Genomic DNA, 70,864 nt, shown 5'->3' on the forward strand with positions numbered 1-70,864 from the left:
TTAAAGAAAAAGGACTGATTAATAGCTCAAGTTCTTGAGCATATTTAACAGTTTTACCACTTGAATGATATTTTGATGAGTTATAACCCTTGGATACAATGTTTTTTTGTATTTCCTGCTACACAGAAGCTTGTCATAGCAACTTGTCAGAAACTACTGCATGATGCAATTTCATAATGTTTAGTTGTGCATATTGTCAGCATTTTCCAGTTCAATATTTCATTGTCAGACTTATGGACCTTTAATGATTTTTATTTTTTAAGTTTTGTCTAGGCTACTTATCTTATACTAATACAGGATTGATCAGTACCTCTAGTACTTGTGCATAATTAGTTTTCGGGTGAAAGGATTTTTGCAGAGTTTATAGCCCATGAGGAAAATGCGTTTTGGGCTCACACTTGTGATCACTGATCGCTCTTGTATATACTCAAATAATAACTTACATAAACTGATATTTCTAAACATAATATATTGCCGACCGGTTTCTATGTTATCAGGTATTGACTACATGATGGTTTAACTTTTATTGAAATTAGACCAAATATGAAAAATTGTTTTTGACAGAAAAAACAGTGAACTTTCCTAGACAGCATTGGCAAGAATGACTTTAATTCAAAGCTTTTTCAAAGAAATGATGAATACAAAAACATAAAAAATATCGTTACGGAAAAGTAATCTTAGGATCGAGCTGGGTGTCTGCAAAAAAACCTAATTTTTACTCATTGCTCAGTAATACTCGTAGTTGGTTCAAGGAACGGATTTGAGCTAAAAAGTATCAAAATCTTAACTGAATAAAAGCAATTACGCTCATGAATTTCTATTATTGTTTATATGTGGAAGTTTCAAGTTACCCTATTTTGGAGATTTGCAGGTATGTTTTTGATTTTTTTATGTTTTTAACAAACACGTGGTATAACTATACCAAAAAACAAAACGAATTATTATATTTGGTCTACTTCGCCGTCATGTTTCATGTAAATACCTACTGATTTAAGTAAATTTAACATCCCAAACATCCCATAAATTCTTTTATTTTATTAAGTAAATACACATTTTTGTCTAAGTAATATATATTTATACAGAATTCAGACTTTAAAGTTGACTTTATAAGGTTTGAAATTATATAAAGAAACGCATCATTTATCTGACCTAGCTGAAAAACGAAACTAGATTTTTCGGAAAATCTAAATTTAACAAACGGGAAGTATATATCTATTACTTGCTTATTTCATAAAGAAACCAATGAATTGACAAATTAAATGTAGAATGTACACAGAATTGTCAGCAATGTCGAGTTGGTTGGCTGACGTACCATCAATGATAAACCACATAGTCATACCATTTAACTCAAGTGCAATCACGACAGGTTACGTTGCATATCCCTCAGCATTCAGCATAACCCGTTTACTTTTGCAAGAATTGTATTTGTATTCTAACGATATTCATAAGTCCCTGATAATTCGGCCGGAAAGAACAGCTATTTTTAAATAAATATTTAATATTTTCATATTAGCTTGAATTGACACTTTCTATAATGCTAAAATACCCAAAATGTTTTAATAAAAACAGGTTATTCAGTAGTATGTTCTGACGTCTAGGTTATCAGAAAGTCATCGTTGTATAGTTATTATTTAAAAGATAAATTGGTTATAAAATCTATGCTTCGTACACAAACGGTAGTTTTAAATGGGTATGTGAAAGAATATTAACAATGTTAATTTGACAATTTGACAATTTTATTCTGTGTATCATCAAAACGTTTAATAGAGATATCTCAAACGTATGGATGATACAAACTACCTGTGCGTTTTATAGATTATTGTCTCTGCATGACTACTGAACGGAATAGATCAATTGAATGATATAGTTATGATCTGGTATTCAAATTATTAAAGCAGTTGACTATAGAAAACCTATTATACTTGTTATAATGAACAGTGTAGACCATATTTTTACGAAATTGTAAACCAAAACGATGGATTGTATATAAAGCTAAACAATTATATAGCTTGTATAAACATTATCACCATTTATTTGTAAACCAAAATCTCCAAAAATGTCTGCAGATATGAATATCAACGACGAATTTCACAAAGATGGTAAATTGGCAGATGTGACAATCGTTGTTGAGGACCATAAAAATACCAGTCTGTAAGGCAGTGCTCAGTATCGCTTCACCTGTGTTTGTGCCATGTTCGAAGGTGACTTCCAGGAAAAAACAGAGAAGGAAATACAATTACCCGGAAAGAGTTATGAAAATTTTTTTTGAGTTTCTGAGATGCATTTATCCTGATAAGATGAAGATGATAACCGGTATGGCATGTTATTTCACTTATTTTTTTTAAATAATACAGTTTTATAACAAATGATGTTTTTATTTAACACAATTATCATGAGCGTAAGATATACACTTTACATCATTATAAATGTATAGTAACAACTTATCAATATATTCGGTCAACTTTGTAAAATTTTGTTTGTTTTTGGGTTTTACGTCACAGTATAGGTCATATCGCGACGTTCCAGCTTTACTGGTGGAGGAAGACCTCAGGTGCCCTTTCAGGCACGAACGGGCACCTGAGTAGAACCACCGACGTTCCGTAAGCTAGCTGGATAGCTTCCTCACATGAAAGAATCCAAAGTTCCTGTCGGGATTCAACTTTGTATAATACGATGTGAAACTATTATTATACAAAACGTATTTGTGAATATATTCTGCGGTAGCATCATTATAATAATAAATTTTTAAACGTTCACCAATATTTTCAAGTTAAATCTTTCATTTATACATAAGGAACTTTTGTCAATTATTCTTATTGGAAAACATTCTTTTATTTATTTATAATTTAAAAAATTAATGGTAAAATATTGTTCAATATGATCAATCAATCTTATATTATGGCATTTTTAAATTATATTATGCGGAAACATCATGATATAGAGTCAAAATAACAATATACTATGTAAATCTTTCATTATACGATATCAGTCTATGGATATACCATCTACATTTATAAATATAGTATGTGGAACGTTCTTTACATAGTATAAGTGTTAAAGTGACCAATTCAAATTTTGCCTTTATTTCTTTACTGTTAATTTAACGGAAGACAAGGTGAAATCAGACGGCCTTTGGCTGTAAAAATGAAAGTACAAAAATGATATAATTCTGTAAAAATCTAACTTTATTATCGGCTTGCCCAGTGACCTCGCATAATGTACCAAAAAGACACGCATAAAGTTAAAACTGATTACCTTCGATATGACTTTACCTAAAAACTTCAAACAAAATTTTCAGTGTACAGTAAGTTGGCCAATAACGGATTTAAGCGTTTAAGAACCAATGACTTTAAAGTCATAAAATATAAAAGCATGTTGATTAGAAGAATTTTAATTCCTTTTTACAGTATTTTCCCGTAAATCTATATTTTGAATGCAAACTTCTAGTCAACATGTCAATATATTCATGTATGCACATTGTATAATGAAAGGTTGACATCATATAAGGACACATTGATATCATATATTGCTAAATAGACTCTATATAAGGATAATTCCTCATAATATATTGATTTGTTAACTCTTTATAAGAAAGATTCAACATAATATATTCGTAAATGCACATCGTACACTGATAAATTGACAACAATTAACGACAGATTAACATCATTTATCGTTAATTTGACCTCTATATATGATGTTCGACATAATATATTTTAAAAATACACATCGTATAATGAAAGATTAACATCATATAAGGACACATAACATCATACATTGTTAAGTTGGCTCTATACGAAGACGAGTATATAATCTAGTGTTATTTTGACTCTATATAAGGATGGTTATACATAATTATATTTCGTAAATGCACATCATATATTGAAAGACTGACAAATCACATAAGGACAAAACTGACCTTTATAAACATGGTTCCACAAAATATATTCAATTAATGCACATTCGCATATTGAAAGATTGGCATCAATATAATGACACATTGACATTATACATCGTAAGCTGACTCTATATACGGTTGTTTCCACATAGTTATTTACTGGTATTTCGGACGCTAAATAAGGATGGTTTCACATAATATACTCAAATATGCACATCTTATATTGATAGATTGACAAAATATAATTAAAAGGAGACATTGACATCATATACTGTTGACTCTTTATAAGAATGAGTCAATATAATATATTCATAACTTCACATCTTATTATGGAAGATGGCTGTCTTATATTGTTATTTTTAAATATTTAACAATTTATATAATATATAATATTTGGATTATATATAAGTTCACTTCGACTATATATGCATTAAAAACACCTTCTTATTTAACCAGAGTCCACTATATGCACCCACAGTTACAATGTATGAAACCATACCGTCAGTGTATGAAACCGACGTAGCAATATATAAGTTGATTTTCTCAATATATGATTCCAATTCTTCAATATATAGTACCAAAATAAGATGTATGGAACCAGGTATCCTTACATGAAACCGAATTATCAAGATATCAATTCATTTTAAAATATATGAAACCAATTTATAAATGTATGAAACCAAAGTAGAAATATATAAGTTGGTTATCACATTATATGATACAAAGTCTTCAATATATTTTACAAAAATAGCAATATATGGAACCAGATGCCCTTTATATCAAACCGATACATCAATATTTTAATTCATTTTACAATGTATGGAACTGAACTAGCAATATATTAGTTGATAATCACTTTATATGATACCAATTCTTCAGTATATTGTACCAAAATAGCCATATAGTGAACCAAATGTCCTTATATGAAACCGAAGTATCAATATATTGATTCATTTTTACAATTCATGAAACCAATTTATCAATGTATGAAAACAAAGTTGCAATGCATGAGTTGATTATGATATTAATATGATACATCATGTACCAGTTCTTTAATATATGGTACCAAAGTAGCCATATATGGAACTAGATGTCTTTACATGAAACCGAATTATCAATATATTAATTCAGTTTTACAATATATTAAACCATTTTATTAATGTATGGAACCAAAGTAGCAGTGCATAAGTTAATTTTATATTATATGATAGCATTTTCTTAAAGAAAAATAGCCCATTTTCAAGTCAAAAGGCTAAGGTTAATAGGTTCTGTTTAAAACAAAGCATACACTTTTTATAAAAAATCAATTATTTTCTGGTTATTTTCAAACTTTGTGAGTAGATTAACCTTGACGTGTCCTACTGGCCATGCTATTTTTTTCAAAAGGTAAAAGTCGAGAGGAAATTATTTTTTAAATATGTTTTTGTTAATGGCCAGTACGACTCAGTAGCTTCAATTATGACTTTGAAACTTTACATACATATATAATGATAAGTTTTGCCTGCCCAGCCAATTTAAAGGTCAAAGTGAATGTGGCCTTAAATTCAAATATTTCCTTATTTAGAAAATGTGCAGTATGCCATCACTGAAGCACGCAGGTATTTTGACATTTCTTGTTATCTATGGCTGCTCTCCAAGCACTGACTACAAGTATTTGTTTCGGTTTCATTTAATCACATTTTTTTCAAAACATGGCTTCTTTGGTACCATATATTGAAGAACTGGTATCATATACTTGTAATGTGATAATTAACTTTTAAATTACTATTTATGTTCCATACATTGATAAAATGGTTCCATATATGGAAAAAAATGAATAGATATATTGATAAATAGGTTTCATATTAGGACACCTGGCTCCATACATTGTTCTTTGGTACAATGTATTGAAGAACTGGTATCATATAGAGATAATCAACTTATAACTTGATACTTTGAATCAATTCATCGATAAAATGGTTTCATATATTGTAAAAATGAATTAATATATTGATAAATCGGTTTCATATTAGGACACCTGGTTCCATACATTGCTACTTTGTAACTATATATTGAAGATCTGGTATCATATAATGCGATTATCAACTTATATATTGCTACTTTGTTTCAATACATCGATAAAATGTTTTCATTTATTGTAAAAATGAAATAATATATTGATAATTCAGTTTCATTTAAGGACACCTGGTTCCATACATATATAATTTGGTACCATATATCAAAGTATTGGTAAGATATAATGTGAAATCAACTTATATATAGATACTGTGGTTTCATACGTTGACGACATATTGAAATACGAATTTATATATTAATAATTCGGTTTCATATAAGGATATCTGGTTCTATACATCTTATTTTGGTACCATATATTGAAGAATTGGGAATCATATATTGAGAAAATCAACTATTGCTACCTCGGCTTCATACACTTACGGTATGGTTTCAAATATTATTTTGGATTTATATAATGGTTTCTGGTTTAAAAAGAAGGTGTTTTCAATTCATGTATTGTCGAAGCGAACTTATATATTATCCAAAAGGTTAAATTAATTGAAAAAGAACAATAAAAGACAGCAATAGCTTTCCATATCTTATAATGACAGACTGACATCATGTACGTAAGGACATATTCACATCATATATTGTTTACTTTGTTAAATAATTATTCAATATGATATGTTAATAATTTCACATCTTATAATGACATACTGACATCATATAAGGACAGATTGACAGAATATATAGTTATTTTGACCTTTTATAAGGATGGTTCCACAAAATATATACAAATATGAAGACCGTATAATGATATAATTACATCATATGACGACACATTGACATCGTATATTGTTCAATTGAAATCATGTAAGGATGCCGCCATATAATATATTCATGAGTGCACATTGTATAAAGAAAGGTTGACTCAATATATTGCTATTTGAAGAACATAATAACATTCAGTTTTATAATGATAAGACAGTCAATGCTTTCCATAGTTTTCTTACCACATCACTTATTTACAATACAAAGCTTTCAAACTAATAATACTTGTTAGTGACATCAAGTACGTGTATAAATCGAACGAACATTTTCGTTTAGTGTTCGCAATACTTTTAAAGATTGTGATCTTAATATACTAAATCTATCAACACGCTGTTATTTTTTCTTTGAAATGTGTATATCTTCAGACAGAAACGTTTACACGCTTCTTCCTTTGGCTCATGAATATAACGTTGAGGAGATGATAAAACGTTGCCGACAACTGATAATGCAAATAGTAAAGAATAAACACACAGGAAACATTAGGGAATTATACAGGCACATTCATTTGTCTGAACTGTATAACCTGGAAGAAGTAAAAGAAAAGTGCATTTATCTAGCCTCAGAGAATACTCTCCACCGAATCAAAGCTGCCAGAACGGCATACCAAATATCAGATGCCAGTCATTACAAGATTATAGAGATAGCTCTAAGGAGACGAGAGTTGGATAAATTTGATGACGAAATCTTTAATGTTTGTAATACTAAGGAGGAGACAATAAAAAAGAATTTCGATAAATTTTTCGGAATAACTTGTGAATTAAAAGGACACATCAGTACGGAAGGATACAGTGAAAGAGATATTTACAGAGCATTGAGACTAATGGAAAGGTTCAAAATTACTGAGAATCACAAAAGCATCAAGTCAGAGCTAATTCAACGGTTACAATATGTTTATGATAATGGAAAATATATAGAAGAATTTCATCTTCTCCCAGAAAATATTAAAGAATCTGTACAAAATAAAAAAAAATAGGTGAATGTTAGGCTTACAATAATTGAATATTTCCTTATTGAGATCAAAACCAGCTCTTAAAACTTGTAAGAAATAAGAAGATCAAAACTTGAGTCAGATCGGTGGCTTTTGTAATGTAATACAAAGCATTTATCTTTCGGTAAAATGATTTGATTATTCGCTGTCAAAGATTTCAAAATTTTTTAACATCATAAAAATTTAGTTTACCCGTTTTCATTTTTTAACGATTGTACTTACAAAAGCAGAGCACTGAAAGTATTTTTGCGGCTCGATCAAAATTAAAACTTTAGTAAACAAGCATGCACCGAGCCAAAACTTCAGCTGGTAACAAATTAAACTATTCTTTTTTTCTCAGTTTTAGATTGAAACTATGAAGAAAAAATAACGGTATTAGAGTATCTTGATTAATTTCAACAAATACAACGCTTCGTTGACCAAACTGTATCTTGTTTGCATGACCTCTTTGTTCTACCATGACTGCTTGAGAACAATATCCCATGACCTTAGATACGGAGAAAACCTTTATAGAATATTGTTCCAAACTTGGCATTCAATTAAATTCAAAAGATTATGTTCGATTGATTAGTTGTGTCAGTTCTGTTCCGTGAAAGCCCATGGTAGTTTAACCACTAAACAAGGCAATAGTGTATTATGTTGTCTGAATATATTATAGACGCACCGAGACCTTTAACATGCACACAATCATCGCTCAACAACGACATTTGTAACGTTTCTATGGGAAATTAAACTGAAATAAACTGCGATTTTAACATAATTAAACATACAATAATGCAAAGGGCCACTATTGAAACGGCTCGGCAATACTTACGCATTGACATACCCGCCATATTTTACTTTTTTTCTAAGAGAATATTCACGAATGTATTTATGCTTGTTCTTATAAAGGAACCACTATCGGATATTATGTGAACTTATATATTGGAACTTTAGTTGATTCTGAAACAAAACACTGGTTTTGGTGTATTTGTAAGATAAAGATCAGTATCAAAACAATATGTTAGAAAATTTTGGTAAATATATTATTATAAAATATGAAAAACAAGATCAACAAGGAAAGGCGGCGTTCAATAAGACTTTCGGGAACAGTGCATGTAAATGCGTGACCAAGTAGAAACTAAGTGAAGTGTATACTAGATGGCTTGTTAATGGAAATATTTGTATACTATAAACAAATGACATTATCCGACCATTTCATGTTATTATAAGCAAATGAAGGGTTCGTAAATCTTGGCTACAATGATTGAAATATAACATAAATTATCTAACATGTATCGATCAGTCTTACTATTTAAACTTACTATTTAAAACATTCTAAAAAGAGGGTGGCTTGTGTAATAAAGTGTTATTACACGTAATCTTTTGTTATTTTGAAGCTCCAAGCATATTTTATGTGTTTGCATTTTTGTGTCGCCTGGTACTAAGTAGCTGCGACATATCCTTCTCGGTCGTCTGTCCGTCTGTCTAACAGTCACAAAACATTTCCGGACTTTCATGTTATTATAAGCAAATGAAGGGTTCGTAAATCTTGGCTACAATGATTGAAATATAACATAAATTATCTAACATGTATCGATCAGTCTTACTATTTAAACTTACTATTTAAAACATTCTAAAAAGTGTGTGGCTTGTGTAATAAAGTGTAATTACACGAAATGTGTTGTTATTTTAAAGCTCCAAGCACATTTTATGAGTTTGCATTTTTGTGTTGCCTGGTACTAAGTAGCTGCGAGATATACTTTCGTCGTCTGTCCGTCCATCTACAGTCACAAAACATGTCCGGACTACTCCTCAGAAACTACTGGTGCAAATTCATCCTAACTTTACAGGAATGATCAGTACCAAGTCTGATCTGAATATCATCAGTACTCACAGGTCAATAATTTTTGTAAGAGTTATGGGCCTTTAATGTTGTCCGGAGGACTCCTCTTATACCACTTTCGAAATTTCAATGACACTTTACAGGGCTTATCAATAGCTCAAGTCCTTGCGAATATTTCACAGTTTTACCGCTTGAATGATATTTTGATGAGATCTGGCCCTTGGATAAAAAGTTTTTTTGTATTTCCTGCTACACAGAAGCTTGTCAGAGCAACTTATCAGTAACTACTGATGCAAGATCATCATATTTAGTTGTTCATATTGTCAGCATTTTCCAGTTCAATATTTCATTGTCAGACTTATGGACCTGAAATGATTTTTATTTTTTAAGTTGTGTCTAGACTACTTATCTTATACTAATGATGCAAATAAAATTAAACTTTACAGGAATAATCAGTATCTCAAACACTTGTGCATAATTAGTTTTCGGGTGAAATGATTTTTGCAGAGTTTAAAGCCCATGAAGAAAAATGCGTTTTCGGCTATCAATGATAAGGCCACACTTGTGATCACTGATCGCTTTTCTATATTACTTTAATGATAACCTGCATTAACTGATATTTCTTAACATAATATATTGCCGGCCGGTCTCTATGTCATCAGATATTGACTACAAGATGGTTTAACATTTATTGAAATTAGACCAAATATGAAAATTGTTTTTGACGAAAAAAAACAGGGAATTTTTCAGAACCGCTTTGGCAAGAATGACTTTCAATTCAAAACTGTTATAAAGAAATGATGAATATATTTAAACATAAAAAATTAACGCTACGGAAAAGTAATCTTAGGATCTCGAGCTGTGTGTCTGCAAAAAAACTTAATCTTTACTCATTGCTCAGTAATACTCGTAGTTGGTTTAAGGAACGGATTTGAGCTAATAGGTTCCTACACATTCGAACTAAAATAAATTTTGTATAATCTTAATAATTGAATAAAAGCAATAATCCTCATGAATTTCTATTATTGTTTATATGTAGAAGTTTCAAGTAAATACCTTATTTAAGAGATTTGCAGGTATCTGTAGTTTGTGGACTTTTTATGTCTGGTATAACTTTATCAAAATACAAAACGAATTATTATATTTGGTCTACTGAGCCGTCATGTAGGGTGTCATGTAAATACCTACTGATTTAATTAATTATGCTTAACATTCCAAGCATCCAATATTTTTTAAAATTCTATTTAGTAAATACACCGTTTTGTCTAAGTAACATATATTTAGACATATAAATAAAGTTGACTTTCAAAGGTTTGAAATTAAATAAAGAAATATCATCATATCAAACTTAAAGTTGTATGTATCTGACCTAGCTGAAAACGAAACTAGAATTTTCAAAAAATCTAAATTTAGCTTTAACATACAGGAAGGAAGAATACGGTAAGTTTATTTATTTATTACTTGCTTATTACAAAACGATATGCATTTTAAAGTCTTAATGAATATTTATTTTTTTATGTGTTGAAAAACGGTTGCTACCATAACGATCGTTGATAAAAATTCATTTACATAACTGAATCGTGAGAAATATTCAGCAGGATTTCTTGAAAACGATTGATTTTCAATATTAACTTGTTATACTATAAAAAGCTAATTCAACATTTCAAATCTTAAATCACTGAAACGAACACTTGATTATAAAATTTTGCACAGACCCATGAAAGACTCAGGAAAAGGTCGTTTCAATCGACTACTGTCATATTCACATTAGATTGCATAATGGTTATCGCTCCTTTTTGAAAATGAATTTGTACATAACATTTATCTAGCGTTAATATATTGACTTTGTCAAGTTTTTCTCAATAGAATGATTGTATTGCAACACAAAAATTATCAACATGCATAAAAGTCATAATAAACCATTATGCAAATAAAGTACCCATTGTGCATAACATGGGCTTATTTCTTAAGGTCTTAAAAAGTTTTGTTCCAAATATTTTGTAAAATTATGTGTTTGTTTTGAAAACGAAAAACAAAAACTGATTGAAATTATTGAAAAAAATAAATGTAGAATGTACACAGAATTGTCAGCGAGGTCAAGTTTGTTGGCTGACGCACCATCAATGATAAAGCACCCAGTCGTTTAATTGTGTCAAAAAGTTTGCGAATGCTCCAGGCATACCATTGACTTGATAATTTTAAATTTAGTGCCATCACGACAGGGTTACGTTGCATATCCCTAAACATTCAGCATAACCCGTTTAGATTAAGAGATTTACTTTTGCAAGAATTGTATTTGTATTCTAACGATATTCATAAGTCCCTGATAATAAAGAACAGCTATGTTTATATAAATATTTAATATATTTAAATAAGCTTGAATTAACACTTTCTATAATGCAAAAAAAAAACAAAATGTGCTAATTAAAACAGGTTATTCAGAAGTATGTTCTAACGTCTAGGTTTTCAGAATGTCACAAGAAACGGATGTCAGCTGCAGCAATTATGAAAAAGGAGAACTGGAGGATAAACAGACGTTGATCAACAATGAATTTTGTGAAGAAAATGGAATCGCAGACCTAACACTGATTGTAGAGAATCACAAAATACCACTTTGTAAGCCGGTGCTATGTATAGCATCCCCTGTGTTCCGTACCATGCTAGAAGGTCACTTCCGGGAGAAAACAGAGACTGAGATACCATTGCCCGGGAAAAGCTGAGATGTATTTATCCTGACAAGATGAAGAGAGTAACCGGTATGGCATGTAAATAATTTGAAATATTTGCTTATCATGAATCTTTTAATTTGATTTATGTGTGTAAGCCTGTTAGTAAAATTGCGGCAAAAACCAAAATTTTGATTTAAAGATCCATTAAAAACGTGAAATACATATAATTAGAATAAACAATTTGCACTTTATTCCATTTCATAACCATAAAATAACTTTGCGAATAATACGATCTTTCATACATGTATGATACATGTATGTATTACTATAGATATAATGTGTATTATGATGTAATGACATTATTTAATATCAGGCATACGAAAAAGATAAAGGTATGAAGGGAATGACCAGGACACTCACTACGGGGCGAATAAACGTGGTGTCCAAAAAAAATTCAAAGGTAGATCTTCGGCTTTGTAAAATGCGGATATACGTTATGCCTTTTATTTTTAAATTCCATAAGGGCAATCTGGTAAATGTACATGTTACATCAAAATGTTCATCATGAAAACATGCCATTTTTTGTAGAACAGAACGTCTACATGCTTCTTCCTTTGGCACATGAATATAACGTTGGGAAGATGATGAAACGTTGCCAAAAAGTACTCAAGCAAACAGTAAAGAAAAGGCACAAAGAAAATGTAGAGGAATTATATCGGCATATTCATTTGTGTGAACTGTATAGCTTAGAAGAATTGAAGGACAAATGCATTTATCTGGCCTCAGAACATACTTTAAAACAGTTCAAGACGGCACAAACGATACATCAAATATCAGATGCGAGTCATTACAAGATTATAGAACTTGCTCTGAGAAGACTAGAGTTGGATAAAACTGATGAAAAAGTTTTTAAAGTCCAGAATGCAACTAAGAAAAGTAGGTATTTGGGTCAACATAGTTATGTTGACAGTATAAACTGTGAACTGAATGGAGTGTTCGACATGGATAAACAAAATCTAGAAGATATGTTCAGAGCGATAAGACTAATAGAACGGTTTAAAATTACCACAAATGACCCGAACGTCAAGTCAAACATATTAAAACAGTTACAAACTGTTTATGAGAATGGGGAAGGTATTGAAGAATTTTATCTGCTCCCAGAAAATGTTAAAGATGCTTTACAAAACAACACTTAAGATTTATGCCATTATTTAGGGTATACAGTGGATATTTAGGAAATGTTTTTGTAACTTTTGAAAAAGGTGAATTTACTTCTGAACTTTTACGTTTAACTTACTGTTTGTTCATTTATTAATTCATTTAGCAAGAAAAACAATAGATACTAAACAATTATGTTTTATTTCAGAATTCTTTCATTCCACGTGATTTTGTCTCTATAGACAAAGAAGGAAAAAAGAAGGTGTTAAACTGCCAATAAACACTTGTTAGGGACTACTTGTATATGCGACTTTTATGTTTTCATCCTCGATTATATAAATTACAAAGCCTTTTAAAGGAACAATAAAAAGCATTTTTATTTATATTTTCAATTCTTATAATGTTTTCTTTTCACACAATACCGAAATAATATCCCTCATACACTAACGCCACATATTTGATCCATATCAGTAAATAAAAAAAATGACAAAACGGCGCCAATCCGTAAGCAGCGCAATGTCGTCATCCTAAGTCAATAACTCATTCATAAACAAGCTGACGTTATTTCATACATACAAGAATGATAATTTGGGCAATGATGTAAATACAATACGACGTAAGTTTTTATTGTTGAAAACTTGATAAAATAACGTGTTTTCTTATTATTTATTTTGTTTAATAATTTCTATACCTTTGCAACAGTAGGGTGCGAAAATCGAACAGCGTTATACGAAAATCGGCACCGGAATTTATTTCCGCTTGAAAAAATAACATTAGTGATTTTCATTATTTTATCGTGATAGCATCGAAATAACATCGGTCTGAGAGGTGTATACCGGCTATTTAACACCGGTTTTGTCGTTTTGATGCGAAAAAAATTAACCACTCAGGCCTACGGCCTTCGTGGTCAATTCCTAAGCATCAAAACTCCAAACCGGTGTTAAATAGCCGATATACACCTGTCAGGTCGATGTTATTTCGAATTTCTTACGTCGTATTGTGTTTACATCAGTGCCCCATTTATCATTCTTGTATGTATGAAATAACGTCAGCTAATGAATGAATTGTTTACTTACGATGACGGCATAACGCTGCATACGGATTGGCGCCGTTTTGTCAAAATATTTATTAACTGATATTGATCAAATATGTGGCGTTAGTGTATGTAAGATATTATTTCGGTAATGTATGAAAAGAAAACATTATAAGAACTGAATATATATATATAAATGTTTTTATTGCTGCTTTAAAAGGCTTTGTAAACTATATAATCGAGGGTGAATACTTAAAAGGCGCATATATCAAATCATGTTCGAAACAGTTACAAATAACCTTTCATTTTCCCAATGTATTAAACATTTTATTTATAAGTCAATTTTTGACCTTCAAGTGTGGCCTTGACCTTAATCTGGCACAAGGGAAAGATGGGTTTTGCACATCACCCAGTTTGGTTGAACATTTAAGTAAAGTTTGAAGAAAATCCTTCCATTAGTATAGAATTTATAGAGTAGACACAATATATTGTCTAGTATTGGTTGTATGTAAATTTGAAGACTTAAAAAGGGGCATAACGTTGTCAAAATGCAATACAGAGTAATGAAACTTGACCTGCATATCTTATTTGCCACACCTCATATATCTTTTAAGTTTCAAGCAAATGTCTGCGCTAGTTTCAGAATTATTCAAGTACATGTTAAAATTTAAGAATATTTTCTAAGTCAATTTTTGACTTTCAAGTGTTACCTTGACCTTTAGCCGGCACAAAGGTGACATGGATTCTGCACATAACCTCGTTGAGGTTAAAATTTGAGTAAAGTTTGAAGAAAATTCTTCCATTAGTATAGCATTTATAGAGCGGACACAACATATTGTCTAATATTTGATGTATGTAAATTTGAAGACTTAAAAAGGGGCATAACTTTGGTAAAATGCAATACAGAGTTATGAAACTTGAACGAACAGCATATCGGAATTGTGACCCTTCAAAAGTATTTTAAGTTTCAAGCAAATACCTTTTCTAGATTTAGAAATATTCAAATAAATGTTAAAATTTAAGAATATTTTCAAAGTCAATTTTGACCTTAAAGTGTGACCTTGACATAAAGCCAGCAAAAGAGTGACATAAGTTCTGCACATCCCCTGGTTGAGATGAACATTTGAGCCAAGATTGAAGAAAATCTTTCAATTAGTGTAGGACTTACAGAGCGGACATGACATACTGTGTAATATTTGATTGTTTGATATTTGACCTTCAATTGTGACCTTAACCTTGAGCTGACACATGGGCAACATGGTTCTGCACATCCCCTTGTTGAGGTGAATATGTGAGCCAAATTTGAAGAAAATCTTTCAATTAGTGTAGGACTTACAGAGCGGACACAACATACTGTGTAATATTTGATTGTTTGATATTTGACCTTCAATTGTGACCTTGAACTTGAGCTGACACATGGGCGACATGGGTTCTGCACATCCCCTGTTTGAGGTGAACATTTGAGCCAAGTTTGAAGAAAATCTTTCAAGTTATGTAGGACTTACAGAGCGGACACGACATACTGTGTAATATTTGATAGTGTTTGATATTTGACCTTTAATTGTGACCTTGACCTTGAACTGACACATGGGCAATATGGGTTCTGCACATCCCCTTGGTGAGGTGAACATTTGAGTCAAGTTTGAATAAAATCCTTCAATTGGTATAGGAGTTATAGAGCGGACACGCAAATGGAGACGGACCGACCGACGGACCGACCGACGGACCGACGCGACAAAGCGAATCCATTATAGCCCCCCCCCACATTTTGTGGTGGGGGTATAATAAGCGATCACGGACCACATACATTCAATTACAAAGGAAAACTATTTTTTCTTGGATAGCTGCGAATTTCTTGATGTTAGTACAGAGTAAATGATTAATAAATATCTACATTTTTAAGTTGGTCAAATAATTGCCGTTCACGGTTAAGAATACTACAGAGGTTTGTTGAGAAACATATTTAATTAAAACTTGTAGATAACTGTACAATCATGTTTTCTTATTGATTTGGTCTACTTCGGATTGGTACTTAATATGTTCTTATTATGCAAAACAACAGAATAAAATGTTCTTTTAACAAACAACAATGTACTACTTTCAGTAGATGTTGATGATTTTCCCTGTCATTCTTTCAATATCACGACAATTGCATCAGACAGACTGAATATCCTATTACATTGTACATTACATGGTACGTTCTCTAACAATGTGTATGCTGATTATATCCCCTTATCTGTCTTGGAAACAAGATGATGCTTCCCGAAATAAAAGTATTTTTACTATGGCCAACAGCATCTGAACATGTTGACGGATATCACAAGGGGGTTATAAGATATGACACTGTATATTCAAGGACAGCGTGGATGAGCACGTGATCTGTAAACTGTACCTGATTGGTTTATATAGGAATCATCATGATAGAATGCCTTAATTTTTCAAAGAAAAACTAAAGTATGTATAATTATGATTAAATTACCTTGCCGAACGAAAATGACTAAAAGTAAAATTTTACAATGTACTGAAGTACTCGTATACCTGAAAATGGTTTAAGTGTTTCATTAGAAATTACTATATAAATTTGAAGCTTGAACGACATATAATTTCTAGCTCTTAGATATATAACGATATTCATATGGATAAATAAGCAAATATTTTATACTATGAAATGAGTTAAACAATCTAAATCTTGATTTATGATACGATAAAAACAGGACAATTTGTGAAACTTGCAATGCGTTTAAATGGTTAAATCAAGTAAATTAAGGTACCATCACAAGTCATCACTGTTTATCAGAGTATGTAAAATAAATTAAATCCATTCCAACAAGAAGGTCATTCATATAAGACTTGAGATGGCATGTATGATATGGAATAACATACTAGTGTTTGCTATTTTGTTACTTAACTTTCGTTCGTTTTTTTATGATCACAAATACTCAGATAATTGCACTGTTACAAGACAATTTTGATGGAGAATATATGAAAGAATTATATCTTCTACAAGAAAATATTAAAGAGTCTGTACAAATTAAAAAAGTAACTGTTTTTGAAAATGCTTACAGTAATTGGATGTTTTCTTATTTGTAACTTTTCACTGTGATTAAAACTGGCAAGAAATAATATGATCTAATTTTGAGTCAGATCGGGGTGGCTTTTGTATTGTAATACAAAACTTTTATCTTTCCGTAAAATGAATTGATCATTCCCTGTTAAAGAATTAAAAAGATATTAACTCATCATAAAAATTTAGTTTACACGTTTCCTTTTCTAACATTTGTACTTACAAAATGTAGCACTGAAAGATATTTTGCGGCTCGATTAAAATACTCTGGTAAACAAGCATACATCAATTGATCACAAATCTAATTTTTCTCTTTTTTTCTCAAAACTAGATAGAAAATAAGAAAAATCGCCGGTATTGGAGTATCTAAATCATTTCAATTATATAAAAATACAACGCTGCGTTAACCAAACCGTAATTTGTTTGCATGACCTCTTCGTAATGCGATGACTGCTTGAGAACAATTTCCCATTGACCTTAGCGACGGAAAATATCTTTAAAGAATACTGTTCTAAACTTGGCATTAAGATTATGTTCGGTTGATTATATGTGTCAGAATGTGTACCGTAAAAGCCCATGCTAGTTTAACCACTAACAAGGCAATAGCGTTTTATGTTGTCTGAATATATTCTAGACGCACCTAAACTTTTTACACGCAAAGAATCATCGCTCAACACCGTCATTTGTAACGTTTCTATAGAAAATTAAGCAAACTGAAATAAACTGCGATTTTATTATAATTAAACATAAAAGTATTCAAAGGGCAACTGTTGCAACGGCTCGACAACGCACTGACATACTTGCCATACTTTACCATTTTTCTATTTGAAAATTCTCCTATACACACCTTTATGCTAACCTGCTTTCGGCTTAAATTTGTTTATTAAAACGTTGGTTACGTATGGTGGATTCTGACTCATAAATTGGTTTTGGTGTATTGGTAAGATAAAGATTACTTTCAAATCAATGTTGGAAAATTTAGGTACATATATATAAGACTTTCGGAAACAGTGGATGTAAATTCGTAGAAACTAAGTGAAGTGTTTACTTGTTGGCTTGTTATTGCAAATAACACGCTAACTTATTTGACTAGACTTGCAGGCATAACTGACAATAACTGATCTTTTTCATTTCATATATTGCCGACCGGCCTGTTATGTCATCAGGTATTGACCTTATGATAGTTTACTTTTTATTGAAATTTAACTTAATAAAAACGTTTGTTTGACAGAAAAACAGGACATTTTCCTGAATTCCATCGGCACGAATGGCTTTTAATTCAAATCTGTATCAACAAATGATGAACAAAAAAAAAAGATAATAATCGACGCGTCGTACGTAAGCTCAGGATCTGTAGCTGCGCAGGTTCTAACGCCGTATGGAACAGGCATTTGTTTCCATAAGCAACAAATACCCATTGCTCAGGAACGGATCGAGCTTATAGCCACCTGCACATTCGAACTAAAACAAATTTTATATAAGCTAAATATTTGAATAAAAGCAACAACTCTCATAAATCTCTATCATTTAGATGTGGAAAAGTTTATTCTTGGTGTAAAATTAAAAAAAGTTGTTAAATTTGGCCTATTGACCCTTCATATATGGTTTCGTGTTAATACCTACTGGTTTAAATATGTTTAACATCCCACAAATCCTTTGCTTTTATTCAGTAAATACATTTTTGTCTAAGTAACATTTATTTATACAGAATAACTTTAAAATATTTGAAATTATATAAAGATACGCATCATCGGTTACATCTGACCTAGCTGAAAACGAAACTACATTTAGCTTTAACATTCAGGAAGAATACGGGTAAGTTTATACATCTATAACTGACTTATTACATAAAAAATATGTATTTAAAAGTCTTTATTAATATTTAATATATTCTTGAAAACGATGGTTTATCATTTTTAATTAGTTTCTAGTTACAGCTTAATTAATTTATTTCAAACTTAATCACCTGAAAACGAACTATTCATTATACAATTTTGCTCTGACCTATGAAAGGCTTCTTGTTTCTAAAGGTCGTGTCAATCGACTTCTTTCACACTTATCTTAGATAAGCTTAATGTTAAATAAAAGAATGATTATCGTTCCTATCTATTGATATATATTGAAAAAGATTCTGTACATAACAATTATCTAGCTTTAATATATTGATAATATTTAAGTCTTTTCTCAACAGATTGATTGTATTGCAATAAAACTATTCTTACATGAAAAAGCATTACAATGTTTAAAGGTTGCACTGTATTTAAAGACCATTATGGAAATACAGTAGTACTCGTTGGGCATAACATGGGTTTAAATGTTACTGTTTTATAGAGTTTTGTAGGAAAACTTAAAATAATATTATGTAAAAAAAAACTGTTTTTTTTCTCTCTCTCTCTCTCTCTTTTTTTTTGAAAATGAAAGAGTGATACAAATGGAATTGAAAAATTAAAGGTATAATGTAGAAAATTCTCAACTCGAGATGTTGTTTTAAGCAAAGTAAAGTTATTTATTAGACTTCATGGAACATTTAATGTTTCATGTAAACATACCTAGGGATGATTACATTGATCAGTAATTGATTTAATTACAATTACTTTCAGATTTTATTGTAATTGATTACAATTGATTACTCAGACTTGCCTATGTAATCAATTAAATTACAATTACTTTAAGAAAGTAATTGATTGATAATTGATTACATTCAATGTATAACTATAAACAAAACTTTCTTAATGCTATTTAATATGTACATTATATACACAAAGGATTTCCAGCTCATCAACAGTCATCAATTTAACACACTTTTAGTTACTGTCACATCACTTTATCATATTTTAGCATTGCACTTTAGCATCATAAGTTCATGAAACCGCCTGTCAGTCAGACTGCATCTATCAGGACGGAAAAATTCCACCGCAACACTAAACAAACGCTCTACAGGGGCCGGGCCGATGATGCAAGAATGGTCCTCAGTCTTCTTGGTGTAGGTTTCATAATTAACTCTCTGCAACAGAAATTTTGAAAAGTGTCAATTGTACAGTATGCTGTATACATGTGTTAAAAAAGGTGTGAAAACAATAAATTTTTGTATGGGTATTCAAAGAGACAATAGGCTTTACAAAGAAATTATCAATTTTTTACAAACACTTCAACAGGCTGGTGAAAATGCCCGATCGGGCTTATGACATAAAACATCATATTCCTAGAAAAATAATAAAGATATTTCTTTTAAACTTTGTTTGTTTTTTGAGCATAACATATGACATAAACAGAAAGAAAAATTATTGGTTATTGTCACTTTTTCATGTTTATATGATACATAATTTTTGTAGTTCTTAAAAAATATGTTGCAATGTAAAATTCTTAACAGAAATGTGTCCAGCATCATCACTTTGCTTAGAATTATTGCGCCAGTACCTTTATTCTCTATATTTGGATTTAATATTCTGTTTCTGACATAAATACTTTGACAATTCTTTGACACTGAACATTATACATGTACTTTGAAGTTTCCTTTGAAAACTGAATGAAATGTTTTCTGACAGGTGTTGGCGCAATGAAATGGATATTAAAGTAGTTATTTAAGCTTTTATCTTTTATACTTTGTATATGTAACATATTTTTTAAGGATTTGGAAAACTATGTGTTACATAAATATGAAAAAGGGGAAATAATTCTCACAAAAGTGGCAGTTACCAAATATTTTTCTTTATGTTGATGTTATACATTATGCTCAATAAACAAAGTTTAAAAGAAATCTCTTCATTATTTTTCTAGAAATATGATTTTTTATGTCATAAGCCCGATCGGGCATTTTCACCAACCTGTTCAACGGTACAAAGCATCCATTATAATATAGACACATTGTCTATCACCTTACAAAATAACTATTGCAAATAATTAAAATATGGTAATATGCATCTGACATAAACTCTAGAATATACAAAGTAAAGAAGTTATCTACATTGTTTGAAACTTTTTAAAAACATGGTTAAACTAAAATGTGTGAAACAAAATTTAACATACCTTTATGTGGGTAATGAAATTTGAATGTGACTTAGTGTTTCCATTTATCTTCCTAGGGCACAATTTGCACTGTGCTGTCACATTTCCAGATGTCTCTTTAGGAAATTCAAAGACATCATAAATCCAATGATTTGACATTTTGGTTAGAATACCAGCCAAACAATGATGTATATCTTTTTAACTGTATGGATTAAAACTTATTCATTGTGAGTGATGTCTTAAAACATCTCACTTGATATTTTACTTCCTTTATGGACAATCATTGTTTATTATGACAATTTCTATTATTTACCTCAAATATGGATATCAATAGAGAACATTCTTTCTATTCAATAAATATGTTGCTATTGTGTATCAAAATCAATTAACACTCTACAATTTGTGATTAAAGATCATTATAAAGGAGTATAAGTTAAAACTGTAACATGTGAAATAAATCATTTGAATTTCAATAGTTTCATGTAAAATCTGATAGTAATCAAATTGTAATCATAATTACAGACTGAATTTAAGCTGTAATTGGTTAATTACAATTAATGTAATCAATTTTGAGCAAGGTAATCAATTACATGATAATTACAGTGTAATCATGTAATCAATTAAAAAATCTATGATTACGATTAGTGATTACCCCAGGTCTGCATGTAAATACCTCCCTTCAGAGGTTTGCAGGTATGTCACCGTATGTGTAATTTAGGGCCATTTTCAAAATAAATGGCACACTATATCAAGATAAAAGAAATGGTCGATTAACCTAGTAAACCGGACATATATATACATTTGTAATTATCCAACCACAGAACCTGTTTAGATTTTCTTTTTAGTCCCCTACCGGTTTACCGGTTTGAAAATTCTAGTTGCTATGGCAACAAATAGACTGAATCTCAAGATTTCTGATTCTAGTTTTGACACTTTATCACTATAAGTTCTTTATTTCTTAAGGTATTTTCTTCAAACTTTAAATATAAGTTTCTAGTCACCAACTTATCATATGTGACAAGGTTTACAACTCTAGCACAAAATTTATCAGAATTTCCTCCTTTGAACTTAGAATTTTCATGAAAAAATATTGTTTTTTTTAAATAACTTCTTTATTTCTGAATGTATCTTCTTCAAACTTCATATATATGTTTCTTATTATCACTCAACATTTGTGAGAAAGATCAATACTCTAGCAAGACTATTTCCAAAATGATGCCCCTTTTAAACTTGAGAAATTGATAATTTTTAATCCAACTTCTTCAATCATTATAGGATTTTCTTCAAACTCCCACATCATAATATTATGACAAGGTTTATAAATCTAGCATTTAATTTCCAGAATTATCTCCTCCTTAAACTTTGAATTTTTCTTATTCATTCTTTTAACTTTCTTTTACTTCAAATTCAAAATAAACATTCATTATCAACACCTTCATTACTAATTGTTCTTTGTAACACTCACATCATGTATGACGTCTTGCATCTTTATTTCAAGAGTTATCTGCTTTTAATGAATTTTGCTTTAAAAAATGTTATATTTTGATATCAGGGATGTTTAAAAAAATAACATTAGAGTGTTATTCAGTCCGTCTGTCTGTCTGTACATAAAAACTGTTTCCTGTGATCACTTTTATAGAACTTTTCAACAAGTTTACTTAAAAAAGAAACATAAGTAAATGGCCAATGTCCCTTCAGAATGTTGCTAGGGTTCTAACCAGTAGGGGACTTATGGATTGCTTGCAATACTATGATAATTGCTTGTTCTTAAGTGATTTCCCTTTCAAAAATGTTCATGTACTTCTCTGCCTTGTTCTTTTATTTGTTTGTATTTTAAAGTCTTTTTTTCCCTTCATATATCAATTACTTTAACAGTTCATTGTTTAGTATTTAAAACTACAAATGTAAATTAATCAAAGCTTGTTAAAATGTTTTTTATATATATATTCGAAAGAAAAAGTCAACCCTTGTCTACAGAGATGAATATGAACGACGAATTTCACAAAGATGGCAAATTGGCAGATGCGACATTTGTTGTTGAAAATCATAAAATACTAGTATCTAAGGCAGTACTTAGTGTCGCTTCACCTGTGTTTTGTGCCATGTTTGAAGGTGACTTCAGGGAGAAAACAGAGTCGGAGATACCATTACCCGGAAAGAATTATGAAGATTTTGTCGAGTTCCTGAGATGTATTTATCCTGACAAGATGAAGGTGATAACCGGTATGGCATGATTTTAATTATAATGTTAATAGTTCAACACACCATCTAAACTATTTTTTTCTGCAAATGATGTTGAAACATATGATAGATTCAGCATTTACTTAGAGCTACCAGTTGGCAGACGTATACATAATAGTTTTACTTCTCATCCACACTGTTTAAAAAAAGTACTGCGAATATAATGACTTAAGGTATCACCCCACTACAAAACATTACCTCCTCTTTGAAGATATCCAAAAAGGCTAGAATAACTGTTAACTTCATTGAAACTTTAAAGTGTGAGATCAAACCCCACACGGGTCAACCTTTTCTTTATTATTTCTTTCGTTTAACTTTATTTATGTATCTCTCAGAAACCCTCCAGGAATGAGAAGTTTTTTATTTTAATAATCATATAATTATTATAGGCATTTATTGGATAAAAAGTACTAAATTTATTAACAAATATGGTACCTGATATTTTTAAAGTCTAATAAAATCAAAACTGGACAATAAAAGTATTTTATATTTGGCAAGAGCAAGCAATATTCTTATAAGATAATTTAGAATTTTGAGAACAGCGCCTTATTTCGATTAATATTATGGATATTTCTAATAAGGCTTACTAATTGGGTAATCAAAATAGACAGACAAGTGTTTATAATAGGTAGGATAATGTTTTATTTATATATATATTAAAACTTTTTGCGAAGAAACAATAATTTTACATGTGCGATTTGCTACCTGAATATCATTATTTGGGTTTTTTAACGATAATCAATAGGAAAACATTTATCATAATGATGTTATTGTAGATTATCTAGAGTTTCCTCATTTCTGAAAAAGAGCCCTTCTGATAGCCAAGCTTAAGTTAAAAAATATCCAAAACTCGTAAACCATACGGTAAATCGTGTTTACATTTGGCATACAGGTGTTCTTTAAGGCACGTTACTTTCCTTTGTTGTCAGTTTCTTGTAGTGCCCATTCGGAGGATCATACCTTTAAATATCATGCCACTGTCTGTTTGTTGAACAACATCGTGTATCCCTTGAAACTAAACTAGTAAATTGGTTTAACTTCAGCAAGGAACGTCTACATGATTCTCCCTTTGGCTCATGAATATAGCGTAGAGAGGATGATGAAACGTTGCCAAGACGTGCTCATGCGCACAGTTAGGAAAAATTACAAAGAGAATGTTGAAGAATTGTACCGGCATATCCACTTCTCTGAAATGTATAGCCTAGAAGAATTGAAGGAGAAGTGCATTTATCTAGCTTCAGAGCATACTCTTAAGCAATTTAAAACTGCAAAAGAAATGTACCAAATAACAGATGCCAGTCACGGTAAGATAATAGAGCTTGCCCTGAGAAGACATGAGCTGAATAAAGCTGACGAAAAGGTTTTTACAGCAAAGACAAAACTCCAATTTTATTCTGAGGAACCGGTGCAGTGTGACTTAAATGGGAAATTAATTACAAATGGAAGAAGGGCAAGCGACGTTTGCCAAGCATTGAGAATAATTGAAAGATTTAAATTTACTACAAATACCTCAAACAACATTGAGTCAAGCTTATTGGAAAAGTTACAAATCCTTCTTGACAAGGAAGAAGATATGGAAGAATTTGATCTTCTCCCAGAAAGTGTAAAAGCTGCTTTACAAAACAGGAGTTAAGCATGTGTCGTGAAATATAGAACGAGTGAAAAACATTAAATTAATCTATAAGGAAACTTTGATTATCACTTACTGTATTATGATACCCATAATCTATGAAATGATTTGCGTGTTTGTTGCTTGTTTCTTTTTTTACCATCATATTGCTATAAATAACAAAATAATTACAATTTAACCAAAGTTTATAAATTTGATATGGCCAGTCAAATTCATTCAAAGCCCAAGGTCAAGGGCAGTTCAACCTGTTAGAAGGTCTTGTCCATATTGTTATTTTTTTCAAAGTATGAAGATAATCCATTAAAATATTACCAAGTTAAAGTCAATATTACAAAAAAAAAAAACAGTGAGAATTCAATAACTTAACCTCCAAGATCAAAGTCATAAAAGAATCAAGGTAAGTTTGAGTTTAATTTACAGGCTTGTCTTTTCCTAAAGAATATTGTGTTATAATATGAAGTCAATCCATTCTCAAAAACAAAGTAATAGACAGTTAAAGCAAACAATATAAATAAAAAAATACATACATACATAAAAATATAAAAATGAATAAGTAGATGAAAAAAAAATGAAATTTCATTTATCTAACCTTCAAGATCAATGTCATTTATGAGTGATGGTCAAAATATCTCTGATAACTTGAAAGTCTATCCTAAAAATACATTATGTTCAAGTTTGAAGACAATCCATTCAAGAATAACAAATTAATAGCCACTAATAGATAACAGAAACTGCTAAAACAAGCAAACTTTAGACATTTAACCTTGAAAGTCAAGGATAGCCGGTCTATTAAAAGATCTTGTCCAAAGGGTTGTTGTAGTCAAGTATGAAGACAATACATCAAGAATTTAAAAAGTTATAATCAAGGTTAAAGTTTGCGAACGGCCAGCTAAAAAGACGATGGTATTCAAATATGTACGTCTTGGAACAACGATAGTTCATATTAATAACAAAACAACCGAAAACGATATTATAGAATCAAGAAACGTGAAAACACTAAATAGGTCTTGGCCTTTTTATTGCTTTTACCAACACATCGGGTTTACAATGTAACTATCTTTAATGTGTTATGACAACATTCTGTTATAAACGATGTAATGACTACATAATATATTTAGATATATTGTAGAGAATGTATGTGTACTGTATACATTTTAATACTAGCTTCATTTCTTTACTTTATAAAACATGTGAAAAGTGTATGTATATACGTACATAAAGTGTATTTTATAATAAAGTGTAACTGCTTGATATGTATTGTTACTTTTAAGCCCCAGCACATTTTATGTGTTTGCATTTAATATACGAAAAGAATAACTGACAGCTAGTTATATTTCTCATTTTTATACATTACCGACCGGTTTCTATGTCCTCAGATATTGACTTTATGATGGTTTACGTTTTATTGAAATTGGACTTAATACGAAAATTCTGTTTAACGGAAAACGGAATTTTCCTGAACCGAATTGGAAAGGTTAGCTTTTAATTCAAAGCTGTATCAACAAATTATGAACACAAAAACGTAAATAATCAATGCGTCATACATATGCTCAGAATCTCTAGCTGCGTGGTTTAAACGCAGTCAAGGACATGCCATTGTTTCCTTCAGCAAAAAAAATACTGAATAGATACCAACACATTCAAACTAACATAAATTTGGTATAAACTTAATAATTGAATAAAAACAATAACACTCATTCTATTATTGTTTTATCTACGGAAAAATATCTTATTGGTGTTAAATGAAACAATTCGAGATATTGGCTTTAAATAGATAAATTGTGAAATATATTGTAGTAAGATTATTTATGACCTTTCATGTAACACTCAGAATTTCAAGTAAATACCCTTTCAGAGATTTTGCAGGACATATTTGTGTTGTTTTTTTTAAAAAAAAAAAAGGAAAACGTGGTATAACTATAAAAATAAATAGGTTGTTACATTTGGCCTACTTACTCGTCGAAATGGTTTAAATATATTTATAATAAAATCTCACATATTCTGTACTTTTATTCAGCATATTTAGTCAACGTAACAAATATTTATACAGAATTCAGACATATAAAATGACTTTAACATGTTGGAAATTAAACAAAGAACCGCATCATATCTAAATGCAAGTCTGACCTAGCTGAAAACGAAACTAGAATTTTCGGAAAATCCAAATTTAGTTTTAACAGACAGAAATAATACGGGTAAGTTTATATATGCATTACTTACTTATTACATACAAATATGCATTTAAGTCTTAATGAATGTTTAATATGTTTTGATTTGTTTTGGTACCAAAACGATCGTTGATAAAAATTTATTTGCATAAATGAATCGTGAGAAATTATGTTTTCAAAACAAGTGTAGACATCGAAACGGAAAGTAGAATGTATGGAAAGGCATGGCTGTCTGATATTGTTTTTTTTCAATTTATGTAATCATTTGGATAAAATATAAGTTCGCTTCGACTACATATGAATTGAAAACACCTTCTTATTTAACCGGAATCCATTATATCAATCCACAGTTACAATATATGAAACCATTCCGTCAGTGTATGAAACCGAGTTAGCAATATATAAGTTGATTTTCTCAATATATGATTCCAATTCTTCAATATATGGTACCAAAGTATCAATATATAAGTTGATTGTCACGTTATATGATACCAGGTCTTCAATATACGGTACCAAAGTAGCCATGTATTGAATCAGATGTCCTTATATAAAACCGAATTATCAATATATTAATTCATTTTTCAATATATGAAACCAATGTATCAATTTATGAAACCAACGTAGAAATGTATAAGTTGGTTATTACATTATATGATACAAATTCTTCAATATATGGTACCAAAGTAGCCATATATGGAACCAGATGTCCTGATATGAAACCGAATTATCAATATATTACTTCATTTGTACAATATATGAAATCAATTTATCAATGTATGGAACCAAAGTAGCAATATATGAGTTGGTTATTACATTATATGATACCAATTCTTCAATATATGGTACCAAAATAGCCATATATGGAACCAGATGTCCTGATATGAAACCGAATTATCAATATATTATGTCATTTTTACAATATATGAAACCAATTTATCAATACAAGGAACCAAAGTAGCAATATATGACTTGATTATCACTTTATATGATACCAGTTCTTCAATATATGGTACCAAAGAAGCCATATACGGAACCAGATGCCCTTATATGAAATCGAATTATCAATATATTATGTCATTTTAACAATATATGAAACCATTTTATTAATGTATGGAACCAAAGTAGTCGTATATAAGTTGATGTTACATTCTATGATAGCAATTTTCATTATATGGAACCAAAATAGCCTATTTTCAAGTCAACAAGTCAAAGGCCGAGGTCACTGGGTTCTGTTATTACAATGCATACACTTTTTCATGAAATCAATTATTTTGTGACTGGTTATTTTTAAACTTTGTGAGTAGATTAATCTTGATGTGTCCTACTGGCCATGCCCATTTTTGATCAAAGGTAAAGGTCGAGATGAACTTATTTTTTAGATATGTTTTTGTTAATGGTCAGTACGACTCAGCAGTTTAAATTATGACATACAACTCGTACATATATAACGATCAGTTTTGCCTGCCCAGCCCATTTTAAGTGAATGTGACGTTAAATTTAAATATTTCCTTATTTAAAAAATGTGCAGTATGCAATCAGTGACGCAAGCTAGTCTTTTGACAGTTCAACAACAAGGAATATTGGCGCGGAACTGTAATACCGATGTAAGGATAGAAAACAGCCTTTTAAAAAGTCCCGTCAATATAATGACATTTTGGTTCCATAAATTGCTACTTTGGTATCATATATTGAAGAACTAGTATCATATAATGTGAAAATCAACTTATATATTGCAACTTCGGTTACATACATTGATAAACTGGTTTCATATATTGTAAAATTGATTTAATATATTGAAATTCGGTTTCATATAAGGACATCTGGTTCCATACATGACTTACTTGGATCCATATATTGAAGATCTGGTATCATATAATGTGATAATCAACTTATATATTGATACTTGGGCTCCATACATTGATAAAATGGTTTCATATATTGTAAAAATGAATTAACATATTGATAATTCGGTTTCATATACGTACATCTGGTTCCATACATTGCTACTTTGGTACCATATATTGAGGACGTGGTATCATATAACGTGATAATCAACTTATATATTGATACTTTGGTTCAATATATGGATGAAATGGTTTCGTTTATTGTAAAAATGAATTAATATATTGATAATTCGGTTTCATACAAGGACACCTGGTTCCATACATTGCTACTTTGGTTCCATATATTGAATACTTAGTATCATATATTGTGATAATCAACTAATATATTGATACTTTGGCTCCACACATTGATAAAACGGTTTCATATATTGTAAAAATGAATTACTATATTGATAATTCGGTTTCATATAAGGATATCTGGTTCCATACATGACTACTTTGGTACAATATATTGAAGAATTGGAATCATATATTGAGAAAATCAACTTATATATTGCTAACTCGGTTTCATACACTGACGGTATGGTTTCATATATTGTAACTGTGGATTAAAAAAAATGGATTCCGGTTATTTCAAGTCATATATAGTTGAAGTTAACTTATATGTTATCCAAATGGTTAAATAAATTGAAAACGAACAATATCAGACAGCCATGGCTTTCCATAAGAATGTCTTGAAAACTTTTTTTTAACTTGCTATACTTTTTATTTTCAAATATTTGATCACCTCAAAACGAACTATTATAAACGATTGTAAAATTCTTTGCTAAGACCGATGAAAGGCTCGGGAAATATCGGAATAGTTCGACATGTTCCGTGTTTCTAAAGGTGGTGTCAATCGACAACTTCATAGTTATATTAGATGGAAGAATGGTTATCGCTTCTGTCTATTGATATAGGTCGAAAAGGAATTTGTCAATATCATTTATCTACCTGTTATATATTGATTTTGTCAAGTCTTTTCTCAATAGAATGAATGTATTGCAACAAAACAATTATCAACATGCATAACATTAAAAACTGTTATGCAAAAACACTACCCATCTTGCATACCATGGGCTTATTTCTTACAGTGTATTAGAATTTTGTGAAAAAATTATGTAAAATATGTGTTTGTTTTGAACACGAAAAAAAAATACATGTACATTGTAAACAGACTTTTCAAAGAGGTCAAGTTTAGCTGACGTACCATGCATGATAAACAACATACTCGTGTCATTTTGTCTAAATACTTGACAATTATCTGGACATATGCCATGAACTTGATTAGTTTATCTTACGACTTCAGCATCACACATTTAGATTCACAAGCGTTCGGCACATTGTCCTGCCAAAAATGGTCAAATTGTTATAAAATAATCTCTCCTTGATGATCAAGACTAGCACACATTTAATATATATAACATTTATACAAGATATATAATTCGCCGTAGCGTATTTCCCCGGCACGGTCGGTATTTTGCTTTCGCATGTACGTCGTGCAAACAATATATATATATATATCATTCAGTAACCGTTTAAACTATTAAGCCATCTTGATTCATTTACGATAAATGAATTATCAAACGTGAAAGATTACCGTAAAATTGTGAGGTCGACATGTTTTATGCAAACGAAATTTCCATGAATACACCACAAGTAAACATACATTTAGCTGCTTGCAAAATATAAATGTTCTGAACGCCTGTCTTAAGATTGAGATATCTGTATTTGCCATAATTGTTTTTGCATATCTAGCTATGTCAAAAAAAGGTCATTAATATTAAGTATTTGAGGTAAGTCTAACCGGTTTCTATAACTTCAAAAGACCCAAAATGCTTTTACCATTTTCAGATAATATCAGCTCATACAGCCGAATATTCTGATATCGTATTAGTTTCCAGAATGTCACAAGAAAAGAAAATAGGAAGCAGCAGTTCTGAAAAAGAAGAACTAAAGGATAAACAGACGTTGATCAACAAAGAATTTTGTGAAGAAAATGGAATCGCAGACCTAACACTGATTGTAGAGAATCACAAAATACCACTTTGTAAGTCGGTGCTATGTATAGCATCCCCTGTGTTTCGTACCATGCTAGAAGGTCACTTCCGGGAGAAAACGGAGACTGAGATACCATTGCCCGGGAAAAGATATGACGACTTTGTGGAGTTCCTGAGATGTATTTATCCTGACAAGATGCAGAAAGTAACCGGTATGACATGTATAAATATAAAAATATTAGGTTAATATCATGATTTTTTAAATTTTAATATTATCGTGATTATCTGTTAATTAAAACGCAAGCAAAAATCGAAATGTGGATAATGGGAACTATATGACAACATAGTTTGTTTGTAAAATTTATCATAAAGTTTACAAGTGAAATCTAATCTTGGCTGTAAGAAAGGCTCTCGTTTTTTTTAGAAATGAGGAACCTCTATATAGTATATAATATCATCGTTATCAAAGAATATTTTCCTATTGATCAATATTCAGAAACAAATAAGAACATTCAGCTAACAAATCACATGATCAAAGTGTTATGTTACCCCAGTCATTTTAAACACTTGTATGACTATTTAACTACACTTAAAACGCTTTATATAAAATTTCCCTAAAATGTACCAAATTGTGGGACTGTTTTCAAAGTTTACCTAAATTATCTGAAAATAATATTGTTTGATGTTGTGCCTTAAAAGTGTGAAATATATAGAACTCGAATAAACCATGTATACTTTGTTTCAGCACATATGATAGGTCATATATTGAAATTAATATTTGAATAATAAATATATTATATTAATTAAGAAATAACATCGGCCTGAGAGGTGTATATCGGCTATTTAACACCGGTTTGGAGTTTTGATGCGTAGGAATTGACCACGAAGGCCGTAGGCCTGAGTGGTTAATTTTCTCGCATCAAAACGACAAAACCGGTGTTAAATAGCCGATATACACCTCTCAGGCCGATGTTATTTCGATTCTAACACGATAAAATAAGGAAGATCACTAATGTTATTTTTTCAAGCGGAAATAACTTCCGGTGTAACGCTATTCGATTTTCGCACCCTAATATTGCAAAGATATAGATATTATTAAACAAAAAAGATAATAAGAAAAAAAACGTTATTTTATCAAGTTTTCAACAATAAAAACTTACGTCGTATTGTGTTTACGTCAGCGCCCCAATTATCATGTTTGTATAAATGAAAGAAAGTCAGCTTGTTTATAAATGAGTTGTTAACTTAGGATGACGTCATTACGCTGCTTACGTATTTGCGCCGTTTTGTCAAAATATTTATAAACGGATATGGATCAAATATATGGCGTAAGTGTATGTGAGATATTATTTCGGTATTGTATGAAAAGAAAACATTATAAGAACTGAAAATATAAATAAAAATGCTTTTATTGTTGCTTTAAAAGGCTTTGTAAACTATACAATCGTGGGTGAAAACATAACAGCCAAATATCCAAGTAGTCCATAACCAGTGTTTATTGGCAGTTTAACACCGGTTTTTATTCTCCTTTGTCTACAGTGACAAAATCACGTGTAGTGTTAGAATGAATGATATATGTATGCGTTACTGTAAATATAATGTGTTAGTATGTAATGATATCATTTCGACAATATAATGTGTATATGAAAGCTATAAGGTATGAGGAGGAGGATCATGCCACTCTTCTCGGTGAGAATAAACGGAATGACCAAATCGGATTTAAAAAACAGATAAGTCTCCTTGTAAAATGCGGATATGAATTGTTCTGTCCAACTTCTATAGGGGCAATCTGGTTCATGTTCGCGTTTCATCAAAAATTACACTATGTATCCTTAAAACAAGAATTAAATTCAAATCGGAACTTTATATTAATTATCATATACAATTTACAATTGCCTTTTAAAATGAAAAAAGAAAAGAAAAAAGTGTTCGATTGATATTCACCTATTTAAATAAAATGCCCTTTAAACTATTCATTTCCCCCCATCTAGCCTTGTTGTACATCATGAATCTAGAAATACGTCTTTTTTACAGAAAGAAACGTGTACATGCTTCTTCCTTTGGCTCATGAATATGACGTAAGAAATATGATGAAACGTTGCCAAACCATACTCGTGAAAACAGTAGAGAAAATGCACATAAGGGATGTGAAGCAATTGTACCGGCATATTCATTTGTCTGAAATGTATAACCTAGAAGAACTAAAGGAAAGGTGCATTTATCTTGCTTCAGAGAATACTCTTCAACAGTTCAAAGCATCAAGAACAATATACCAAATATCAGATGCGAGTCATTACAAGATTATAGAACTAGCTCTGAGGAGACATGAGCTGGATAAAGCTGATGAAAAGGACTTTTATGTCAAAACAAACATATCACATATTTTTTCTAGAGAAGAAGTTAGTTTCAATCTTCATGGAAGTTTCTACATGGATTCTAAAAATGAGACGGACTATTTGAAATCATTACGAATAGGTGAAAGATACGGACTTGAAACGGGCGACAAGATTATCAGCTCAATACTACGTCAAAAAGCTCGAGACATATATTTTGACAACATAGAAGAATTTGACCTTCTTCCAGAAAAAATTAAATCTGCTTTACAAAAAAAAAATTGAATAAATGTGTTATATATAGACTAAAAAATTGACACATGAGTAACATAGTTCGTTTGATATGTACTAATTGTATGAAATAATATTTGTAAAACATTTCATCTACACAGGACAAGAATAAATTCAATGTACGTTGTATTCAACATCTTACAACGTTTTGCTTTAATTTAGCATGCACATTTGCATCTTAGAATTGTCATGTCTTGAGCATATTCTTCAGTTTGATTTGAGTGTTTTTTTACGTTTGTTATTAAAGCTTGACGTCAACTAAAAAGCTTTTCCTCTTTTCAATTATTGTCATCACTATCATCGTCATCGTCATCATAATTTTCCTTTTATTGTCGTCAATATTGCATTTTTGTCTTTGAAACAGTTCTCGTATAACATTACATGTATATATGATAAATCCTAATTATTATTTAAAGATTTTAAAGCAGTGCTTTTTGCAATAATCCAGTGATACATAGTTTGATTTGAAAACCAGGTATGAGACCAACCTAAATTCAAAGCCGTAGTCCAACGTACACACATTATTTACACCTTACATGAAAACGCCAGCCAGTCTTTTAGAATAGACCGAAATTCAGTATTAGTTACATCCTTGCCTCTAAGGCTTAATATTAATTACATGTGTTTAAATTTGTACAAGCATTAAATAAACTGATACTAGATAGATCCAAAAATGGTGAAGCCAATGAAATAATTCACCAGTTTAAAGGAAACATACCAGATAAAACAAACTTAACCTGCTTTAATTATTAAGTTTAATATCACAACTGTTACTGTAAGAATGAAAAACTCTTTCTTTTTAAAGGTTATTAAAACCCAACTTGCAAAATATTGTTTTCCTTTGAGTCATCCGTGTTATAGTAATCACCTTAGAAACATCTCCACCAAACATTAGTCTGAAATCCTAACTCATATATATCACAATTTGAATATTGATCTATTAAGTTTGAAAATGAAATCAGTTGTCAATGGAATACGTTGCAATGTATGTCAATCATATTTCATATTTGCTAATAAATTGTTATTTTGAAACACAATTATGAAAGTTAGAGGAGTCAAAAATTATACATGCATATTCAATGACTTTTTTATGATGTCAGCAGCTTCAATTCAATTATTATGATAATTTTGGTTAACACAATTCAAGACGACAGCGCTGTATAATTGCATTTGCTGGACAAGCGGGAGTGATTATTTAAAAAAAATTCTTCATCGTAACATTTAATACAAAGGTTATTTTTCTGATTTTTATGCCGTTATCCGATATTTGCATTTTCAGACATGTAACATACCTTTTCGATAAATGTGAAACAATTTTGAATATCATTTACATATGAATGGTATGCTGACTTTATATGCCATAAGGAAACAACAAAAACCAATAAAAACGTGATGACGGAAAATCTATTTTTATATTGGGACATGCAAAAATTGCTCACCCCTTTTTACTTAAAAAGACAGTATGCATTTTAAAGAGTATAATAATTATGCTGCTTTAAATGAACAATTTATTCTGCAAAATGTGTCAATTTCGTAACAAAATAATATTATATAGTCCAATATATTATCAATTTATATTCTAAATGAAGATAATATTCAAACTATAGAGATAACATTTTATTTTTTTGTAAATCTTGCTAATTATGCTCATTTTAATTCAAGTTGATTTTTTTTTTAAAAATCGACTATATTAAAATAAAACATACTTTTTTATAGTGAGTTTAGTTTTGCACTAGTAATTAGTTACATTGAATACACAATGTAATTGAACTGTTCATGTGAAAATTCAGTGAGAATATTAATATGTTTTGTAATCATCGATGTAATAAAAATATCTAAATTAATTTGCTTTCTTTTTTGAAAATTGTTGTTTTTTTCTAGATAATTTATTATCAAATATACTACTGATCTAAGTTTTTATCGAATGGACAAGTGTATAAGATGACAGATACATTAAAGGCCCATTAAGCCACCGAATGCTACCATTTCTATTTGTCAAAGCTTTTTCATATTTGGGATCTTATTACAATTATCAAACAAGACAGTCTGAAAGACAGCTAAATTCCCATCCGCAAAGGATATGAATGAGCAATTCTTGACTTTTAAGCAATCATCACCTTGATGTTGTGCCGTAAATATTATAAACACTAAGTCTCATGATAGTACATATTTGTGCCAATCATTTAAAATCTTCCACAAAGTCAAAAAGTTATGGAGAACATTTAACCTTAACCATATTGTTGGGTTCTGCACATCCTGTCATAATGGTGATCATTTACTGTAAAGTTTTCTTAAAAACATTGCTGAGGTTTAAATGTTATGGAGCGGACACAAAATGTAGACTTTTAAACACGTGACATTTATGTTTGACCTGAAAGTGTGCCCTTGGAGTTAGCAATCTAATTTTCGCGGTCTGCACATCGTCTCATAATGGTGATCACTAATGTGCCAAGTTATTTCAAAAACATTTCAGCTGCATGAAACTTTGTGTACCATTAAGTGTGTCCATGACCTTGGGGTATTATCCCAATAATTGGACTCTGCTCATCGTTTCATAATAATGTCAAGTTATTTCAAAAACTTTTCAGCGGTTTGAAAATCATGTAGCGGACACGAAAGTGTTACTGACGGAAAGACGGACAGACAGGCTGTTCATTGTAAAACTTTTGAACTGTCAGTAAGTTATAGAGGGACATAAAAGAGAGATGTTTTAACACTGGACCTTTGAATGTGTCCTTGACCTTAAGGATAGTGCCTATTTATTGTGCTCTGCATGGATGTCATAATAGTGATCATTTCAGCCAAGTTATATTAAAGACATTGCAGCAGTTCAAATGTTAAGGAGCGGACACAAAATATTTAATTTTTTTACACTTGAACTTTAAGTGTGACCTTAAGCTTGGAGGAAGCAACCCAATTTATGCCCTCTGCACATCATTTCAGCAGTTTAAAAGTTAAGGAGCGGACACGAAATGTACACTTTTTACACTTTACCTTAACGTGTGACCTTGATCTTGGGGTAGGAACCCAATTATTGCCCTCTGCCTATCATTTCATAATGGTGATCAATTGTGCCAAGCTATTTCAAAACAATTTCAGCGGTTTAAAAGATAAGAAACGGAAACGAAATGTAGACATTTAACACGTAATCTATAAGTGTGACCTTGACCTTGGAGGTAGCAACCAAGTATTATATTCAAGAACTGAAAGATTGATTAACTTAAAGAATTTAGATGTGAATTTAAGAATAGTGAATGGCATTCAGTGGTATTTGTTATGCCGGCGTTCAATTATTTAAACGAAAGCTAATACAATAACACAGCTTTGTGCTACAGTTGTGAATGCATTGGTAAAAATCTTGAGGTTACCTTTTAGAATTTGCTTAATTTTCTGCACTATATTATTACTGTAGAAAAAAAAGTAAAATAAACCAAACAAATACATAAACGAAACTATCATCAACACCAACAAACATCGGTATTAAACAAAAGGCAATAATACACTTAAGAAAAAACCATGTTAACAATAGGCAGTAATACATTTTAGACCAAACCATGTCTTAATTAAAACGTACAATCAATCCTTACACTCTTATAGCCTATTTATTTAAACATATCGAATTGTCAATTCACGGTTCTCTAGTTCTTTAAACACGCAATGATCTGGCAAGTGTAATTTCTATTGAAACTTTTTCTTTTTATAGAGAATAAAGATATTGAAATACACATGTAAAATGGAAAATTAAATAAACATGAAACAAGGAATGAATTCGTTATATGATTAATGTTTTTTTTAAAATTTGATTATTTGTTTTAATCTATTTCTTTAAGATTTTTTAAGTTTCTTTTTAATACAATAATATTTGTTTTACTTTACTGAATTAATCGACCTCCTGTTAAGTGAAGTTAATCACCTTTAAGATGGAAAACAGCAAACTAAGTGGCACTGTTAATGATTCTGACAATAACATAGTTGATGAAATCTCAGAACAGAAACTGTCAAGACACATTGTTAAAGGGAAGAATTATGCATCTTACATTAACACAAAAGAACCGTTAAAGTTCAACTGTGCACCGTGTGGCGATGGCGGGAAACACATTGAAGCGCACGGGTTTTGTTCCGACTGTGAGAAATATTTATGCACCGCGTGTTTTACCGACCACTCTAAGGGAAGAGCTACTAGGCACCACACATTACTGGATAAAGAATATATAAGATGGATGACAGTTAAAACTTGTGATTCGTGTAAACCACAACCGGTGCAGATATAAGCGTGGAGGGTTATTGCGCAGGATGTGATAAATACCTCTGTAGATATTGTTACAGAAGCCATATAAGCACGGATCATACTAACGATAACGTATCGATTGACGACGTAAGCGGAAAGTTTGATGAAAAGTATAATTACGTTAGAGACATCAATGTCAAGGTCGCATCAGATAAGAAGAATTGCTGTATTGTTGCCATGACTTCTTTAACAAATAATAAACTGGTTCTTGCCGATCAAAATAACGTATCAGTGAAATGCATTGATTTAGATGAATCTGTTGTAAACTATGCTTTAGGTTTGAAATCTAAACCATATGGAATAACTACAGTCTCAGGGAATCAAGTGGCAGTGGCGCTATCCGAAATCCGTGTTATCCAGATATTGAATGTTGATGTTCAAATTTCTGTTCAAAGAAATATCAACGTTTCTGGTTCGTGTTTTGATGTTGATTGTTTGAACGGGAAACTGTTTGCATCGTTTATAGATCCGGTTAAATTCCAGATAATACAAATAAAAGGTGTGGTAAATACAACTATAAATGCCAATGCTGACGCCAAAGAAATATGCCTGTCGCCAAGGTACATTGCTGTTTGTGGAGAGAAACGGTTAATTTATGTATCTGACAAGGAAACAAAACTTATTTTGTGCATAGACAGGAGTGGTAATTTGAAATATTTACAGCAAAGTGTGCAGTTGGATCCAAATGACGTCACTATCTCTCCGTCTGGCGCAATATGTGTCTCCAGCAGACGACATCATGCCGTGTATCAGATGACACCAGATTTGCGTAACGTCACGGTGATACTTGGGGCGAAGAATGGTTTGATATATCCTCAAGCGATATGCTACAATGTAGAAAGGCAACAAACGTATATTAGCAGTGGAAGTGAAAATCCAGGCTTTTGTAATATTATAAAAGTGTTTAAATTCGAATACAAATAAGTTAATATATCTACTAGTAAACATGACGTTAAATAATGACTACTTAATTAGTATTATTAAAATTTAAAAAGGTTTCTAACTCTAGTACCTGAAACTGCTATATGTAAAAGACATAAGAATTCAAAGCCTTCATTTTTTATATAATTTAATATCATACTTATAGACTATTCTTCTCCCAAAGACAATTATATCTAACGTTTTTCACATCCTTTCACTACTAGTTATTTTCAAACATAAGTTATTTCCCCTAGGAATGAGAATAGAAACACCCGAAGTCGCTAGCAACGTGAGATCATGTGAGCAGTGACAGAAATTCTGAAAAAGGGAGATCACTCGAATATAATGATCATCAAAGTTGATAAAAAGTGTATACATGTAATCAATCTATAATAATAAGGCAGCTAAAATTATGTTATTATTTGAAATCGTCTGTTTCTGTGAGGAAATTCTTATAACCACAGGATTCAGCTTTTAAAGGCACACCATTTCCCCGAAAGAAATTTAAGAAGTTAAATCATTGTAAAATTATCGTCAGGTAAATAAATATAAAAGCATAGGACAAAATATGATATCATAGGGCACTTTCAATCCAATTTTTATTCTAGAAACGTGCAAAATGAGCCTTACTTCGTTAATTACAGGGTGGTAATATTGTGATCTAGATACATACAAGGTTAGGTAGAGCTAACTTTAAAAAGGAGTTGACCATGCTGTGCCTGCTTTAGCTTACCAATCCTAACTTACTGTGACCATAAGGCAAGTAGAAGACTTTCTCGTTGTATGTCTACATAAACTGGACTTTTCCAACAATTGTATCATAAGGACACTTTAAAATTACCTGTCAGCAAACATCATTGAAGTGTTTCCCTCATTATTTATATCAGTGTGTATAATCTTAGAATTGCGGTTTCCACCTTGGCTACCAATCCGCGTGACCAGCTCGTGCCGAATTGAAGATAGTACGTTTATCATTAGATACTTCGCAGGAATCTTTGGGGGGGGGGGGAGTATAATATCGTTTGTTGTTTCCTCTTCCTCATATAAACAGTATTGAGTCAGCTCCGATTCGAAGAGAAGACTTGCTGAAAATACAGCCTGGGACATAAGCACACTCAATCAGTACTGTGTGGGACACTTATATCACTTTCGCAGTAAATACTGGCACTTTTATCGCTCGCATTCCCGATTTTCTCTTTATGATTTACATTCAGTAAGCTTCTGCTGCCTCTTGACTATTGTTATATAGCCTATAACCACATTACGTAGGCCTTTATATCGATCTATATCTACTAACTTAGACAACTACATTACAATAAAATATCGTAGTAAAGAATCACTTAAGATTTCAATATTATTGTTAAACTGTCAAAATACCTTTCCATTTGCTCTTTACACAAAATGTAGAGAAGCTTTTTCTTTTGTCGGCGTTTTGATGAAAATGATGAGCCATTTAAAAGGGGAGGTAACTGCGTTTAGTAATTGGTACTTATCTGTTGCACAACAGTTTGTAACCATTACTTCCTGTTTTCCTTTCAAGAACTGCATAGAACTATCCCGTTGACTTAAATCCTTTCATGGTAATTTTAAGCAAAGAAAGATTTATTAAAGTACTGGTATGATCCTAAGTTTTTGACGAGATATAAAAACGAAAATTAATAGACGGTACTCATTTAAGAACGAATAACTTTTCTGGAGCTCCACATAAGTAAAATAAAAACCTGAAAACATAAAATTCTAACGTTGATAATGTAAGGCACTAGAATTTTAAAAAAAATTGGAAAGGATGATACTGAAAATTTACAGATTTAATATTGAATATCGATTTTTTGTGCCATTCTCAACCCGATTTGAGCAAAAAGCGTTTCAATGCTTTTCATTTTTGGGGGTCTTGTTACACAATGAAAATAATTATTCTGGAAACAGTTTTATTGAATAAGTATTTTGTATAGAGATCAAACTGTGCCCCTTTCTTTACACTTTGTTATTTTTGAAACAAATTATTTCACATTCAGTACTATTTTCTTCAGGTGATAAACGCTTTAATAAGTACATTTATTTAATTTTACCTATGAAATATGGTGCTATATCAGTCAAATATATTTCATATTTTTTGAAAATAAATATGAAATATAATAATGAAAATGGGCGGAGTCAAAACTAGTATTTATTTTAAGGGACTTCTTTCGCCATTTTTTTTGAAAAATCTGATAAATATACAAACAACTTTTTTGTTGAATTTTGTTTTGAAAACTATCTAGAATGATAGAAAATGGTCCAACTAAGAAAATAAATCCGAACACCAATATCTTTAATTCAGTCATTAACGCTGTACAGACGTTTAAAAAGTTGTTTACGTGACATCACAATCTATTTAGCGCGCAAAACAAGACGATACTTATATTACTGTGCGCTGTATAATTGCAGTTGCGTAGCAGGCAAGGGGGTTCATAACCGTTTTTCTTTGATAATGAAATTAAATAAAAAGGTTATTTTTTCGTTTTTCGTGAAATATGGTATATATATTCACTCAACATGATAAAATGCCTCATATTATCACTCGCCGTCCAGGCTCGTGAAAATATGTGGCATTTTATCATGTTTCGTGAAAATATCGCCCCATTAAAGCAAAAAGGTACCAAGTGACATTTTCATGTTTTCGAGAAAATCGCGTTTAAAGATTTGAAGTTCCGTATCAAATCAGGTTTTTACAACACGGTAAAGCAACTTCACATATATTTAGATAATATTTAAATGTACATGCTCAAAAAGTTGGAAAGCTTATATATTACTAATTAGTGATAATTAATCAATTAAAGGAAATGGTTCCTTTTTGCACTTACGAATATTTTGACCAACAAATGCAAGAAGGTACCATATGATCGCTTGGCCCCTTTTTGCATTGTATGATTTTTAACATTTACTGTCGAATTTATCACAAAAAGGTACCATATGGCAGTTGGCACCTTTTTGTCCCAACAATATTAACAAAAAGCATCATTTGGTTACAGTTTTATTATACAATGATGCAAATAATAATATGAAATTCTTGTGTTTTCAGTAAATGTCTGATACAACTATCACACTGCATGTTTTAAAAGTCTTCCTCTGTGATCAATCTCAATGCCTATGTGAAAATCTCTAATATTTTTAGTCAAAATTAGAATTATTCTCATCTGATTCCATCGTGACATAACCCTTTTCTTTCCTGTAGGCATAATAATTATGGAACTCTTTTGGGATAATTTTCTTTGCACACGAAGTAAGCAAGTCATTTTTCTTTTGAATTGAAACTGGCGGTGTGGTATCATAACTTCATATCTTGTTCACCTTTTATCCACTGATACATACTTTCTTTCTGTCTACATGTAGATTCTGTATTCTGAACTTCTATTTCCATAAAATCTTCAGCATTGAAGCTGTAATTTACAAATACTGACTTTGGGTTTTCCTTTGGTACCTGTATCCATTTCACCTGTAGCAAGTTTACTCTTTGTCCGTCAATGGATGTTTTGAGTCTCAGACACTGTTTTTTAATGAAGTATTTGAAATCAAAAATATGGTTATATTTCATTGGCACAAAGCAATGTATGGCTGTGATTTTTCTGGCCAGTGATTAAAAGAGAACACAACCTAAAAGGATTACATAATTATACAGGAACTATTTTCTTTGCCCCTTCAAGAGTCAAATTGTCACTCCATCTGTGAGTGACCCGATACAAGAAATTTGTGATGATCAATCTTAAACATTGGAACTTGTGATAATATAAAAGAAGTGACTCAGCTACGAATCAATTTCTGTTTTGTCCCCCATATGAATCTGAAAAATATATGACTTATTTGACATTACCACTTTGGCAAGAAGAAAAAGGTTTTTTATTAAGCAGGAAGCTATTTCACATGCCTCTCTTTGCAGTTGGTTTTATCCCATACATGACATACATAAGGAATATACTGTCAAGTTGTGTAGAGCTTTCTTGAATAGTAAAGCTCTGACTCACTAATGAGCAAGGGGTTGTTACAAAGGCATTGAGATCAAAACATGCAACACAAATTCATCTGTCACCTTTTGCTCGAAATTTAACATTTTCTTCTTGTGAATTTTCCTTCTGTTTTTGATGTTCAATATATTTTCCTTGATCGTACCATCTTATAACCATACTGCCTTCTTCTATTGTACAGTGTACATAATGAATATTGGTCTCTTTTGGGTTTGGAAAATAATTGGTTGTAATTTTCACAAAAGACCTTCCTATACGTATGTTGCTTAACAGGTTTTATTTCCTTCTTTTCACATTTAATAGTTTACAGTTTCCACATCTTTTTAATGTTAAAGTCATAGCCATGACATAAGTATTGTTTATTTCAGTTTTTTCTTGTAAAATAAGATATCATTTTAGGAAATTACTCTGTATGCTGTTTCACCAATTTAATGAAAAAAAAAAAATCTACAAAACAACAATTTTTCTTCAAATTTATATGACAGGCCATGTTTTAACATGGAGAAACGCGATTTTGGGTAATTCGAGTATTTTCATCATTTTCTGTTTACCCATTACGCGATATACACGCCTTTTAACGCCTTTTTCGACCCCCCCCCTTTTTTTGTTGTCTCAAATGGTGAAAAAATGCCTTATTTAGGCCCCCAACACATGTTTTTGTTTGAGCAATGTTGTTAAAACAGTGACCACTTTTTCGGCGCGGTCCCCCAACCAAAAGATACATCAGGGGGTTTGAAGGGGGCGGAGTCCCCCTCATCGCCAAGAAAACTTTGGACTTGTGAGAGGCTATAAATGACCCCAGATTGATTATCAGGTAACGTGTAACAAACACTGAAAAGCATTTGACTCTATCTCAATCCATTGAGAAGTTGCAGCACTTTGAAATAAATTTTGATTGAAAAAATCAACGCAAAATAGTGGTTTTTGACAATTTTGAGATGTCCCCTCATTGCCATGGTAACAGAAAATTTAAGCCTGAGCATGTTGTTGCAAGGGCAATGGTCCAGTCAACATTTGTGCCAAGTTTGATTAGTGTTGAAGCAGTTTTTATAGTATTATAGCAATTTGAACTTGTAACGGGAGACTTTTCAATGAAAACAGCAATTTTTCACAAAATGCTCATGAAGTAATGGGTTAACTGTATCATAATCTAGTTTATTTGCAGATGTATGCTTCCCTGTCATGTTTCTCCTTCCATATACACCATGTATCTTGTTGGCAAGAGTAAAGTCAATTACTTTTCTTTCTCCGTCCACGTTTTTGTTGAGAAGTCATTTATGCACTATCATTATCTTCACACTGTTATCATTCCTCAATTTAAAACAGAAACAATACTCTGGGATATATTGTCATATCTGATGTCCTTATCAACATCTAGATTGTGTATTCAGTAAAAAGCTAAAAGGTACCAAGCAAACAATTTAATGTATAAAATAATCTTTAGGGTCGTAATATCTTTGTGTGCAGAAAGGGACCATGTGACACATGGTTCCTTTTTGCATTACAATAAGTGCTCAAAACTGATATAGTCATTTAATGCAAAAAGGTACTATGTGACACTTGGTACCTTTTTGCTCAAACTGGTATGCATATGGTACCTTTTTGCATTACTGAATGGGAAAATATTTACATTGTACATTTTTACATGACCTTATATGTCTGTAAATAAACATGATACTACCTAGATATTTCTACAGATTAAAGATAACATTAAAACATAATGAAAAATGTTAAAAAGTCATGTTTGGCCAAAATGTCGCTTGGCACCTTTTTGCTTTAATGGGGCGATATATTCCATATTTCACTCAAATGAAAAAATATCCTCTTATTATTTACGCTTTCTACAGATTTTTCATTCATCTCATAGGCTTAAAGTGCCTTTAAAAAATTATAGTAGCCTGCATTAGATTAATCTCATGTAGGTCTATTCATATGTATTCAAAAATATCAAATTATAGCAAAATTATTGATGAATTTATTAAATAATTTCAATATTGATATTGTGTAAAAGTCAATTTTAACTTTAATTAGAAGTGAAGCTTAAGAATTTAGCAAGTACTTCCTCCTCTTCATAATACATACAGCGTACTCAGCAATTAAGAGAGAACGTATAATATCGTATAAATAATTTAGTTTCCTTCCTTATTTAACATCCTCAATGTTATTAATATACGTCGTAAAGCCAAATTATCATGTATGACATCCACGAAGGAGTCGTTGAATACGTGCGCATGCGCATTTCCATGCAAAATCACGGTCAATATGTCTCAAGCATGGTTCATGAATGATGTGACATATTACTATCACAGCTTTATAGAACAAAGACAGAAAGGGTACAGACACAAATTAAGACTTCAAATACATAAACTTATTAATAAATAATGATAAAAAGAAAAGCTTAAAATTGTACATGTATAAAAAAACAGGACCAGGTAATGTTCACAAATTTTGATAATATTTTAATCGAATTTAATTGACTAAATTATATAGACAAAAACAAACTCATTTGTCTCGTACGAGACCATTTTGTATATTTTGTTTTCGTTCTTGTAAACAACTGTTGTCCGTTTTCCTTAATTTCATTATAAAAGGAAGATAAAGAAAGCAAATATTAAGTGCAATTATACATTAGCCACCATTAATATAAAACTTCGGTTAAGTGATATTTATTCATTGTCTTTAAAGTAAAGTTCTAGGCTGCATTTTAGGAAATACAAATATTTTATGTATAACAATGAGCGAAAGCCTGTAAGTAAGTCGTAATTTAAGCAATTTACGGACAAATTTGCGACAATTATTTACAATTTGTATTGATCAACAGTCAAATTATTCCATTTCTGTCTGTAGAAAGGGAATCGTAGGAATAGAATCCATTGATAAACACCACGCGCGTGGTTCATCTCGCGCTGCTGCTGCGCGTGGAGTTCTATTTTTAGCACAGACACAGAGATGCTAGTTCGGCTGTTTTCTACACAAGAGTGTGTAGTTTATTGATGGAACTAAAGATATGCCGGATAAATTAGAGAAAATGTTTGGGAGATTCAGGAAAGTTACAGGGTAAGAAGATATATATTAACTAATTGTTTGTAGTTACACCTTTTAGCACTTTTCAATTACAGATTTACTTGAAGACTCAAACTAATTAGCTCTAGTTAGCGTTTTAGATACTTCTGTTAGTGTCTTACAGTTCTTTTTTAAAGAAAATTATGAGCCATACATGTATATATCGACTTTATAGAATGTATGTTTTGTCCCTTTAAATGCACGATTGCGTTCTGACATCATTTACATATAACCTTTAAATGCGCATTTATTCACATAGACATCACAAATTAACACAGATTGCTGTATTTAATAGTTCGCAAAAATGCTTAAATGTCTATGCGATATAAGTTACACTAATTTACGTTAATTTGTGTCACAAAAAAACAGCTTAACTCGTGATAGCTTTTGTTTATATTTTATTTTCAAGTGCATATTAAATTACAGACATTTGGCAAATTTTTGCGTACAATTAATGTGCTGATGCATCTTTAAACAGCACTCCTTCAGGTCAGGAAACTAATTAATAATTATAACAATGATGATGATGATGGTCGTGATAATAATAATAATAATAATAATAATAATAATGATAAAAAATGATAATAATAATGATGATAATGATGATAATGACGATGATGATGGTGGTATTGGTGGTAATAAAAATAATAATAATAATAAAAAATTATAAAAATAATAATGATGATGATGATAATAATGACAATAAAGTATATGAAGTGTTAAGAAATGTATGAAACCTACTCATTCATGTAACGTTTTAATCAGAGAAATAGATATGTTTTAAGTACAATATGTGACCAAGCGTAATATTTTATCATATTATTTGCTATTTTGTAGAGATGTACACTTAACGTGAAGTTATCTACAGTTTTTTATTCATATAGTATTTCTTCAAGTGTTTGCTTCACGAAAGTGTTAATTAGTACTTTTATCTCTGTTTTAATTTTCATTACAGCATTTGTATGCACCTTTAAAAAATTCCTTCATAAATATTCAAGGAGAAATTACTAAACATGTTACCAATTTCCTTTATATATGAATACAATGATGTTATATATAAACACATGTAATGATTTGACCCCTGGTGGTAAATTGTCTAAGTAAAATGTTATCAGTCAAGCTAATTCTACTAGCAAATGAAATTCAGAGCTATTTATGTTCGGGCAAAATCTCTGATTAAAAACTACATTCTGATCCTGAATCTAAGTTTTGATATCAAAATATAGATATAAAACCACAGTCCTTGGGCGCTTTGATTGGTCATTTTGAAAAAAAAAATGAATAAATAAATCAATAAATAAGTAAAAAATAAAGATACATATATACCAGGTGTAGTGAGCAATCAACGCGTCGAATGCCTGTATATAATGTGATATGATACATTATTATAGAGATAAAATGTTTAAACATTTAAAGTTTAAGTTTAAAATAGGAAAAATTGCAAATAAATAAAAAAATAAACAAACAAATGAATGAATGAATGAATGAATGAATAAATAAAAAAATAAATATCAATAAATAAATTAAATTAGATTTAATTAATAAATGGATAAATAAATGAATGAATTAATGAATAAATAAATAAATAAATAAATAAATAAATAAATAAATAAATAAATAAATAAAACGAAAATGATGTTCAAACTTCAGTGATGTTTGAAATCATTTTCTTAAACTTAATCTTTTATGAACAAAAAGGTCCGTGTCTGGGCTATTCGACCATTTTAATATTTCTTCCCTTATCAATGATCAATTTATATGGTGCAAATTACTGTTGTGTGCCAGTTAGTGAATTACATAATAACTATGCATTTGCTGCAGGATATAATATCTGGCATTGACCGTTTGTTATTGGAAGTTATTCGTATTCAGCACATATGTCAATAGTAACGTGGCCCACCCACAGACATTATAATGTTTCCAGACGAACATAGACGAGTTACGTGTAATATGAGAGTTTTATGACACAACGGGGTCACTTTAGAAATTACAGAGCGGGTCATTGGAGTCGGGTGGTAACACTGTCTTACTACAATTTTCAAAGGCTAGCCCCACCTTTCATATTAAACAGTAATAAATAATAGACATTATTTGAAAGATGGGTCCCCGAAATTTAGAAATATTATTGGTTTATATTTTCGAAGACATATAAACCGAAAGTTATGTCAGAACTTAGAATGTCTGTTATCTTGCACTATAACAGAATAAATGCTTTTTTTACAGGAAAGATAACATAAGCGTTTCAAGTTTAAAACACGAGGAAGTCACGCGATGAAGTTGTTTTAATGTCTAACAATTACATAATAGATAAAATAATTAACTTATTAATTCATTTCCTTTTTGCAATTTCAAGAATTTTATAAAAAAAAAATGCTCTGCTTTAACTGGTAAATTTTCAAGATACCGTTACTTTCAAATAACCATAATCATCCAACATTCACATTCACTGCTATTGAAATTTATTAAATCAAAGTGCTGAAAGCACCGAATTAGAATTGAATACTAACATGTACTAAGCATAGTAAGGTACTATATTATAGCGTGTATCTAATGGAAAATGTATGCTTTATATCATGGTAAGAAATTGGTATTTTGTGCATGTCTAAAGTAATAAATTATCAAAATGCCGTGAGAAAGATTCGACATTTTATGCCAGTAGAAATTCTATAATTTCGTTTATAATATTATTACAGACATTTCATTTTATACCAACCTTTTTTGTTAAGCATGAATAATTCACACAAGGCACTGTTTAACGTTTTGATAACTTTCATGCAGCCATACTTCTTTATTAACGCGTGCATTTAGTAATTTAGTAATTATATTTCACATAGTTCGAAACTTACTAATAAATTCAATGCTAGCAGGCACTATTTTGCCTCCAGGATAATAAGTGTGTAAGCTGATAATATGCACTGGCTAGTGTAAGGTGTTTCTGTTATGATTCAGCAACTTTTAAATTTCTTATAACGCACGTTTAAAATTAAGTTGGGGATTGAGTTATTTAACAGAAAATATCAACTTTTTCTATTGCAGATGTATTTTTCTGGTTGCTATGGTGATTTGTGTGATTGCAATACTTGGGCCGACGGAAACAGAATACGCCACGGTTGTACATTTAAATAAAGGGCTATTTCAGAAGCATCCAAAACAGAGCTTGACAGAAAGATCATTTCAAACTGAAGATAACATGCAATTAACTGATAATATGAAAATTGAAATTGCTCATCGTAACTTAGAGTTTTCACAGTATAAAGAAAATCAGACTTTTTATAAATCTAGTTTAGAACAGCAGCAGCAGCAATATTATCATCATCAACAACAGCAAAAACAACAAAAAGAACAGCAACAGTTGGAAGTGCGTCATATCGGATTCCTTAAGGTTCACAAGGCAGCGAGTTCAACCATGCAAAACATTTTCTTCCGATTTGGACTGAAGCGGAATTTGACGTTTGTTTTTACTTCACATCCTAATTACTTTTCCAGAATACCTGAGCGACATTTACCGCTTGTGAAACCAAGACATAGGAAAAGTTATGATATTATATGTACTCATGGTGTTTTTAACTATAATGTTTACTCATCCCTCCTACCTACTGATACTGTATATATAGCTACTGTTCGGGACCCATTAGCAGTGTTTATTTCCGCTGTAAATTACTATACACAGCCTACTCAGCAAATCCAGTACATAGCGAAAATCCGCGGGAATAGGTTACAGAAACTTATTCAAAATCCCGAACTATATGATAGGCAATTCTTCTCGTACACGAAAAACGTAATGGCGCGAGATTTTGGATTTCCAAAAACAAACGACGAGGGACGAGTAAACGCGAAGTTAAAAGAATTAGGTCAAACTTTCAAACTGGTATTGCTTGTGGAATACATTGAGGAGTCACTTATACTTATGAAGCGGTATTTGAAATGGAACTTAAAGGATATTTTATTTGTATCTAATAACGTGTATGGCAAAGGGCAAACAATGGAAGACCTTACAACAAACGACGTTGCAAAATTCAAAACACGAAATAAGCTTGATTACAAAGTATATGATTATTTTTACGAAAGGTTCTGGGATCAGTTTAACAAAGAAAGTGATGAAATAAAGTTCGAAGTTTCTCATTTTAAAAATGTTTTGACTGATTTGAACAAATATTGCAATTATCCGACACAGAAAGGCAGGAACGATAATTTATTACAAGTTGAACAATCGAAATGGAACGAACAGTTCAGTATAAGCTTTGAAGAATGTTATTATATGAAAAAAGATGAATTAGAATTTATTACTCAGTTGAGGCAGAAGCAAGGGAGTGAACTCCGTGGTTAATTTCTTGTGTTGGAGATAATCTAGGTAAGCTTTGTTTCGGTTGTAGGTTGATGTAAAAGATATAAACAGTCTGTAACACAAAGGAGTTTTTATTTACCTGAATAGTTCTTTTATTTTAGGAATAGGAGTAAACCATGATGTTAAGGATTATTTATTAGGCAAGGGAGTGAACTCTGAAGGAAAGATTTTTTTGGAGGCAAGGAAGTTAACACCAATGTAAATGATTTTCTGAGACGGGATATGTCTTCCGATGTTTATGAATGATATTATTTATAAGGCAAGGGATTAAACTCTGGAGGAAATGATTACTTTATTAGACAAGGGAGTGAACTCGGAGGTTAATGATTATATAATCGGAAAGGTATTGAACTCCGACGTTAATGCAAATGAGTAGACTATGTATGTAATGATTATATACAAGGCGAGGATGTGAATACCGATATATAACAATTACTTATATGATATACTAGTACACAACGATATATTGAACTACGCATGTGCATAGCTTTGATATGTCGATCATATTGAAATGCAAAGCTTATACTATGCCCTCTCAACACTTGTGCTGATTTTATAATGGTTTCTATAAGATTTATAGCATGCCGATGAAAGTCAAATTAATTAGTACAGCAACAATCCACCAATAAGCTAAAATCGAATCTATATTTCATCCCGGCAGGTCCGGCAAACTTCTTAAATTTCCGTAAAAGAACTTCATGTTACATTGATGATTTTTTTCAGAATTGCATCAAATTTATAAATTTAGACTTAACAAACATGATTGATATGCTGATATTCATTGACAGGTTTGTGCAACTGAAGAAATTAAATGTGCCAAGTTTGATTTTTTTTATATCTAGTCTTTCGGGGTTGATGGTTACTAGGTGATTTGTTTTTGTACAATGTAATAGGAATACATGTATAATTATTAAGTTATGTGAATAGTCTAGCGTAGAAATTAAATCTAGCAGTTTATAGTTTATATCTGTCAAAAAATGTGCCAAAATATTATTTTTAGCAACGAATATATTCTTCCTGATTCAGGAACAATTATAAAATATTTATGTAAAATGGTAAGCAATATGTTGCAATTTTGTAATGTGTACAATGACATTAAGTTTATCACCAATTATGTATTATTAACTGTGTTGTCGTGTTAAGCAATTTTGCCCATGTTGATACAGGACTAGTGTTGTTTGTAGTTGTCTAAACTTACTTGTTACGATGCTAACACTGTATATGTACAGCCATAACACAATGAGTTGAACATGCAAAAATATTTTGCAAACAATAACTAAATGTTATATAAGTATTCAAGGTCAAAATCCTAGACATGAACTCGTATAGTTGCACGTATTAGATATGAATTTCTAATTTATATAAACACGTTGTTGAATTTTATCTACATAATGAATATTAAAGATTGTTTTGTAATAAACATTTTAATGCTAACTTTAATGTTTATGTGAAATTCATAATTACCATTTTTGCGACCTACGATATTTTAACTAACAAATGTTTGATTCGTACATTATTTTTTTTCAGATTTAAACACATATTTACCTAAGATATTTTCGTAAAGATATTTAATAGATTACAATAACTGGAAACAAATGTTTCCTTTGTGAATTAAGTCAAACCAATCTTCATAGTTAAAATAGATAAATACAGAATCCCTAACGAAAGCCCAACACGGCAAAATTGAAAATGTTGCAGGCTCGGTTTGATTGAGCCTGTTCATGGAAGTTTTGTGATCGTCATGTTGCATTGTTACATTTTTATGTTTTAAACGTCTTACGAAACACGGCTGCTATAGCAAACATATGCTTTTTAAAGAGTGCAATAAGTATTTATTATATGTGTTGTATTGTTCAAACTATTTTACATGCAATAAATTAAAACCAGTATTATATTTAATCATATGTATTATATCAATTAACAAGGTTTATGTTAAAAGATACTTTAAAATTTTGTGTCAAATTATACAACGCATTTATAACACAGTGTTCACTCTACCATGTTCCATATTGGATACTATGATGTGTTTTTCTTAAATAAAGTATTAATATATCTGTATGCAAATTATCTTTTTTATCCATCATTAAGATTTACTGATTCAGCTATAATAAGCGAGGTACTTCCGTCCAGTTTTAGATCACGGAAATCGCCGATGTTGCACGGAATAATACTAAGTGTAATTATACGTGTTATAAATTGAAAAACAAATGTATTTCTAAAGACACTTGACTTAAATTGACTGATCACATTACGTGATCCTATGAATTGTTTATTGTTGCACTTGCTTTGACATTTAGATGACATTTGATCGAGCTGTGAAAATTTCTCTAAACATTTTGTGACATTACCACGAAAAAAGCTGCTTGCTTACACTTTACAAAATTCATTTGAAACGGGTTTTTCTCATATTAAACAACGGAGTTTTCTCATGTCCTTAACATAATCTCTTAACGTAGATTCAAGTAATTCGAAGTTTTTATCATTTATATTTCAAAGTCTTTAAAAAAGCAAACACACTTTTTTAACATTGATAGAAGGTTGGTTTTGTGTCGTTCTATCAATAATATACTGTACAATTCACTTCCCCCGTGGACTTCCGGCAACTTTCAAAATATTGTAATGGTAGCCCCCCTCCTTTGCCCTCAACATCCCGCATGATACAATCTTAAAATACATATAATGACTTAATTAATGTTTAGCTTCTAAAATAACTTAGGATATGTACATTTAATGAGTAATACATGTTTTAGTAAACATGTTTACTGTCCATTCCTAACCATTTGCCATGCATACATATAGAGTAAGTACAGTATGCGCTGAACTTTCGAAATATGTAAATTTTAGTACATTTGTAGCTATATTAATGATTGCAATACGACGAACTGTCATGCAGTTAAAAGATATAAAAAATAAGCTTCTTATAGGATAGAATCAAACCGAACGATTGTTATAAACTTCCGATGTTATAACAGACCAATTTGTTTGGATAGTGAAATAAAAAAGCCGATTTTCAGGGTTTTTTTATTCCTCTGCGGAATACTTGTCATGGTGTAATTGATTTTGTATTAGGAGCGGAATCGTCTGCTTCAATATTACAAGACAGAATGCTGCTGTGTTTATAGCCGGCAAATAAATTGTTTTGTGATGTTTTTATTTTTGGCATAATTAATAAGAATCATGTAATAGGGAGGCAATACAAAAGATATCAAGCATTCCGCATACTTTCTTTGAACGACACGGTTAAGTGTCGATGTGTTTTTTTTTCACCAGCGGAACCACAATGTTAGCATTGCACCAGAAAATTGTGGAATTTTATTCATCAAAACTTATATGCGACTACCTTATTATACGTTTTCTTTTAGTTGTAAGATTTTTTTTGTCTTAGTTGTAATATTTTTTGTCAAAATTTTATCAGATTATTTTGCCACAAAGGTGGAAAAACTTTGCTCGTAGATCTAATAAAGAAAGGAGTTTTGATAATTAAAATTCGGATATTCAAACAATTATAAAATATATTAACCAGTTTAAAATTATCTGATAGATAACTCGGGTCGTTGTTCTGTTGTACTTCTCCGCAAAATCCTTCTCCAGGAGTGCACCTCGCGGAGAAATCACACGACCTGTGTAGCAGGGATGATTGGTTGACGTGTCGTGACTAACTCGGGTGGATGGCGATTACAAGAGTCGTTTTGAATATAGCACTACCCTGGACAGATTGTTTTCTTCTTCCACCATCAACAAACACAAAACAGCTTACAGATCGGAGGCACGAAATAGACGTCCCCAATGTGGCTTACAATATATTGATATGAAGAAGAGAGAAGCGATCAGTTTAGATACATTGCATAGTTTCCATGCAAGGACTCAATTTTACCCCTTAATTTTCCACTATCAAATTTAAACTAATCGATTAAATAAAGAATTATTCAAATTTAGTATTCATAAATCTACAAAAACATCGGTAAATACCTATAAGTCAAGATTGTTATCAGGCGAAATAATTTGAAAGAAGTAGGTACAAATACAATGAGAGAACTTTCACAAGAGGGCCACCCTCATGTGAATCCTGGAAATGAGTTCCGATCAAAATATGTTTATCCGGTAGTACATACAGTATAGAACATGTGATATTTGCGAATGTTAAAAGTTGGACCTTATTTTCGAACATATGAATTAATTGTGCGTTTTCGATTATATTATTTATTATTATTGTTATTATAATCATCAAATACGAATTCCGTCGACAGTAGCCAGTTCATATAGTTCAATGTATTTGATCGAGTCTTTTATAATGTTTGTTGTTGGAAGTTTGGCTGTGTAAAAACAACGGACGTGAAACTGAGGAAAATTTATGTTTTTATACGGGTTACAAAAACTAAACAAACAATATTGTCCTGTATATCCACAAGTACATGTTAATTTTATCCCTCGTTTGTATATAACCGGAAACAACCACACATATGTATCTGTTAAACAGGTTCATGTCCGGTTTTTAATATATTTGATAAGAACATTAATTTAGATAAGACTTTTGATATAATTTGTCTTCCCATATCTTAGTGTCCGTTGAGAAAAATAATCAATGTGTGCACAGTATTTCAAGAAAATAGTTCGGATCTAATTGTTTTGATAGATCACGAAGAGTTGTGTCCCTTTTATAGTGTTGTCATTTAAACCTCTTTTAGAAGAACGTTTTAAGTACTTTGACCATTGTATATTTTTAAAGGGACTCCACTGAGGTTTAAAAGCCTAACAACATAACATTTGAATTGTTTACAAAAATCAGCTGGGGCACTTTAAGCAGAAATATATCCAAAGATAGTTAAGAAATATATTTTGAAATAAATTGAAAACCTTATTTTTATGTTTTTCTTAGCCCGATTTGAGTGAAAAGCGTTTAAACGCTTTTCATTTTGGTTCATTTTGTTTACAATTTGAATAGTAATTCTGGAAAAACGAAGTGCGCGAATGATCTGAAATTTTGCACAAAGATTAGTGGTCTAAACCTACATCAAATGCTATATTTATCTGGAAAAAATTGTCTCAGTCCCATCATGTCAAAAAACCTCAGTGGAGTCCCTTTAAGGTTGAATGTATTGTTCTTCTTCCTACGAGGTTTTATTCGTTTCCACGTGTAGAAAACAGTGATAGTATCCCATTATAAGAGCCTGAAATAGGAAAATATTAAAGTTAGTCTAAAAGTAAAAAATGGTGTCATATTAAGTGGTTACTTCTCACACACATAAAACCTCTTCCTTTTGTATAACTACAATGTCATAAAAATCCCATTAGATAAGCGTACTGAATAATCAGTACTAGTGATATATACATATAATAATGAAAATAAATGTCTCGAATATGCATGGTTTAATCCTCCCTATTTGATTCTTATATATTATTTACGGCCTAAGGCACACTGCTTACAAGGAGTATGTTTAAAACAGATTGATGCAAATCAATCTCTCTGTCAAAGGAATTCCCATAAAAGCATTGTCAGTTTGTAGAGAAGGAAGTTTAGCCTGGTTCCCTGCCAGGAAAAGGAGTGTAAACAGTAGTCTCATGTTCCTCTCCCCTATACTATATGATATCGTAGTAAATGTAGGCAGGGAGCTAAACTGTAACGTAATATAAGGAGAAGGAAGATTTCAAGCTTGCGAGTAGACTTGAATTTATACAAACACGAGTACCCCGGTAGGATGTTTAACCGCTAGTCGTGACAGCTGTGACCTTTTTTTAATTGTTTCATTAGAAGTAGTATGCGGCCATTTTGCCCGGACACAGAATCCCTATCCATCCGTAGCAAACATTTGCGTATTCAAGTTAAGAAAGAGAAAAAAGAACAATATAAACTTACAAAAGCAAGCTCCATGAAGCAAAACATAGATATATATCCTGTTTCAGTGATCAGTCCAAACGTTGCATAAACATTCCAAACGGCTGTAAGATTAAAAATTCACTATTACATAATATTTCTTCTTAACTTAACGTTTAGATATAAAATATGAAAAGTTGAAAGAAATTTACAATTATAGTATTCGAACCATATTGATACTCGTATTTCGGTCTTAACAACGGTAAGAATCTAAACATGTTAAAAAAGTAATCTAATGCAGTAATTTAAGTTTGTTCCAATATATAGAGAAAAAGTCTATCTAAATGAAGTAAATTTATAGATTTAGTAAACAGTACATTATTTTAGAATTAAACTTTTAATAATGGTTGTAGGAACCGAAAGTACAAATGTCTACCTATTGACAGAAGTTAAGATTTGTTTATAATTGTACAACAATGGGGATTTTTTAAATTCATTATGATTTTCAGACACAATCTGCTGGTTTTGTTAACATCTAAACTATTTTCAGTCCGAGGGCATTATTGATAACAGCCTATGAGTTCCGATTGTTTCATATGGCGATTTTTTAGCGTTACTGGCAGCCAAAGACCTTAATCGTCTCATCATTGTAATCTTTCAGGCAGAGATGAATAGAACCACCGTCTTACCAAGAATTAATCCATGTCCACCTCATTGCAAGATGTGTAAGTGAATTTTCATTAACAATCACATATTTACTAGATACGGAAACTAGCGAAAAAAGCCGAGTTTTCGAGGTTTTATCTATGTTTTCCTCTCTTGATATTGGTTTAATGGATAAATTGAATAAAAAAATTGCTTACATCCAATAAAGATCAATCCTATGGCACCAGAGATTTTTCGATCTTTTAGTATAACGAGAGCAGCTACATCACAGACCATACTAAATCCAGTAGGCATCGTGTACTTCAATTCGGTACCAAATATACCTGCTGATCAATATAGAAATGCTTGTAGTGATATGATAATGCTTAAGGTATCCAAGTAGGCAGTCAATCTCCACGATAGAACTCAGATGAAGAAAAAAAAAACATCTCAAAATCTAGTTATTTGTTATACACAAATTGAGATTTTTTTTGTAAAATTCTGTTTCTGTGCTTGAAAAGGTTATATATCATTAGGTAACTGTGACATCTTAATGTTTTTACACCAATCTTTATGATAATTATTTTGCCTGAAAGTCCGATCAAATACTTTACGTAAAGATATGGGCAACTTTAGCGGCATGTACAGCGCATGCGCGGTGGCCATGTTGGATTATAAGTTGAATGCCATTACATAAAAAAATTGTTTGGTTTTATAGTATTTACGTAGATAATTATCACGTAGCGTGCATTAAATAATTGATCTTATTAGATGCATTCTTTAACAAAGAGGCAGGACAAAGCTGTATTGTAAGTCAGATTATTTATATTAGATATGTATTATAACAATAACAAATGCGAGATATTATATACGAACGTTATATTGTCGATTCGTGATGATTAGAAGTATAGATCATGGTTTCGTTTGGAAAAAAAATAGAATTTTAGTTAGATCTCCACACGGGGATAAGTCTTAGGTACAATCAAATTTATTTATGGTACATAACGCGTCTGTTGAAAAAACACCAGGCGCATTCATATAGTTATGATCTAAATGCCTTTCAACTGCATGAGTCTAAAGAGTAATTGTAATTTTTAAAGCGTAAAAGTCGAGTAACACTGTTTCCTTTTTCATTCTGAAAAAATGTATTACCAATAAGAAAGCGTCATTCCTTTACCAATCAAAATGCTCATATGTATTATAACGTACTTAAAATCGCCTACGTATGCGTGCAAAAATCAAGGAGATTCTGGATAAATCATTAGAATCTAGAGAATCTAGTTAAATTGTTCATACTTTTAATGATAAGTTATTGCTCAAAATTATTTCCTTTAATATAAAAAATACCAAAATATAGGTTGATGACTAAAAGATTGTTTTTGTTATCATGTCAATTAATATATATATATATATATATATATATATATATATATATATATATATATATATATATATATATTAAATTATTTTAGATTTAGATTCTTTACGACGCAAATCGTTATTTATCACCATTTACTTCCATAGTCACTGCTGACCTTCCATAGTAACAAGTATCTTCCATAGCAACCATTTGCTCAATTTCATAAACAATGACTTCCATAGAAAACCAATGACTATCAACAACATCTAGTGACTTCTATAGCAACCATCGACTTTCGAAAGCAACAGCTGTATTTCATAGCAACTACTGACTTTCCTAACAAAAAGTGCTTTCCATACCAAGCCTTGACTTCTCATAGCAGTTAAGAGCATTCCATTGCAACCAGTGACTTTTACAGCAAGCACGCGTTGACTTCACATAGCAACTAAGGACATTCCATAGCAACCGATGGGTTTTACAGCAAGCATTGACTTTACATAGCAACCAGTGATTTTCATAGCAACCAAAGAATTTGATATATAAATATATTGTCAAACATGCTCTTGCGTCACATTATCCTGACTATAAACAGAAAAACCTGATTCTCTCTGATGTGCTAATTTACACACAAGTTTTGAGTGAGTAATTTTGTTTTTTGTAAAACAGTATTAGAAATCTTTTTAAGACTTACCTACAATCCATATTGAATATATATAATATGTTTTACAAAGTATCCCCAAGAAACACTTTATAATTATGATATTTCCTTTTTCCATTGTTGACAAAATTTGTCCTAACACTATTTAAGAGTGACTGTAAATAAAAGTCTTTTTGTCAAACTTTAATATTTTAGCTACCCAAAGTGTCCTTGATTTATTTCTAACGCTAATTATGCACAGAAAAAAGAAGAAGAAAAATCAGATCTTCATATGAATAAGGCATGATTTAACAACTGATAATTGATATATAGAATTACAACAAACGACAAAAATACCGGGTAGATCATTAAAATAACAACTTGGATTTCTATAGAACATTTAAACTGTGCCTTCATAATTGTAAACTCATGATTATTTACAGCTACACACAATTTAAGGTAGACAACGTTTAATGCATTACCTCCACTTTGAAGAGTATTCAAATAGGCTAGAATCACTTGTCAATTGCATTGACACTGAGGTGCGTGGGTTCAAACCCGAGAATGGGCAACTTTTTTTCTTTTCTTTTTAACATTAGTTATGTATCTCTCAGATCCTTTATGGAAAGAAATAAGTGTTTGATTTTAATTATATAATAAGTATTTATTTGGTAAATAATGTCAAATATAATAGCAAATATGATACCAGATATTTTCAAAGTTTAATAAAATGAAATTTTCAAGGTAATTTTTTTTTATATTTTGCAAGATCAACCAATTTACTTTAAAAAAATAAGCAAACTTTGAAAATAGCCCCTCACTGTGGTAAATTTCAGGGATATTTTGAATAAGGCTTTTAACGTAGGGGACTGGTCAAATAAATGCTTAAAGTTGGTAGGGTAGGGTGACATTTTATACACACTAAAACATTTTGTTTAAAAATAACCATTTTGCTCATGTATTGTTTTACCTGAATGTTATTATTTGTTTCTTAACAATGAGCAATAGAAAACATTTTTCATAATGATGATATAATATATTATTTAGAGTTCCCTCATTTCTGAAAAAGAGCTCTAATAGCAAAGTTATAGTTCAGAAAAAATGTCAAGAAATTATAAGCCACACGGTAAATTTGGTTTACATTTTGCGTACAGGTGACCTTTAATGCATATAACTGTCCTATGTAGTCAATTTTACAGTTCCTTATAGTGCCCATTAGGGGTGGTTTACCTTAATAAAAATTTAAAAAAAATGAATATAACGCAAAGATTAAGGACGTGCTTAATTGTAGGTATATGTAATTTTTATCCTTTTCATGCTGAGTTTATGCAAAGAATTTGCCCAGCTTGGAATCTGTAATAAGGGGAAAAAACAACAAAAAAATGCCTGACTTAACTGGGATTTGAACTCCAAACCTCTCGCTTCCTAAATGAGCGTGTAACCACTAGACCACGGGGAAGTTAAAAAATTACAGCATAAAGACTAATTAATTTCGAGATATTTTGTTCACAGTAAACCTGTCTTAAACTGATATAAATAATCATGGAGCTTTATATAAGCATGCATATCTGTAAAGAATAACACAATATTAGAAATCTTCGACCAATCGGGAACTATATTTTCTTGCCCGAGAAGGCTTGAAAATTAATGCGCCATTCATTTGACAATCTTTACGCAGTGATCTCCCCTTTATTTTTCGGCGTTAGTGTACTTATAAAGGGAATAACCGCTTCGAGGAGTTAAGACTACTTTCGGATTTTGCAAATAAGGACACCAGAGTCTAAAATTTCGCTACCATTTTTTGTTTGGTGTGACGACTCAAACAAATAAAAATTACTTACCAGCAGTAACTTTAGAGCCTACTAAGACTTTCCGACTAGTAACACGCTAACCAGTTTCGACCGGTTTTAGCAAAGAAAGAGGATATACATTTTATCTGAGACAAACTATGCGTAACTGTCAATACATTATACAAAAAAGAAAAAAGGCATAAAGCAATAAAATGCTGAAAAATTAATTAAGAATTTCTATGTATGATTGTGAACCGTAATTGTTTTCAACTTATGCATTGCCAAATTTCCAACAATCGATATGGATTGACAATTAAGTATCTGTAGGTTTACATGCATTTTATGTGCATTAAAAATATTGTCATGAAGTTTTGGTAATGGCACTAAATGTAAATAGAATTAAAAAAACCCAGCTAACAAAGAATTAAAAAGAGGATATTGAATGAATGTAGATTCAATACTAAAGGTTTTGAAGGAGTTAAATAAAATCGTATCACATGCACTAGACTCAGGCGAGCACAATATTGTTTAATCAAGCGGGATCATTTTATTTAGTATTGAATCTGTAGACATGAATGTTTTTATCAATCATTGAGATTCGCTGATTCAGCTATAATAACCGTAGTACTTTCGTGCAATTTTAGATCACGGAAATCGCCGATGTTACATGGAATAATGCGAAGTGTAATTGTAGATAGTGTTATGTGAGTGTTATAACTGATTCTCACTTCTTATAAATCAAGTGCATTTCTTAAGAAAATTGACTTGAATTGACTTAAAGTTTTCATCATGTCAACTGATCCTATGAGTTGTTTATTTGACATTTAGATGACATTTTATAGAGTTGTGAAACTTTCTCTAAACGTTTTGACATTACCATGTTCAAGCTGCTTGCTCGCACTGTACAGTATATTAGTTCAGCATAATCTGAAACGGGTTTATCTCATATAAACCTCGACGTTTTTGCTCATGTTCTCAACATATTATATGAATATTTCACACATAAGAAGACTATTTTAGATTTAACTTAAATGAGCATATTGTCAAGTTTCAATATCTTTATTTATTATATACTTATAAATGAAATATTGAGAAATATTGATGAAATAAAATGCGTATTTTCATTTTCCGTATTTTCACTGTAAAAATTTATTTTTCACTGCAGTGAAACATATTTCCGTATTTTCACTGGTGTCTTGCCGGACTACTTTCTTTTAAATTCTGCCAGTACACAAAATTTAAAGGAAAGTCTTTCAAATTTTAACGTCAAAAAAGGAGAAAAATGTATATAATAAACAGAAAATTCAAGTTCTTTCTATAAATACATGATTTATTTTCATCTTGTGGCATGAAAATTACCATATTTCACTCGTGGCTACCGCCACTCATGAAATAATTATTTTCATAAGTGATCGGATTTTAATATCATCATGTATTTATAGAAAAAAACTTGAATATCCTCTATTTCTTGTTCTATTCTTTTAAATTATAAACTGTAAATTAAGAATGTAATGGTACATGTTCCGCCCCGTCCCGCCACCTTCTCCCACTTGTTGACACTCCTTCAACATCCCACACGATACAACCTTACAATACACATAATGACTTAATGTTAAGTTCTAAAAATTACTTAGGATATTTACATTAAATTAGTAATAAATGCATTAGTAAAAAGGTTTATTGCCAATTCCTAACTATTTGCTATGCATACATAAAGAGAAGGTACAGTATGCGCTGACTTTCGATATAAGTAAATTATAGTACTTTTGTAAATATATTAATGATTGCAATACGACGAACTGTCATCCAGTCAAAAGGCATCAAAAAAGTAAGCTTCTTATACGATAGAATCAAACCAAACGTTTGTTATAAACGTCCGATGATATTACAGACCAATTTGTTTGGATAGTGAAAATAAAAAAAGCCGATTTTCAGGGATTTTTATTCCTCTGTGGAATACTTGACATGGTGTAATTGATTCTAAATTAAGAGCGGAATCTTCTGAATCAATGTTACAAGACAGAATGCTGCTGTGTTTATAGTCGACAAATAAATTGTTTTGTTCTGTTTTGTGGTATTAGTAACATATAATAGGGAAGCAATACAATGTTAAGCATTCCACCTTTCTTTAAATTACACGGTTTAGTGTCGAGGTGATTTCTTCACCAGCGGAACCACAATGCATTTTTGGTGATTTTTTCATGAGAAAATTGTGGAATTTTATTTATCAAAACTTACATACGGTTACTTATACGTTTTCTTTTAAGTTTTTTTCCAGTAAGATTTGATGTCAAAATTTTATTTATTGATTAGTGCCAAAATATCGATTTTTTTTGCCACAAAGCTGATTTTTTTTTTCATTTTTCGGATAGTCAAAGTATAATAAGTTATATTACCCAGTATAAAAGTACGTAAATATGGTGGCTGATTTAGTACACTTTGCCCATTGCGTTGTCGATGGCGACAACACAACACATATCGTTATCGCCTTTTCGTCTTGTCACTAGCGAATCGCGCCAACTATGTCGTCTTGTCGCAAGAGAAGCACGCCAAATGGCTCGTTGTCGTGCGGCGCTTTGTTGCGATGTGGCCCCGTCGCTTTTCCGTGCCATCGCTTGCGACAACACGAAACACAAAAGTCTTCCAAATCAGCCACCATACGTGATAGATAGCTTGAGTCGTTAGGCGAGGTTATATTGTTATACTCCAGATCGTTCCCGGGGCATGCATGTCGCGGAAAAAGCACACGACAGGTCAAGGTCAAGTCATCCTATGTACCAGGAATGGTTGGTTGACCTGTTTTGTTAGTTTAAACATATTTTATTGTGTGTATATATATACATACATATTTTTTCACAATTTTACATAAATACAATAATGTAAATATACAAAAGGGTTGGGACAAACGTTATAATAACATTATAGGGACCCTGTGACGTGACTTACTCTTGAAGGAGTCGATAACACGAGTCGTTTTAGAATCGGAAGGGTGACGATAACAAGAGACGTTTTGAATAAATCACTACCTTGGCTAGATTGGTGTCTTCAAACGCAGAACATCTTACAGATCGGCAGCGTGAAATAGACGTCCCCAACGTGGCCGGTAAGGACGGTGATGTATCTCGGGCGTATGGTTAATTCCGATGCCAAGCATAAATGAAACAAAAGAAACTAAGTTACACTACAATAAACCATATAATCGTCATAATTCTCAATATTAAATGTATGATTTTGCACATTATGTTTTGCAAATACAAATTGATCGAACAAAATTAAAGCAGAAAAAAACAACAACAGCAATTTACAAAAGGAGCAACAATTCCAGGCAAAACAAAACATGTGGGTCGCTTTTCTGATTGTAAGACTTCTTTTTCTTTTTTCAATCAAACCATAACGCAATGTAAGGGGAAGGAACTCCTGACATTTTTTTCCCTTTTAGTCACTAATTTTTGTTATTATGATGTCAATCATGCAGTTGTTATCATTTTATGCTATATGTTATCAGTATTTGAAATAAAAGTATGCATGATTGAAGAATTAGTAAGTTGGAGTATATAAGATATACGTAAGTCCATGTTTACCACACATAAAGTGATATGAAGAAGAGAGAAGCGATCATTTTAGATACATAGAATTGTTTTCACGCACGTACTAAATTTGACCACTTTCCCATCCCCAATTTAATGGATTTAGTAACAAATTCAAATTTAATATTCATAAATCTACAAAACCATCGGGAAATACTTATAAAATCAAGCTTGTTATAAGGCGAAAATTAATAAAAGAAATATTTCGATTAAAACTTTTGATCTTATTTGTCTTCCCTTATCTTAGGTGTTCGTTGAGAAAAATAAAAATGTGTTTTACACTTAGGTGTACAGTATTTCAAGAAAATATTTCCGATCATATTGTTTTGATGATAGTTTGCGCAGAGAGTTGTGTCCTTTTTACAGAGTTGTTTCTATGCTGTATTATTTAAACATCTTTGAATTGAAAGTTTTCATATTTTAGAGTACAATGTTCATTGTCTATTGTTAAAGCTGATTTTTTTTGCTCCTCTCTTCTTCTTCCTACCATCTATTGAACTCATCTAGGATAAAGTGATAGATTCCCATCCCAGCGGTCTGAAAAATAGAAGAATATCAAAGTTGTTTAAGTGGTTGTTGCAAAGAAACAAATACCTTTATATAATAATGAAAATACATGTCTCAATGTGCATTGGTTTAAATATCTCGACATAATTCTATTTATATCCCTATCCGGCTTTTGTGTCTTCAATTAAAGAAAAAAAAAACATATTAAACTTACAAAGGCTAGTTCCAATAGTGCACATGCGCAGCAAAATTGAGGTATATCGTTTTTCCTCATGATCTCTCCAAGGGTTGCAATAATCTTCAACGCTGCTATAAGATTAAAGATCTACTATTACACTTTAATATATTTTCTTAATGGAGAACTGCCCATTAAAATATAAAATATGAAAAGTTGAAAGCAATTTTCAATGGTATTCGAACCTTACTGATAAAAGTATGTAAGAGATAGTCACACTGGTACAGTAACATTATTTCATATGGCGACTTTCTTACTTGCGGCGTAAGACCTTAATCGCCCCACCATTAAAATCTTTCAGTCACGAAAGAGGAAATTAATTTAGAGCCACCGAGGGTCAGGTAGGTAACTTCCAAATAAGAAAGAAAGAAATTCAAGTCCAATTTATTGAAAATATTGAAAAAATTTGTAATAAGAAGTAGACGATTTGCATTAACAGTAATATAACTAGTAAAAAATGCCAATTTCATTCACAGGTGTATCTATGTATTATTTTATATTGATTTAATCGAGGGTAGTTAAAAATGGATAAAATGAATAAAAATTAAGTTGCTTACATCCAAGTGAGTTTAATCCTATTGCGCCTGATGTGATTCTGTCCCTTTGATACCTGGTGTTAGAGTCTTGCAGGTGTATTACGAGTGGAACTACAATATCAATGCCAATGCTGAGTGTAGTTAATACCGTATGCGCATAATGTTCATCCGTATGCGCATCACGTCCAATCGGAAACGCATCATGTTCAATCATGAGCGCATCATATAAATTTGAGTATTTCAAGTTCGTACCATATTTCTGTTCTGATCAATACAGAAATGTTTGTAGTTATATGACATACATATACAATGCAAAGAACAACTACAAATTAAAAACAAATAAACAAATAAAAGAAAAATTACAACAAAACAGATACAAAATCTATACATAAAATACAAATTATTTGTTACTTGTTCTGGAACAACACATGTAGGTTATGTAAGAGAAAGAGCATCAGAACACGAGGCTGATTTGTACAAGAAGGTGTAGCCCCGAGTACAAATCAGATTGCCGAGTGTTTTATGTTCTTTCTCTTTTGTATCATAGGTAAAAATAAAAACACGGAACTGTATTTGTATTACGTGAAAATATTATAATTGGACGAGTACACAGGTGTAGAAATACTATTTGAGAAACTGCCAGATGGGTCTTATATGATTTCTAAAGCGATGTGAGAATTAAAATATATTCCATTATTGTACCTGTTAAATATTTTATTAACTTTTAATCTTATATTCAAATTATATTCAGGATTGTAACCATTTGACGTTTTCATGATCATAGTATAATTTATCTGAATACTTCTGTCATAAAGGTTCTTTGTCGCATGTTTGGAACTTTTTCGTTGTTCTTACTAATTACCCATTATATTCAATACACTTTCAATGAGAATTTGAAAACTGTATTGATATATATAACAGTGCAATTATGTATTGATTCATAAAGGAAAAAAATGATATTTGTTATGAAATAGGGCGAAACGGTATAAGAGATAATCAAGATAATCTACGAAGTAAAAATTTAGTCAATGCATAAAACAAATATTATTAGACCAACATTATCAAAACTGCCAGGCATTTGTGCAAGTCTCAACTAAAGGACCAAATTACTCTATTTTCAAGGAGTCAATAAATCTTTAGGACTATTTTACTCAATTTTCAAGGAGTCAATAAAATTTGAGGACTATTCCCTTAACCTAAAAAGGTCTGTCTGGCCGTTTCTTAATGAATTTAGATGCGGAACCATTACTTCCCATGTGAAACAGGAAGATGGCAAAATATATACCATAATAAAAGAATATGTCACTTGTGTTTGGATGAGAATAATACCCAAGAAATTGAAGACGAGTTTCACTATTTATTGACTTGTCCCTTTTTCAATCAGACTAGAAAACTGTATATTAAACCTGGTTATTCAAATTAAAAACCTGCGGTTAAAAGCTCACCAACTGTGAAGCCAGAAGTCTTGACCAAAGATATTAAACATGAAACATTATCTACTATTAAGTTGGTTTACCTATATAGCTAAGGGGCATGAATTAACTAATGACTTTCTGTTTCTAACGAGTGACTTCCTTAGCAACATCTGATTTTCCATTATGAATTTAAAAGTAACTACTAAATTTTTATAGAAACTAGTGACTTTACTCGGCTACAATTGACTTTTTTTCATAGTAACCAGTGATTTTCAAGGCACCCATTGACTTCCATAGCAACCATTGACCTTCAAAGCAATCATTGACTTTCCATTCACTGACTTCCAAAGCGACCATTGAGATAAGTCAGAAACCAGCGGTTGTCAAAGCAACCCATGACTTCTATAGAAATCATTAATATTGTATTGTAGCCTCAACCACTGACTTCTTTAGCAATAAGTAACTTAAATAGCAACGTTGACTTCCTTAGCAACTACTGAATATAACAGCAACAATGTCTTCCTAATCAACCATTGAATTCTTTTGTATTTCTTAAGTAACAACTGGCTTCCATATCAACCTTTGGCTTTCCTTACAAACCAGTCACTTCCATAACAACAAGTGACTTCCGTAGCAACTATTGACTTTATTTGATAACCAGTATGTTGTTTGAGAGACATTCGACGGAAGTTTTAATATTGGTTTTTAACATTTCTTTGTTTCACTTATACACGCTTATCTTATTAGAGTTAAGATCTTATTAGCAATATATTAAAAAATATACTTTTCATATAAGGAGAAAGAGTGCATTGTTGTAGAATATTGTATGGCTTGAGTTCAAATGAGAAGTAATATAATCACGAAGGCCGATAAGCCTGAGTGATTAATTACAAAGCATAAGAACGAAAAATCGTTCATTATTTAACTATAATGCATAATAATTAATATTTATTTCTATTCTAACAAGTCAAGAAAAATTATAATAATCATTTTATAGTTTGACTTTATGTTTGGTGGTTAAATTTGTTTTCGCCACATTGTTTCCAATAGAAACGTTTTAAAAGGCATTTCCAGTTGGTTTAAAAAAATTGTCGTTAAATCTAGCGTGTGTAGAAACATTTTGAGAATAACGAATTTTGAAAACGTTGATAAAACTTGTTTATTTTATTTCACTATATATTTTTCGAGCGAAATACAAAGTATGTATATTGAAATACATGTGAAAAATAGCTCGTTTGCGACCTTAAAATAACGTTCCTGATTTGATTTGTTTTTGCACGTGCTGTTTGGTTTACAATGTGAAGTCACGTAAACAACACTTTAAACGTCTGTACAGCGTTAACGACTTAATTTAAGATATAAGTGTTCGATTCATTTTCTTAGTAAGACCATTTCCTTTCATTATGCAAAGTTTTCACAACGAGATTCCACAAAATAATGTTTTTTATTTAACCGATTTTTCAAACAAAATGGCGCCGTCAATGTGTCGATTTGAAAATACACAGGGAGGTTATAAGAACGATGAGTGCATTGTTGTAAAATAATGTACGCTTCAGGCCTTCTTTGCTTATATAGACAATTTTCCGATAGTGTTAGAATTGAAATAAAGTATGTACAACGTTTGCATACAAACGCAACTTGTAAAAAATAAAACCGAGTGCTTTTAGTTTCGATTTCTGGTTAAGCAAAGTAATCATTGTAAACATATTCTCGTGTCTATAGTGCAGTTGCTGACAGTAACAATAACATTAAAAAAATATATATATGAAAATTAACTCTTAAGTTTATGATTCATTTTGATTGTTTTTCCCATCTCTTTCAATAATCGCTTTGTATGTTTTTGCATCTTTTTTAAGCCTTTGATAACAACCAGTTACTTTCATAGCAACCCCTCCCTGATTTTCCATAGTAACCAGTGACTTCCATAGCAATCATCGTTTTTATTTATTACCGGTGACCTCCATAGCAACCATTGGCTTTCAAAAGCATCAAGTGACTTCTATAGCAATCATTGACTTTGTTTAATAACAAGTGACTTCCATAAAAACCCTGACTTTCCAAAGGCAACAGTGGCTCCAAATCAAACACTGTTTACCATAGCAACCATTGGCTTTCAATAGCATCCAGTGACTTCTAAAATATCAATTTTTGAAAGCAATAATTTTATATCATAGCAACCTTTGAGTTGCCATTACAAAAATGATTTCCATCGCAAACATTAACTTTACATAGCAAGTAATGACTTTCCATAGCAAGCAAGTAATGACTTTCCATAGCAACCAGTGACTTTTACAGCAAGCATTGACTTTGCATAGTAACCAGTGATTTTTATACCAACCAACCAAACATCTATGATATAAATATATTGTCAATCAGTTTCCTGACGTTATACAGACAGCCTGAATTTTCTAATTGAGGAACACATTTATTTTGTAATTCTGTTTAATGTTAAAACGTATAAAGAATTAATTTTATATTTCTAAGACTTACCTCTTAACACCATCAATATGCAAATAAATTTGCAAACTATCCCACAGCCACACTTTAGGATTATGTTAATTTCTCTTATTCTGTAGTCCATATCTGACCAAAGTTACTCTAAAACTATTAACAAGTGTCTTTAAATAAAAGTTTTATTTCGAAACTTTAATATGTTAGCTACACACGTGTCGTTAATTTATTGGTTAACGCTAATGACGCACCGACATAAAAAGGAAAATCAGATCCATATGCATATGGCATATTTTAACAAATGATTATTGAAATATAAACGACTAAATTAGATCATTGACAAAACAACTGGGAACCCAGTTTGCACTTAAATATAGAACATTTAAAACGTACCCGTATGTTTATTTACAGCTCCGCACATTTTAAATAAAACAGTGTAAAATAGGAATCCGTCCACAGTTATTTGCTTTTCGTTGACCACAATAAGGAAGTAAATCCGCATAAAAGAGTGCCTGTGTTTAATGCCAGATATAAATGAATAATTGAATGAAAGAGATAGAAAAAAGGTCATTTCCTGACAGCATTCATTTCAAATAGTTGGTAAACCCCAATTTTGATCCAGATTTTATGCGAGTAAATAATTTTTTAATGTTTTTCTACATGACAGAACTAACATGGTTCCGGCTAATTACTGAAAACGGTCTCAGACATCAGACTGGTTGGATGGTACTGTAAGCACAAATGACTTTGATTTGATTGGAGAGTTAGTAAAATTGCCACAGGGTTTAATGTTTATATAGAACATGTAGTGAAATTAATTGTGGTCTGAGGCCTGATTAAGTAGAACATTGAAGTTAAACTCCCCTCCTTTATTGAAAGAACAAGGAAGTTCATTTAAGTTACACTTTAAACTATATATTTTATGAATGAAAATATCACTTTACAAGAGACAAACTTAAAGAAACAGTTCAAGACTTGACAAATGTGTTGCAAAATAAGAGCCACCGATTATGTACATCATGCAAGAAATGTTTGAACAATAACATGTGCCAGTTAACTAAATGAATAAAAAGTTCGAATTCGTTCATACTTATAGAATTATATACTCATAAACAATATATTGACACTTAAACTATACATTTATCACACTCATATTTCTAAAGACAAATTCATTCATGCATTAAACCTTAATTACTCTTGTTCATTCTTGAATACAAAATACCACACACAATTATAATTGGAATAAATTTAAAATAAAC

The 70,864-nt window shown here is 31.0% G+C and overlaps 5 protein-coding genes across 9 annotated transcripts; 4 read left to right on the forward strand and 1 right to left on the reverse strand.

The window, feature by feature from the left end:
- Window positions 1–1,792: 1,792 nt before the first annotated feature.
- LOC132742069 (uncharacterized) lies at window positions 1,793–8,592 on the forward strand. Its single transcript, XM_060730353.1, has 2 exons — window positions 1,793–2,313; window positions 7,090–8,592. The coding sequence occupies exons 1-2, from the start codon at window positions 2,253–2,255 to the stop codon at window positions 7,695–7,697; spliced, it is 669 nt and encodes a 222-aa protein (XP_060586336.1). The 5' UTR covers window positions 1,793–2,252; the 3' UTR covers window positions 7,698–8,592.
- Window positions 8,593–19,239: 10,647 nt separating this feature from the next.
- Window positions 19,240–34,303, forward strand: LOC132742071 (BTB and MATH domain-containing protein 38-like). 2 transcript variants are annotated; one of them, XM_060730355.1, is made up of 3 exons: window positions 19,240–19,276; window positions 31,243–31,600; window positions 33,423–34,303. In XM_060730355.1, exons 2-3 carry the CDS (start codon window positions 31,294–31,296, stop codon window positions 34,004–34,006), a joined length of 891 nt encoding a protein of 296 aa, XP_060586338.1. In that variant the 5' UTR covers window positions 19,240–19,276; window positions 31,243–31,293; the 3' UTR covers window positions 34,007–34,303. The 2 variants fall into 2 exon arrangements, with proteins under 2 accessions (XP_060586338.1, XP_060586339.1); XM_060730356.1 differs by lacking the exon at window positions 19,240–19,276 and adding an exon at window positions 27,458–27,532.
- Window positions 23,414–26,588, forward strand: LOC132742070 (BTB and MATH domain-containing protein 38-like). Its single transcript, XM_060730354.1, has 2 exons — window positions 23,414–23,689; window positions 24,751–26,588. The coding sequence occupies exons 1-2, from the start codon at window positions 23,446–23,448 to the stop codon at window positions 25,338–25,340; spliced, it is 834 nt and encodes a 277-aa protein (XP_060586337.1). The 5' UTR covers window positions 23,414–23,445; the 3' UTR covers window positions 25,341–26,588.
- An 11,634-nt stretch (window positions 34,304–45,937) lies between the features above and the next one.
- Window positions 45,938–52,637, forward strand: LOC132742072 (galactose-3-O-sulfotransferase 2-like). Its single transcript, XM_060730357.1, has 2 exons — window positions 45,938–46,279; window positions 49,322–52,637. The coding sequence occupies exons 1-2, from the start codon at window positions 46,230–46,232 to the stop codon at window positions 50,610–50,612; spliced, it is 1,341 nt and encodes a 446-aa protein (XP_060586340.1). The 5' UTR covers window positions 45,938–46,229; the 3' UTR covers window positions 50,613–52,637.
- A 2,226-nt stretch (window positions 52,638–54,863) lies between these two features.
- On the reverse strand, window positions 54,864–69,942 carry LOC132742073 (uncharacterized). Of its 4 annotated transcripts, XR_009627388.1 has the most exons (7): window positions 69,645–69,942; window positions 65,761–66,003; window positions 65,183–65,277; window positions 63,901–64,998; window positions 57,306–57,434; window positions 56,485–56,567; window positions 54,864–55,798 (listed from the first exon to the last, which is right to left on the reverse strand). XR_009627388.1 is itself a non-coding variant. In XM_060730358.1 (4 exons), exons 1-4 carry the CDS (start codon window positions 69,733–69,735, stop codon window positions 55,739–55,741), a joined length of 363 nt encoding a protein of 120 aa, XP_060586341.1. In that variant the 5' UTR covers window positions 69,736–69,900; the 3' UTR covers window positions 54,864–55,738. The 4 variants fall into 4 exon arrangements, 3 of the variants coding, with proteins under 3 accessions (XP_060586341.1, XP_060586343.1, XP_060586342.1); XM_060730358.1 differs by lacking the exons at window positions 63,901–64,998; window positions 65,183–65,277; window positions 65,761–66,003 and having other exon boundaries at window positions 69,645–69,900; XM_060730360.1 differs by lacking the exons at window positions 63,901–64,998; window positions 65,183–65,277; window positions 65,761–66,003; window positions 69,645–69,942 and adding an exon at window positions 59,139–59,387 and having other exon boundaries at window positions 57,306–57,431.
- Window positions 69,943–70,864: the final 922 nt, after the last annotated feature.

This window comes from Ruditapes philippinarum, unplaced genomic scaffold (genome assembly GCF_026571515.1).
Source record: "Ruditapes philippinarum isolate M1 unplaced genomic scaffold, ASM2657151v2 ctg4329_1_1_1_1, whole genome shotgun sequence".
Classification (NCBI taxonomy): domain Eukaryota; kingdom Metazoa; phylum Mollusca; class Bivalvia; order Venerida; family Veneridae; genus Ruditapes; species Ruditapes philippinarum.

Bases quoted from the DNA above. Each gene is read 5' to 3' on its own strand.
- LOC132742069 (XM_060730353.1), top strand. From the start codon at position 2,253: ATGAAAATTTTTTTTGAGTTTCTGAGATGCATTTATCCTGATAAGATG. The intron at 2,314-7,089 runs GTATGGCATGTT...GTATATCTTCAG, and splicing joins TAAGATGAAGATGATAACCG to ACAGAAACGTTTACACGCTT.
- LOC132742070 (XM_060730354.1), top strand. From the start codon at position 23,446: ATGAATATGAACGACGAATTTCACAAAGATGGCAAATTGGCAGATGCG. The intron at 23,690-24,750 runs GTATGGCATGAT...GTTTAACTTCAG, and splicing joins CAAGATGAAGGTGATAACCG to CAAGGAACGTCTACATGATT.
- LOC132742071 (XM_060730355.1), top strand. From the start codon at position 31,294: ATGTCACAAGAAAAGAAAATAGGAAGCAGCAGTTCTGAAAAAGAAGAA. The intron at 31,601-33,422 runs GTATGACATGTA...TCTTTTTTACAG, and splicing joins CAAGATGCAGAAAGTAACCG to AAAGAAACGTGTACATGCTT.
- LOC132742072 (XM_060730357.1), top strand. From the start codon at position 46,230: ATGCCGGATAAATTAGAGAAAATGTTTGGGAGATTCAGGAAAGTTACA. The intron at 46,280-49,321 runs GTAAGAAGATAT...TTTCTATTGCAG, and splicing joins AGATTCAGGAAAGTTACAGG to ATGTATTTTTCTGGTTGCTA.
- LOC132742073 (XM_060730358.1), bottom strand. From the start codon at position 69,735: ATGGACTACAGAATAAGAGAAATTAACATAATCCTAAAGTGTGGCTGT. The intron at 56,568-57,305 runs GTAAGCAATTTT...TTAATCTTACAG, and splicing joins AGGATTGATCTTTATTGGAT to CCGTTTGGAATGTTTATGCA. The intron at 55,799-56,484 runs GTAAGTTTATAT...TTCCTATTTCAG, and splicing joins GCTTCATGGAGCTTGCTTTT to GCTCTTATAATGGGATACTA.